This window comes from Amphiura filiformis, unplaced genomic scaffold, assembly GCF_039555335.1.
Source record: "Amphiura filiformis unplaced genomic scaffold, Afil_fr2py scaffold_63, whole genome shotgun sequence".
Classification (NCBI taxonomy): Eukaryota; Metazoa; Echinodermata; class Ophiuroidea; order Amphilepidida; family Amphiuridae; genus Amphiura; species Amphiura filiformis.
In genome coordinates, this window is record NW_027305527.1 from 402,105 (window position 1) to 474,193 (window position 72,089).

General features: G+C 39.0%; 3 protein-coding genes across 3 annotated transcripts; all 3 read left to right on the plus strand.

The window, feature by feature from the left end:
* The first annotated feature begins 21,633 nt into the window (after positions 1-21,633).
* On the plus strand, positions 21,634-28,515 carry LOC140144549 (gamma-butyrobetaine dioxygenase-like). Its single transcript, XM_072166367.1, has 5 exons — positions 21,634-22,614; positions 23,178-23,283; positions 24,110-24,309; positions 24,520-24,686; positions 28,284-28,515. The coding sequence occupies exons 1-5, from the start codon at positions 22,088-22,090 to the stop codon at positions 28,448-28,450; spliced, it is 1,167 nt and encodes a 388-aa protein (XP_072022468.1). The 5' UTR covers positions 21,634-22,087; the 3' UTR covers positions 28,451-28,515.
* A 13,491-nt stretch (positions 28,516-42,006) lies between these two features.
* LOC140144557 (gamma-butyrobetaine dioxygenase-like) lies at positions 42,007-50,740 on the plus strand. The gene is made up of 5 exons (XM_072166375.1): positions 42,007-42,374; positions 46,809-46,914; positions 48,067-48,266; positions 48,428-48,594; positions 50,522-50,740. The coding sequence occupies exons 1-5, from the start codon at positions 42,010-42,012 to the stop codon at positions 50,686-50,688; spliced, it is 1,005 nt and encodes a 334-aa protein (XP_072022476.1). The 5' UTR covers positions 42,007-42,009; the 3' UTR covers positions 50,689-50,740.
* Positions 50,741-56,082: 5,342 nt separating this feature from the next.
* LOC140144551 (gamma-butyrobetaine dioxygenase-like) lies at positions 56,083-60,564 on the plus strand. Its single transcript, XM_072166369.1, has 5 exons — positions 56,083-56,779; positions 57,143-57,248; positions 58,307-58,503; positions 58,923-59,089; positions 59,980-60,564. The coding sequence occupies exons 1-5, from the start codon at positions 56,247-56,249 to the stop codon at positions 60,144-60,146; spliced, it is 1,170 nt and encodes a 389-aa protein (XP_072022470.1). The 5' UTR covers positions 56,083-56,246; the 3' UTR covers positions 60,147-60,564.
* Positions 60,565-72,089: the final 11,525 nt, after the last annotated feature.

Genomic DNA, 72,089 nt, shown 5'->3' on the forward strand with positions numbered 1-72,089 from the left:
AATACAATCTCTTAGTGTATATAGCTGAGGATCAAGGATGTGAAGGAGGGTAATACAATCTCTTAGTGTATATAGCTGAGGATCAAGGACGTGAAGGAGGGTAATACAATCTCTTAAATAGTGTATATAGCTGAGGATCAAGGATGTGAAGGAGGGTAATACAATCTCTTAGTGTATATAGCTGAGGATCAAGGACGTGAAGAAGGGTAATACAATCTCTTAGTGTATATAGCTGAGGATCAAGGACGTGAAGGAGGGTAATACAATCTCTTAGTGTATATAGCTGAGGATCAAGATGTGAAGGAGGGTAATACAATCTCTTAGTGTATATAGCTGCAGATCAAGGATGTGAAGGAGGGTAATACAATCTCTTAGTGTATATAGCTGAGGATCAAGGACGTGAAGGAGGGTAATACAATATCTTAGTGTATATAGCTGAGGATCAAGGACGTGAAGGAGGGTAATACAATCTCTTTGTGTATATAGCTGAGGATCAAGGACGTGAAGGAGGGTATTGCAATCTCTTAGTGTATAGAACTGAGGATCAAGGATGTGAAGGAGGGTAATACAATATTTTAGTGTATATAGCTGAGGATCAAGGATGTGAAGGAGGGTAATACTGTGGCGGAAATGGATGTAGACGATAGAGGGCCTCCTTCAGTCACGTGGTTTCATTGGCTATATAAGCGGGGTGCAATAGCACTCTGGGCCAGTCTGTCTGTAGCCGTGAGTATGGTTGGTCGATGACTGGTCAATTAGCTCTCCCTCTCTTCTAAGCATCCAAGCCGCCGCTCTCCGCTCCTGATTCCACTCCGATCTTGGATCAGCCCGAAGCCCAATAAAGGTGTTGAGCCAATTGATCTCATATCTGTGAGTGTGAGAGTGTTTCCTTTGCCAGTGTCAGGTACGATATGTTTCGTACACCTACTACATCATAGGCCTTACTTCGCTACCATATATACCGAAGGCCGGTTCCGCTACATTTGGTGGCAGCGGTGGGATTTTTGTGACACTGGACTAGTATCAACATCTCAGAGATTGTAGGACAAGCAGAGAGAATGGCGTCCAACTTCGACGATGATCAAGATTGGATGGAGGATTTCCACAGCCAGGTGCAAGAGGAGGAAATCGAACGACTCCGGGAGCGTGATAAGCAGTTGGAGTTAGAAGCAAAGGAAGCAGCGAAAAGGAGTTTGGATTTACAAGAGGAGATCAACTTACTGAGAGTGAATAGTGAAGACGAGAGGCAGATATTCGTTGATGAAATTAAACGCTTACGGACAAAATTAACTGAGAAACAAAAAGCAAGTGAGTTAAGCCAACCAATGATTGAGCCACCGCCAGAGTTCTGCTCAGAAACAGTGTCTTCTGCTGATAGGAATCCCCAGCAGCAGTACAAGGAGACGGTCAATGTCTCCGGAGGGGAGAGGCATGTTACAGCTCGTGGCTCAGATGAGGCTGACCACGTGGAGTATGCAAGAGCATCAACTCCGGGAGAAGAGCGGGAGCAACGCCAATTTCAGGAGATGCAAACGATACTCTTGAACAATATGCCAGACAAACGCAACCAAGGACAGTTGGACAAATCGAGTCACAAAAGGTATGAAAGGACACAAAAAGATGCGTCGTGTAGCCCGATGGAAGATGTGAGCGTTATGATGGAATCAAGAATGGTTCAGGAATTTGAAACGCCACAGGGATTCAGAAGAGCAACGGCATCCGACCAAGATGTATTTATCCGGGAGCCGATGCAGATCAACAAATCTATGAAAGAAGAGCAGCTGACGCAAAGCTATGAAACTCCAGCGGTTCCATATGCATCAGCAAGTGTTAATTATGGACAAAGATCCCAAGTCGGAGACCGTCAGGATGCGGAGGTAGAACAAATGAAGTTGGAGTTGGAGAATTTGAAACAAGAAAGTAGGGAGCTCCGTCAAATGCTAACGGATCAGGTGCCATCCGACAGTCATAGGAAATATAAGAAACGGGCTCCGACATCACATCAAGTAGTCAGCGCAGAGGTCCGAAGGAAGGATGGAGGTGATATGACCCCGGGTAATGTCAGCATAGCACGACATAAAGGCAACATCAGAAGAGTCAAAGAAGAAATGTCGGATACAGAATCTGTCGACTCCGAAGAAGAGGAGCCACATCACAGCAGCGGACCATGGAGGTTAAGGCGAGAAGATGGCATAAAAGGAATGGATAAATTCCGGAGCCGAATGGAGCGGCCTAAGCAGAAACAAATTACGCCCGAAGCATTCAAAGGAGACGTGCCTCTACAGGAATACCTTAGCCAATTTGAGTCTGTCGCCACTTGGAACGGATGGACTGACAGCCAAAAGGCACAGCAATTATTTATGAGCCTTCGTGGTCGAGCCAGAGGTGTAATTCGACAGCAGGATGAGTGGAGAACAATTACTTATCAGGAGTTGGTAAAGCGCTTAGAAACCACATTCTCCGGCCAAGCAGAACTATACTTGGCACAGCTTCGTGGTCGCCAACAACAGCAACAAGAAAGTCTGCAAGATTTTGCACAAGCTGTTAGAAAACTAACAGATAATGCTTACGTCGGCATGGCAGAAGAAGCCAGGAACCGGATAGCACGAGACCACTTCATGGGTAACATGCGAGATAGGGAGATACGATCAGCGGTGCACCTCTCCCGCCCTACATCTATGGAAGCAGCATTACAGACTGCATTAGAGACAGAAGCGTTTTTGACAACCGAAAAGCAAAAACAACCTACGAAGTTTGTGAAAAGTGTAGAGCAGAGCGATAGAGTATTAGAGGATCAGTTGAGGGAAGTCATTGGGTTGTTGAAGACCGTAGCAGAGAAGGCGTCAAAATCGGAGTCGAGTAAACAGTCGGAGTTTACTGAGAAAGGACAAGCGGCAGAAGCCCCACAAGCTCCTAACTACGGCAGAGTGAGCGGAAGGCGACGAGGAAGTGGTAGACAAGACCCAGGCAGAGGAAGAGGTTGCTACAGGTGTGGAGCATTGGATCATTACAAAGCAAGCTGTCCTCAAACGTTTCGCAGCTTGAGAGGAGGATGGAATCATCCGGGAAACGATTTTCGGCCCAACGTAGGAGCCCCGGAAGGGTCGAAATCGGTAGCGTGGGCTCCGGAAAACCAACAGTAAACAGAAATGCGACTACAAATCACCAGAAACCGTCAATAAACCCAACATCTGAAAATGTAGAACGTGGTCGCTCTCTAGTTGTAGAAGGACACATAGCCAACTGCTCAGTAGAATACTTGGTGGACACGGGGACTACAGACACTATTATTTCCGTCCAGATGTATAACAGTATTCCAGTTGACTCAAGGCCTGCTCTTTTTCCCATGAAAGAGGCAGCAGAACAAGCAGATGGAAGTCCTCTAAAGTCTATAGGATGGGCATCAATGAACGTCCACATTGGACCCGTTTCTATGTTCACGCCAGTAGTAGTGGCCGAAATAACAAACGACGCTATGTTGGGTATGGATTTCATGTATATGTCAAAATGCACCATTGATCCATATAAGGAGCAGTTGAGATTCGGAGACAAGATTGTGCAATGCAACGTTAAGACATCGAGTACACGCACATTTTGTGCCAAGGTCACCCTCCGTCAGAACATAACAATTCCTCCGGGGCATGAGATGCTCATACCTGGAAAAATTAATAAGACTCCGGGAATTGAAGGACTCGGAATCCTAGAACCGGGGAGCAGTAAACTTAAAGAAGCCGGAGCTGTGGTAGCAAGAGTGGTTGTAGACTTGGATACAACAAAACCTGATTACATACCCGTCAGAGTATTCAATCCAACCCTGTCAAACCTAACAGTAAAGAAGAATACAGCAATTGGAACAGTAAGCCCTGTAGTAGGTTGGGAGACGGTGAACAAGATAGACCGAGAAATGAATAAACAAAAGTCGGAGAAGAATGTACCAGAGCACCTGCAGGCGTTGTATGAAGCGAGCGTACAGGAGTTACCAAAAGAGTACCACGCAGGAGTTGCGAATTTGCTGACGGAATATCAAGATGTATTTTCAACCGGAGATGGTGATCTTGGGAGAACCGGCATTGTCAAACATCGGATAAACACTGGTAATGCTCCACCAATCCGACAAAAGCCGAGACGACTCGCACCCGCTATGCAAGCAGAAGCTGACAAGCAAGTTAAAGACATGTTGAAGAGAGGGATAATTGAGCCATCCGAGAGCCCTTGGGCCTCTCCGATTGTTTTAGTCACAAAGAAAGATGGCTCCCGGAGATTCTGCTCCGATTATAGATTGCTTAATGAGGTAACTGTTAAAGACTCTTATCCGATTCCCCGGATTGAAGAAACATTGGAATCATTATCCGGAGCACAGTGGTTTTCAACACTAGACCTCGCCTCCGGATATTGGCAAGTGGAGTTAGATCAAGAAGCTAAGGAAAAATCAGCCTTTGTAGTGCGGGGAGGACTATACCAATGGACAGTTATGCCCTTCGGGTTATGTAATGCTCCATCGACTTTTGAAAGGCTCATGGAAAACATAATGGCAGGACTTCAATGGGAAAGTCTTCTGATCTACTTAGACGATGTGATAGTGTTCGGCAAGACCATAGAAGAAGAGTTGAACAGATTGATGAGAGGTTTTCAAAAACTCAGACAAGCTAATCTGAAACTAAAGCCTAAGAAATGTGTGTTATTCCAGAAGAGTGTGCTGTACCTTGGACACGTCGTGTCAAGAGATGGTATTGCTACAGATCCGGAGAAGATCCGAGTTATCCAGGAATGGGAAACTCCGAATGCCTAAAAGATGTGCGTGCCTTCCTCGGCTTAGCATCTTACTACAGAAGGTATGTGAAGAGCTTCTGTGATATTGCCAGACCACTAAACCGCTTGACACAGAAGAACATCGCATTCAATTGGACAAATAGTTGCGAAGAGGCTTTCCTGGCATTGAAGCAGTGCTTAACAACAAGTCCGGTTTTAGCATATCCTACATACTCCGGCCAATTCACTCTTGACACGGACGCCAGTGCATACGGGATAGGAGCTGTGCTCTCCCAAGAACAGAACGGTCAGGAAAAAGTTATTGCTTATGCCAGCAGAACGCTCACGAGAGCTCAAAGGAATTACTGCGTCACACGAAGAGAGCTACTGGCAGTAGTCTTCTTTGTTCGGTACTTCAGACCGTACTTATATGGCAGACACTTTACGATCCGCACTGACCACGGATCACTCCGTTGGCTTATCAACTTTCGAAATCCGGAGGGTCAAGTGGCTAGGTGGCTACAGATACTTGGAGAATACGACTATGAAATCGTACATCGCGCCGGGAAGAGCCACCAAAACGCCGATTCTCTATCCAGAAAACCTTGCTCTCAATGTAATAGGAGCGACTCCGAGAGCGAAACCACTCCTCCAATAAAGGAGGATCCGGAGCCAAAGAGAGACATTATAATGTCGGATAAATCTTGCCAATTTCCCCCGGAGCAAAATGACGCTCCGAACTCCGGAGAAACACGACAAGAGGACAACCATCACCCGCAGCAATACGGTGATCATGACTCGACTAAGACAAGCAATGGGAGCCATTCCGGAGCAAGTCCGAGGATAGTACCAAAGAAGCAGACATCCAGTAAAGCTGCTCCGACGAATATAAGTGAACAAACGGATCAATTAAGTGCTACCGAGCGATCTGTTTCAGCCAGCTGTATTGACTCAGATCAATTAGCAAGTGCAGCAGTTCCAAATACACAGAAGAATGAAACATCCGTTTGTAAAAACAGCTCCGGAACAGTGGAATTAACAGACAGTCAAGTAAACCAGACAAGAAAAGTAAGAGCCATATGTCCTGCACCAAAATGGACGAATGAAGAAATGAAAAATGCGCAGATCAATGATTCCGATTTGTCATGGCTTTGGACGGCCAAGGAATTAAACAAGAAACCAGAATATACAGTAGTATCACCATTGTCAAAAGCTGCTAAGGTCTATTATCTAGAATGGGACCGAATAGAGCTGAAAGAAGGTCAATTGTATCGACGATGGGAGTCTAATGATGGTAAAGTCATAAAGTGGCAGTTAATCATGCCAGAGAAGTACAAAGAGACTGTGCTTGAAGAATTACACAACTCCAAAACAGCAGCGCATTTGGGAGTAAATAAAACCAGGAACAAGCTGAACGACAGATTCTACTGGTTTGGAATTAGCAGTGACATTCGTTCTTGGCTCCGAAAATGTGATATTTGTGCCAAACGAAAATCACCTTCTACAAGAAGAAAAGCCAAGCTACAACAAGACATAGCAGGACATCCGGGACAGAGAATAGCCATGGATATCCTTGGTCCACTTCCCATAACTCCGACAGGTAATCGTTACATTCTTGTTGTCGGAGACTACTTTTCCAAGTGGGTGGACGCATATCCTATACCGGATCAGGAAGCAATCACCTGTGCCAATAAGTTAACACATGAGTGGATATGTCGTCACGGATGTCCGAGAATTCTACACAGTGACCAAGGGAGAAACTTTGAAAGCAAAGTTATGGCAGAGGTATGTTCATTGCTTGGAATAGATAAAACACGGACTACTCCACTGAACCCCAAGTCAGATGGTTTCATAGAACGATTCAACAGAACTATGCTGAATACAATTGCAGTCCTGTTGGATCCAAATAAGCACCAACAGGATTGGGAAGAAGTTTTACCTTTCGCTCTTATGGCATACAGAAGCTCCGTGCAGGAATCAACCTCTGAAACACCACATGCTATGTTGTATGGAATGGAGATGGAACTCCCGATTGATTTATCATCAACTCCGGTGCAGCCAGAAACAGATAGAGTGTTGAAGTCGGACTATGCTCAAGAAATGCGCAACAATTTAAGAGCTGTACACAACAGAGCCAGAGAACACTTACAACAAGCAGCGAAGAGACAAAAGAGGAACTATGACAGAGGTATCATAACACAACCAATTCAAGTAGAGTCTTTTGTATGGCTACATCAGGAAGTCAGGAAGAAAGGACGATGTCCAAAGCTACAATTCAAGTGGGATGGACCCTACTTAGTTACAACTAAGTTATCTGATGTTGTATACAGAATACAGAAATCGCCACAGTCGAAGCCCAAAGTTGTTCACTTTGACAGACTCAAGCCATACGAAGGTGAACAATTAAGAAACTGGTTGAAAAATTAAACAAAAATGTGAATTTCAGGCTCCGGCGCTCAGATATATTCAGCTCCGGAAATCCGGCGCACAATTGCTCCAAGATATTATGGACTCAGATGCTCCGACACTCAAATATATTCAGCTCCGGAAATCCGGCGCACAGATACTCCAAGATATTAATGACTCATATGCTCCGGCGCTCAAATTATTTTACGCTCCGGAAATCCGGCGCATAACTCAGTGGCTACGAGATATGCTGGGGATGTCACCAAAGAAGAGAGCGCGTAAGTCCAAGACTCCGGCACCCTGTACTACTACTAGTACTACAGCTATTACTACTACGGAGCAGCGAAGGGAGGTACCGGGAGCCCCCGGAGCATCAGGACTTCTCCCAATAAGTCATCTTGCAGATATTGGAGGGCGCAGGGGAAAACTGGTGCGAATTACAGAGACCATCACCAGAGAGTATACTTTTGAGTAAAACTTTGAACTGAAACCATGCATCTAGAGCTCCCAAAATTATGTATTACAGTAATTCATGTCATAATTGAGTGCCGCTGATATATTTAAATTGTTCATTTCCATTTTGTCCATTCCATTCATCTCATTTATCATCCGTCCACATATCACTACATACATTTATTCATCCCATCTTCACCTTCATAATCATAACATTAAGTAATTTTACAATGTTCTAATAACACTTGATCATTGGTACAAAAACAAACTCCGGAATTTCGGAGTCAGTTACATAGGGCGATTATAATGTGTAGCCTGTATGCGTACCAAAAATATTTTAGCATGTTTAAAACAGGGCAAAGATGTATATAGCATTGTTATGATAACATATTACTGCATGGCTTTTCATGATTGTATAGAAGTGACAATGTACAGATGTACAGTGTTTCATGTTGTTGTTTTATGTTGTAAAGTACTTATAGGAGCATGGCCATGCATTTTGTTAAAACAACTAATCAAGTTGATTTTGTATGATAATAGCAGACATTGTTGCTCCGGATGGGGATTCGTCGGATCGGAGGGGGAGTCCGTCGGTGAGTGGTATGTGCACTAGCGAGGATCGTTAGCCTGTCATAGATGATCGATCTATGATGACTCCTCCTGTGCTCTTGCTTTTCACTGGCCGGCTCTTTCTTTGATGTGATGGTTCCGTGAAAGAGTAAATGGTTACTTCTATTATTTGCGTGTGAACTAAATACACATGTAATTCGAGGCAGTAAAACAATTTTTATGATCATTGGTATTAATAACCAGCGATAATGCTTTGTACCGGAGCAATGATACAGTTTTTAAGGCGACTCCGGATTTCTAACTGTAATGTTATAAAGGTTACCAACATGCTGTGAAGTTATTTTAGAACTGCTTTGTTTAACAATTCAATATCACAAAGCATGACAACAAGTAAGTTTAAAATTGATGATAATATGTTTTGGATATGCCAAATTACTTGTTGGAGATATTTTGGGAAATTCAGTTAATTCTCCCACATATTTTTTTATATGTTATAAAATGTTGAAGAGTGTCTTTTAATATAAAGATGATAGTTTTTAAGGAAACATCATTTACTCCGGATTTTGGACCCGGCGGAGCACCGATTGAATCCGAGAGCAATATGTATGAGCACCGGTGAGGGTAATGCACGATCATGGCTGATCTCGTTCCATGTTCGTATCCTCCCGCATGCTTTTGCATGTCGTTGTCTGGTTCTTTTGGTGGTCCTCGCTCCGAGTAGGCGTAAGTGATCAATCCTTCCTGAGTCGGAACGATTCAGTTGCGTGTGATTTGATCAGCTCTGAAATACAATCACCGCCCATATTCCGCCCTGGCCCGACTATGTACGATCCGGGACGTATCGGTTTGGGGAGGGGAGTGTGTGGCGGAAATGGATGTAGACGATAGAGGGCCTCCTTCAGTCACGTGGTTTCATTGGCTATATAAGCGGGGTGCAATAGCACTCTGGGCCAGTCTGTCTGTAGCCGTGAGTATGGTTGGTCGATGACTGGTCAATTAGCTCTCCCTCTCTTCTAAGCATCAAGCCGCCGCTCTCCGCTCCTGATTCCACTCCGATCTTGGATCAGCCCGAAGCCCAATAAAGGTGTTGAGCCAATTGATCTCATATCTGTGAGTGTGAGAGTGTTTCCTTTGCCAGTGTCAGGTACGATATGTTTCGTACACCTACTACATCATAGGCCTTACTTCGCTACCATATATACCGAAGGCCGGTTCCGCTACAATACAATCTCTTAGTGTATATAGCTGAGGATCAAGGACGTGAAGAAGGGTAATACAATCTCTTAGTGTATATAGCTGAGGATCAAGGATGTGAAGGAGGGTAATACAATCTCTTAGTGTATATAGCTGAGGATCAAGGATGTGAAGGAGGGTAATACAATCTCTTAGTGTATATAGCTAAGGATCAAGGATGTGAAGGAGGGTGATACAATCTCTTAGTGTATATAACTGAGGATCAAGGACGTGAAGAAGGGTAATACAATCTCTTAGTGTATATAGCTGAGGATCAAGGATGTGAAGGAGGGTAATACAATCTCTTAGTGTATATAGCTGAGGATCAAGGATGTGAAGGAGGTAATACAATCTCTTAGTGTATATAGCTGAGGATCAAGGACGTGAAGGAGGGTAATACAATCTCTTAGTGTATATAGCTGAGGATCAAGGATGTGAACAAGGGTAATACAATCTCTTAGTGTATATAGCTGAGGATCAAGGACGTGAAGGAGGGTAATACAATCTCTTAGTGTATATAGCTGAGGATCAAGGATGTGAAGGAGGGTAATACAATCTCTTAGTGTATATAGCTGAGGATCAAGGACGTGAAGGAGGGTAATACAATCTCTTAGTGTATATAGCTGAGGATCAAGGATGTGAAGGAGGGTAATACAATCTCTTAGTGTATATAGCTGAGGATCAAGGACGTGAAGAAGGGTAATACAATCTCTTACAATCTCTTTGTGTATATAGCTGAGGATCAAGGACGTGAAGGAGGGTATTGCAATCTCTTAGTGTATAGCACTGAGGATCAAGGATGTGAAGGAGGGTAATACAATCTTTTAGTGTATATAGCTGAGGATCAAGGATGTGAAGGAGGGTAATACAATCTCTTAGTGTATATAGCTGAGGATCAAGGACGTGAAGAAGGGTAATACAATCTCTTAGTGTATATAGCTGAGGATCAAGGATGTGAAGGAGGGTAATACAATCTCTTAGTGTATATAGCTGAGGATCAAGGATGTGAAGGAGGGTAATACAATCTCTTAGTGTATATAGCTGAGGATCAAGGATGTGAAGGAGGGTCATACAATCTCTTAGTGTATATAGCTAAGGATCAAGGATGTGAAGGAGGGTGATACAATCTCTTAGTGTATATAGCTGAGGATCAAGGATGTGAAGGAGGTAATACAATCTCTTAGTGTATATAGCTGAGGATCAAGGACGTGAAGGAGGGTAATACAATATCTTAGTGTATATAGCTGAGGATCAAGGATGTGAACAAGGGTAATACAATCTCTTAGTGTATATAGCTGAGGATCAAGGACGTGAAGGAGGGTAATACAATCTCTTAGTGTATATAGCTGAGGATCAAGGACGTGAAGGAGGGTAATACAGTCTCTTTGTGTATATAGCTGAGGAACAAGGACGTGAAGGAGGGTAGTGCAATATCTTAGTGTATAGAACTGAGGATCAAGGATGTGAAGGAGGGTAATACAATCTTTTAGTGTATATAGCTAATGATCAAGGATGTGAAGGAGGGTAATACAATCTCTTAGTGTATATAGCTGAGGATAATTGATGTGAAGGAGGGTACGTAATACAATCTCTTAGTGGATGTGAAGAAGGGTAATACAATCTCTTAGTGTATATAGCTGAGGATCAAGGACGTAAAGAAGGGTAATACAATCTCTTAGTGTATAATAGCTGAGGATCAAGGACGTGAAGGAGGGTAATACAATCTCTTAGTGTATATAGCTGAGGATCAAGGACATGAAGGAGGGTAATACAATCTCTTAGTGTATATAGCTGAGGATCAAGGATGTGAAGGAGGGTAATACAATCTCTTAGTGTATATAGCTGAGGATCAAGGATGTGAAGGAGGGTAATACAATCTCTTAGTGTATATAGCTGAGGATCAAGGATGTGAAGGAGGGTAATACAATCTCTTAGTGTATATAGCTGAGGATCAAGGATGTGAAGGAGGGTAATACAATCTCTTAGTGTATATAGCTGAGGATCAAGGACGTGGAGGAGGGTACTACAATCTCTTAGTGTATAAAGCTGAGGATCAAGGATGTGAAGGAGGGTAATACAATCTCTTAGTGTATATAGCTGAGGATCAAGGACGTGAAGAAGGGTAATACAATCTCTTAGTGTATATAGCTGAGGATCAAGGATGTGAAGGAGGGTAATACACTCTCTTAGTGTATATAGCTGAGGATCAAGGACGTGAAGAAGGGTAATACAATCTCTTAGTGTATATAGCTGAGGATCAAGGATGTGAAGGAGGGTAATACAATCTCTTAGTGTATATAGCTGAGGATCAAGGACGTGAAGAAGGGTAATACAATCTCTTAATGTATATAGCTGAGGATCAAGGATGTGAAGGAGGGTAATACAATCTCTTAGTGTATATAGCTGAGGATCAAGATGTGAAGGAGGGTAATACAATCTCTTAGTGTATATAGCTGCAGATCAAGGATGTGAACAAGGGTAATACAATCTCTTAGTGTATATAGCTGAGGATCAAGGATGTGAAGGAGGGTAATACAATCTCTTAGTGTATATAGCTGAGGATCAAGGATGTGAAGGAGGGTAATACAATCTCTTAGTGTATATAGCTGAGGATCAAGGATGTGAAGGAGGGTGATACAATCTCTTAGTGTATATAGCTGAGGATCAAGGACGTGAAGAAGGGTAATACAATCTCTTAGTGTATATAGCTGAGGATCAAGGATGTGAAGGAGGGTAGTGCAATCTCTTAGTGTATATAGCTGAGGATCAAGGATGTGAAGGAGGGTAATACAATCTCTTAGTGTATATAGCGGAGGATCAAGGATGTGAAGGAGGGTGATACAATCTCTTAGTGTATATAGCTGAGGATCAAGGACGTGAAGAAGGGTAATACAATCTCTTAGTGTATATAGCTGAGGATCAAGGACGTGAAGAAGGGTAATACAATCTCTTAGTGTATATAGCTGAGGATAAATGATGTGAAGGAGGGTACGTAATACAATCTCTTAGTGGATGTGAAGAAGGGTAATACAATCTCTTAGTGTATATAGCTGAGGATCAAGGACGTGAAGAAGGGTAATACAATCTCTTAGTGTATAATAGCTGAGGATCAAGGACGTGAAGGAGGGTAATACAATCTCTTAGTGTATATAGCTGAGGATCAAGGATGTGAAGGAGGGTAATACAATCTCTTAGTGTATATAGCTGAGGATCAAGGATGTGAAGGAGGGTAATACAATCTCTTAGTGTATATAGCTGAAGATCAAGGATGTGACGGAGGGTAATACAATCTCTTAGTGTATAAAGCTGTGGATCAAGGATGTGAAGGAGGATAATACAATCTCTTACTGTATATGTGACCGTTCACGGCGAATAAACCGTAAATTCCTCCCCCGGTCAATTTTGTTTGATTTCGTGTTTAAAAAATAAACATCATAAACTTAAAGATGGTATATCATTTGACTTCAAACGATACCCAGAAGCCGGGTTATGGTTAGTTAAACTTTGCTCCTTCAACAAAATTATAGCTTTTACGTTTTTACATGTGTCTCTTTTTCCACATTGCTGGCAATAAATATCAAACAGTCATAATAGGCGGACATTACAAATCATCCCAAAGTCAACGAGGATGAAGAAAATTCTCTCATGCTAATTGTTGGTTATACATACCTGTACAAAATACAATGCCTGGTAACCCACCACTTGAACAGGATTTAGCAAAAGCAAACAAAGACCAGAGCTATTAAAAGTTCTATAGCCATCTAAGGTAGAAGCTTATTATCCACTTCAACAATAGGATTATTGATTAGTTTCTGACTATCAAAATGAGACGGATGTCGGGCCAGCTTAAGTTACCGATGAATACGACCTTCGTACACATTTTACACCGTAACTCAGAATACAATTTAGGGAATTTACGGCTCATTTGTGCTGCCGGGTCACATATAGCTGATGATCAAGGATGTGAAGGACGGTAATACAATTCTTAGTGTATATAGCTGAGGATCAAGGATGTGAAGAAGGGTAATACAATCTCTTAGTGTATATAGCTGAGGATCAAGGATGTGAAGGAGGGTAATACAATCTCTTAGTGTATATAGCTGAGGATCAAGGATGTGGAGGGTAATACAATCTCTTAGTGTATATAGCTGAGTATCAAGGATGTGAAGGAGGGTAATACAATCTCTTAGTGTATATAGCTGAGGATCAAGGACGTGAAGAAGGGTAATACAATCTCTTAGTGTATATAGCTGAGGATCAAGGATGTGAAGGAGGTAATACAATCTCTTAGTGTATATAGCTGAGGATTAAGGACGTGAAGGAGGGTAATACAATCTCTTAGTGTATATAGCTGAGGATCAAGGATGTGAAGAAGGGTAATACAATCTCTTAGTGTATATAGCTGAGGATCAAGGACGTGAAGGAGGGTAATACAATATCTTAGTGTATATAGCTGAGGATCAAGGACATGAAGGAGGGTAATACAATCTCTTTGTGTATATAGCTGAGGATCAAGGACGTGAAGGAGGGTAGTGCAATCTCTTAGTGTATAGAACTGAGGATCAAGGATGTGAAGGAGGGTAATACAATCTTTTAATGTATATAGCTGAGGATCAAGGATGTGAAGGAGGGTAATACACTCTCTTAGTGTATATAGCTGAGGATCAAGGACATGAAGGAGGGTAATACAATCTCTTAGTGTATATAGCTGAAGGTCAAGGATGTGAAGGAGGGTAATACAATCTCTTAGTGTATATAGCTGAGGATCAAGGTTGTGAAGGAGGGTAAAACAATCTCTTAGTGTATATAGCTGAGGATCAAGGACGTGAAGAAGGGTAATACAATCTCTTAGTGTATATAGCTGAGGATCAAGGACGTGAAGGAGGGTAATACAATCTCTTAGTGTATATAGCTGAGGATCAAGGATGTGAACAAGGGTAATACAATCTCTTAGTGTATATAGCTGAGGATCAAGGATGTGAAGGAGGGTAATACAATCTCTTAGTGTATATAGCTGAGGATCAAGGACGTGAAGGAGGGTAATACAATCTCTTAGTGTATATAGCTGAGGATCAAGGATGTGAAGGAGGGTAATACAATCTCTTAGTGTATATAGCTGAGGATCAAGGACGTGAAGAAGGGTAATACAATCTCTTAGTGTATATAGCTGAGGATCAAGGATGTGAAGGAGGGTAATACAATCTCTTAGTGTATATAGCTGAGGATCAAGGATGTAAAGGAGGGTAATACAATCTCTTAGTGTATATAGCTGAGGATCAAGGACGTGAAGGAGGGTAATACAATCTCTTAGTGTATATAGCTGAGGATCAAGGATGTGAAGGAGGGTAATACAATCTCTTAGTGTATATAGCTGAGGATCAAGGACGTGAAGGAGGGTAATACAATCTCTTAGTGTATATAGCTGAGGATCAAGGACGTGAAGGAGGGTAATACAATCTCTTAGTGTCTATAGCTGAGGATCAAGGATGTGAAGAAGGGTAATACAATCTCTTAGTGTATATAGCTGTGGATCAAGGATGTGAAGGAGGGTAATACAATCTCTTAGTGTATATAGCTGAGGATCAAGGATGTGAAGGAGGGTAATACAATCTCTTAGTGTATATAGCTGAGGATCAAGGACGTGAAGGAGGGTAATACAATCTCTTAGTGTATATAGCTGAGGATCAAGGACCTGAAGGAGGGTAATACAATCTCTTAGTGTATATAGCTGAGGATCAAGGACATGAAGGAGGGTAATACAATCTCTTAGTGTATATAGCTGAGGATCAAGGATGTGAAGGAGGGTAATACAATCTCTTAGTGTATATAGCTGAGGATCAAGGATGTGAAGGAGGGTAATACAATCTCTTAGTGTATATAGCTGAGGATCAAGGATGTGAAGGAGGGTAATACAATCTCTTAGTGTATATAGCTGAGGATCAAGGATGTGAAGGAGGGTAATACAATCTCTTAGTGTATATAGCTGAGGATCAAGGACGTGGAGGAGGGTACTACAATCTCTTAGTGTATAAAGCTGAGGATCAAGGATGTGAAGGAGGGTAATACAATCTCTTAGTGTATATAGCTGAGGATCAAGGACGTGAAGAAGGGTAATACAATCTCTTAGTGTATATAGCTGAGGATCAAGGATGTGAAGGAGGGTAATACACTCTCTTAGTGTATATAGCTGAGGATCAAGGACGTGAAGAAGGGTAATACAATCTCTTAGTGTATATAGCTGAGGATCAAGGATGTGAAGGAGGGTAATACAATCTCTTAGTGTATATAGCTGAGGATCAAGGACGTGAAGAAGGGTAATACAATCTCTTAATGTATATAGCTGAGGATCAAGGATGTGAAGGAGGGTAATACAATCTCTTAGTGTATATAGCTGAGGATCAAGATGTGAAGGAGGGTAATACAATCTCTTAGTGTATATAGCTGCAGATCAAGGATGTGAACAAGGGTAATACAATCTCTTAGTGTATATAGCTGAGGATCAAGGATGTGAAGGAGGGTAATACAATCTCTTAGTGTATATAGCTGAGGATCAAGGATGTGAAGGAGGGTAATACAATCTCTTAGTGTATATAGCTGAGGATCAAGGATGTGAAGGAGGGTGATACAATCTCTTAGTGTATATAGCTGAGGATCAAGGACGTGAAGAAGGGTAATACAATCTCTTAGTGTATATAGCTGAGGATCAAGGATGTGAAGGAGGGTAGTGCAATCTCTTAGTGTATATAGCTGAGGATCAAGGATGTGAAGGAGGGTAATACAATCTCTTAGTGTATATAGCGGAGGATCAAGGATGTGAAGGAGGGTGATACAATCTCTTAGTGTATATAGCTGAGGATCAAGGACGTGAAGAAGGGTAATACAATCTCTTAGTGTATATAGCTGAGGATCAAGGACGTGAAGAAGGGTAATACAATCTCTTAGTGTATATAGCTGAGGATAAATGATGTGAAGGAGGGTACGTAATACAATCTCTTAGTGGATGTGAAGAAGGGTAATACAATCTCTTAGTGTATATAGCTGAGGATCAAGGACGTGAAGAAGGGTAATACAATCTCTTAGTGTATAATAGCTGAGGATCAAGGACGTGAAGGAGGGTAATACAATCTCTTAGTGTATATAGCTGAGGATCAAGGATGTGAAGGAGGGTAATACAATCTCTTAGTGTATATAGCTGAGGATCAAGGATGTGAAGGAGGGTAATACAATCTCTTAGTGTATATAGCTGAAGATCAAGGATGTGACGGAGGGTAATACAATCTCTTAGTGTATAAAGCTGTGGATCAAGGATGTGAAGGAGGATAATACAATCTCTTACTGTATATGTGACCGTTCACGGCGAATAAACCGTAAATTCCTCCCCCGGTCAATTTTGTTTGATTTCGTGTTTAAAAAATAAACATCATAAACTTAAAGATGGTATATCATTTGACTTCAAACGATACCCAGAAGCCGGGTTATGGTTAGTTAAACTTTGCTCCTTCAACAAAATTATAGCTTTTACGTTTTTACATGTGTCTCTTTTTCCACATTGCTGGCAATAAATATCAAACAGTCATAATTGGCGGTCATTTCAAATCATCCCCAAGTCAACGAGGTTCAAGAAAGTTCTCTCATTGTTAATTGTTGGTTATACATACCTGTACAAAATACAATGCCTGGTAACCCACCACTTGAACAGGATTTAGCAAAAGCAAACAAAGACCAGAGCTATTAAAAGTTCTATAGCCATCTAAGGTAGAAGCTTATATCCACTTCAACAATAGGATTATTGATTAGTTTCTGACTATCAAAATGAGACGGATGTCGGGCCAGCTTAAGTTACCGATGAATACGACCTTCGTACACATTTTACACCGTAACTCAGAATACAATTTAGGGAATTTACGGCTCATTTGTGCTGCCGGGTCACATATAGCTGATGATCAAGGATGTGAAGGACGGTAATACAATTCTTAGTGTATATAGCTGAGGATCAAGGATGTGAAGAAGGGTAATACAATCTCTTAGTGTATATAGCTGAGGATCAAGGATGTGAAGGAGGGTAATACAATCTCTTAGTGTATATAGCTGAGGATCAAGGATGTGGAGGGTAATACAATCTCTTAGTGTATATAGCTGAGTATCAAGGATGTGAAGGAGGGTAATACAATCTCTTAGTGTATATAGCTGAGGATCAAGGACGTGAAGAAGGGTAATACAATCTCTTAGTGTATATAGCTGAGGATCAAGGATGTGAAGGAGGTAATACAATCTCTTAGTGTATATAGCTGAGGATTAAGGACGTGAAGGAGGGTAATACAATCTCTTAGTGTATATAGCTGAGGATCAAGGATGTGAAGAAGGGTAATACAATCTCTTAGTGTATATAGCTGAGGATCAAGGACGTGAAGGAGGGTAATACAATATCTTAGTGTATATAGCTGAGGATCAAGGACATGAAGGAGGGTAATACAATCTCTTTGTGTATATAGCTGAGGATCAAGGACGTGAAGGAGGGTAGTGCAATCTCTTAGTGTATAGAACTGAGGATCAAGGATGTGAAGGAGGGTAATACAATCTTTTAATGTATATAGCTGAGGATCAAGGATGTGAAGGAGGGTAATACACTCTCTTAGTGTATATAGCTGAGGATCAAGGACATGAAGGAGGGTAATACAATCTCTTAGTGTATATAGCTGAAGGTCAAGGATGTGAAGGAGGGTAATACAATCTCTTAGTGTATATAGCTGAGGATCAAGGTTGTGAAGGAGGGTAAAACAATCTCTTAGTGTATATAGCTGAGGATCAAGGACGTGAAGAAGGGTAATACAATCTCTTAGTGTATATAGCTGAGGATCAAGGACGTGAAGGAGGGTAATACAATCTCTTAGTGTATATAGCTGAGGATCAAGGATGTGAACAAGGGTAATACAATCTCTTAGTGTATATAGCTGAGGATCAAGGATGTGAAGGAGGGTAATACAATCTCTTAGTGTATATAGCTGAGGATCAAGGACGTGAAGGAGGGTAATACAATCTCTTAGTGTATATAGCTGAGGATCAAGGATGTGAAGGAGGGTAATACAATCTCTTAGTGTATATAGCTGAGGATCAAGGACGTGAAGGAGGGTAATACAATCTCTTAGTGTATATAGCTGAGGATCAAGGATGTGAAGGAGGGTAATACAATCTCTTAGTGTATATAGCTGAGGATCAAGGACGTGAAGAAGGGTAATACAATCTCTTAGTGTATATAGCTGAGGATCAAGGATGTGAAGGAGGGTAATACAATCTCTTAGTGTATATAGCTGAGGATCAAGGATGTAAACGAGGGTAATACAATCTCTTAGTGTATATAGCTGAGGATCAAGGACGTGAAGGAGGGTAATACAATCTCTTAGTGTATATAGCTGAGGATCAAGGATGTGAAGGAGGGTAATACAATCTCTTAGTGTATATAGCTGAGGATCAAGGACGTGAAGGAGGGTAATACAATCTCTTAGTGTATATAGCTGAGGATCAAGGACGTGAAGGAGGGTAATACAATCTCTTAGTGTCTATAGCTGAGGATCAAGGATGTGAAGAAGGGTAATACAATCTCTTAGTGTATATAGCTGTGGATCAAGGATGTGAAGGAGGGTAATACAATCTCTTAGTGTATATAGCTGAGGATCAAGGATGTGAAGGAGGGTAATACAATCTCTTAGTGTATATAGCTGAGGATCAAGGACGTGAAGGAGGGTAATACAATCTCTTAGTGTATATAGCTGAGGATCAAGGACCTGAAGGAGGGTAATACAATCTCTTTGTGTATATAGCTGAGGATCACGGACGTGAAGGAGGGTAGTGCAATCTCTTAGTGTATATAGCTGAGGATCAAGGATGTGAAGGAGGGTAATACAATCTCTTAGTGTATATAGCTGAGGATCAAGGACGTGAAGAAGGGTAATACAATCTCTTAGTGTATATAGCTGAGGATCAAGGATGTGAAGGAGTGTAATACAATCTCTTAGTGTATATAGCTGAGGATCAATGATATGAAGGAGGGTAATACACTCTCTTAGTGTATATAGCTGAGGATCAAGGATGTGAAGGAGGGTAATACAATCTCTTAGTGTATAAAGCTGAGGATCAAGGACGTGAAGGAGGGTAATGCAATCTCTTAGTGTATATAGCTGAAGATCAAGAACGTGAAGGAGGGTAATACAATATCTTAGTGTATATAGCTGACGATCAAGGACGTGAAGGAGGGTAATACAATCTCTTAGTGTATATAGCTGAGGATCAACAATGTGAAGGAGGGTAATACAATCTCTTAGTGTATACATATAGCTTAGGATCAAGGACGTGAAGGTGGGTAATACAATCTCTTAGTGTATATAGCTGAGGATCAAGGATGTGAAGGAGGGTAATACAATCTCTTAGTGTATATAGCTGAGGATCAAGGATGTGAAGGAGGGTAATACAATCTCTTAGTGTATATAGCTGAGGATCAAGGACGTGAAGGAAGGTAATACATTCCTTCACGTCGATTGTATACAACGTCATTGTTGTTGTTGTATACAATCTCTTAGTGTAAATAGCTGAGGATCAAGGACGTGAAGGAGGGTAATACAATCTCTTAGTGTATATAGCTGAGGATCAAGGACGTGAAGGAGGGTAATACAATCTCTTAGTGTATATAGCTGAGGATCAAGGACGTGAAGAAGGGTAATACAATCTCTTAGTATATATAGCTGAGGATCAAGGATGTGAAGGAGGGTAATACAAGCTCTTAGTGTATATAGCTGAGGATCAAGGGTGTGAAGGAGGGTAATACAATCTCTTAGTGTATATAGCTGAGGATCAAGGACGTGAAGGAGGGTAATACAATCTCTTAGTGTATATAGCTGAGGATCAAGGACGTGAAGGAGGGTAATACAATCTCTTGAAGGAGGGTAATCGAATATTTTACTGGTGTAGCTCTTAGTTATGTAGCCGAGGATCAAGAATGTGAAGCAGGGTAATAGAATATTTTAATGATGTAACTGATGATCAAGGATGTGAAGATGGGTAATATAACCTTTTAGTTATTTGTCTGAGGATCAGGGATGTGAAAGAGGGTAATATAATCTCTTAATGGTGTAGCTGAGGAGGAAGGATGTGATGGAGTTTAGTATAATCTTTTAATTATGTAGCTGAGGATCAAGGATGTAAATGAAGGTAATACATAATCTCTTAGTGGTGTAGTTACGTATCAAGAATGTGAAGATGGGCAATATAATCTCTTAGTGGTGTAGCTGAGGATCAAGGATGTGAAGGAGGGTAATACAATCTCTTAGTGGTATAGCTGAGGATGAAGGACGTGAAGGAGGGTAATATAATATTTTAATGGTGTAGCTAAGGATCAAGGATGTGAAGGAGGGTAATATAGCCTGGGGTGTAGCTGAGGATTATGGATGTAAAGGACGGTAATATAATCTCTTAGTGGTGTAGCTGAGGATCAAGGATATGAATGAGGGTAATAGAATCTTGATGGTGTAGCTGAGGATCAAAGATATGAAGGAGGGTACTATGGATATTATATGAAACCACTGAGAGATTTTATTATTTCTTTTCTTTTCTTCTAAATATTATTGTTATTGAACGCACCGTTGCAAAGCGTCGGTTAAACGAGCGTCGCTGATGTGAAAGTACGTCGCTGTACGTTCAAATAAATAAATAAATAAAATAAATATTAGGAATTATTTCCTAGCCTCTTAACCGGTTGGTGGGCTACAAAGGTACAAGGCTAAACTGTGCATGAGTGCGCCGACCCTAAATTTTCAAAATTTCAAGAAGTACATTTCTGGACGTGCGCGGGGTCAGCCGAAATACGAAAGTACGTTTGTACTTTGTGTGTGCTTTTGTTTGACGATAACCTGTTCGTTTGGTTTTTAAAGTCAATAAATTTGACCACTTGATCAAGCTAATCTGTAATCTGTATAATATTGTGTATATATCTACATTAGCAAGGTTATTTTGATCATGAAGGTAGTTCACCTTCCTGTTTTGATCGAAGGAAGCCTACTCACGTGGCCAAGTTTGTATAAGCAATTAGGTCATGCAATGCTATACAGGCTGGTGGAAATTGCTGATATTACGTCGCTTCGTATTGGTTGATATTTTGAATTTTACAATTTGACGGTGGTTTATTTTAACCAATCAGAAAGGATTTCATATCAGCATTTTACTAAGATTGTCAGTAAAACGATGGCGCTTTCGTCCAAAAGAATTAATACCCACCGGATGATTTATATGCAGATGAAACCGGTCACCTTGGACTAAAAACGAACGCGCCACAGGAAATTGACGAAACTTGGGAACAGTAAAACATTAAATGACAGCTGATTTTTACAAAATATAAATATATATTTTATACTACAAGATCGGTAACAAATTAAGCTTCAACAAACTCTTTTCGGCCGTGAAAAAAAAAGGACGGAAATTTCCATTCAAAAGAACGCAACCGTGCGATATCGGTCATTCTTCAAGGTTTTTCCAGCCTTTTTGACCCGAAAACAAGTTGCGCTGATAATGAAGCTTGAGTGAACAAGACAAATTCATATGTATTACTATTTTGTGAATAGAGGCGGGCTAGACGTGAATTCAGATATTTCATACTACACAGCAACCGCTGCAGTTACATGTTTTAAAAATGTCTGCATTTATGCGAGTCGAACTTGATCATCCTTCTCGGTCTTGTCTTTTAAAACATGATGACGGGAATCTTATTGGAACATATCCTTACGTGTGGTTGCGAGATAACTGTCGATGTGACAAATGTTTTCATCCTTCTTCACGTGCTCGTCTGGTACTCATGGTCAACTTGGACCCTGACGTCATTCCAGATGTAGCAGAAGTCGACGACCAAACATTGAACATTAAATGGTCTGATGACCACAGCAGTCAGTTTCCCGTCTCCTGGCTTAAAGAAAACCAATTTTCCGATATGAGTGAGGATCCTGTGAGCACACCAGTTCGTCAGTTTTGGGGTAACGAGATGCAACATAAAATACCACGGTTCTCATTTGCTGATATCCTAAATAATGACAAGAGTCTCCGTGATTGGATAGAAGTATTGCAGGTTCATGGGTTGGCACTCATCAAAGACGCGCCACACAAAGAAGGAGCAGTTCTTGAAATAGGGAAAAGGATCTCATTCTTGAAGACGACACATTCTGGGTAAGACATTGGTATACTTTACGACTCGTAACTTGATATTCTAATGCCTATTGCTATCGTCAATCGTGAGTAAAATTCTGGTTTGTACAAAATAAATTTGTTCAGTCTATTGCAATTGATAATGAAAGGCGATAATATAGATTTAAGTGATAACGTTTGGAGGTAAATGACAGCAACGTCTTTTATTAACAGAGTACATACAAAAACAAACCTGCCGATGTATACTTAATTTTTCAATCTAATTTTGTCAGCCATATAATTTTAAAAATATTTGTAAGCCTTCCTATTTTTCATACATCACTATACTTACCTTGTAATAATAATAATAATAATAATAATAATAATAATAATAATAATAATAATAATAATAACACTAATAATAATAATAATAATAATAATAACACTAATAATAATAATAATAATAAGCATAATAATAATAATAATAATAATAATAATAATCGAGATACTCCTTCAACCTCGTTCATTTGATTTATGTACTTATACACATTTCGTGGTTCTTGTTGTTGACTTAATACCGAATTTGTTTGCTTTTGTTTTTTCAGTGAAACATTTCAGGTTATCAGCAAGTTTGAAGCAAGCAACCTCGCTTACACCAATGCAGAGTTGGGACTCCACACTGATTTTCCCTACTACGCTCGTTCACCAAATGTAAGCGTTCTTTTGCATCTTTAAGAAATGGTTCGGTAATTCCCCACTCAATACTGTTGTTTAGTTGTGTGTGGTTTAATACTGAAAAAAACTTTTGGAACAATAAAAGGTCAAATTCTAAAATTGATTAGATTCTGTTAAAAACCAACGATATGTCGTCGATTGTGACGTAGTCCTGTTTCAGTCAATTTTACTTTCCTACCATAGCAAAGAAAGGGAGATGAACTGCAGTATGTATCACCGGAACTAGCCTGGTTGTTGGTAGTATACATTTAAATTCCGTACTGATGAGGAAGACAAAGTAGCTCTCAACCTCCACAGGATAGAGATCAGATTCTCCAACCCGGAAAGCCATCTGGAGTGGACTAAAGAATATTCTAGCTACTGCTGATTATCTACTGACCAGGAATGATCCAGATCATGATCAAGCATCACTGACAAACATCTGTGATATGTGAGGGATGACACACACCGGACAACTACAGGCCCATCTCGTTGCTCTCTGTGATTGCAAAAGTAATGGAGAGACTCTACAGCAAGAAGATGTGAAAGTACCTTGACCAACATTGTCTAATTTGCAACCGACAGTTTGGCTTCAGGGCTGGGCACTCTATCATTACACTTTTTCATTGTACGAATATTCTACAAGGAATCAGATGTGAAAATATATCAATTGTACACAAATTAATATAAACCAAATCTACTAAGTGGCAGGAACTGTTCCCTAATAATATTGAAGATTTCCTCCATACGTTCAGGAAACGTTGCTGTAAAGGTTGCTGTGAAATTTAACATTATTGTACATTATTTGTATTTTCATCAACAGATTCAGATGTTGCATTGTATTAAACAAGTTCACTCAAAGGGTGGAGAGAATCAGTTCTGTGACGGATACAAAGTAGCTGAAGACATAAAACACGTTGACCCGGAAGTGTTTCGTATTCTTACTACAATTCCAGTAGACTTCAGAGAGTGGGGGACGGACTCTAATGAGTATCACTTCAAACACAGATCACCAATAATACAGTATGTCTGAAAGTAGAGGAACACTATCATATTTTTCTTATTATTATTATTACACCACCACCACCATTATTATTATTATTATTATTATTATTATTATTATTATTATTATTATTATTATTATTATTATTATTATTATTATTAACATCATCATCGTTTATCATCGTTATCATCATCATCATCGTTTAACTGCTACTATTGTTTTTTACCCAGGCTTCTCCCAGATGGGCGCTTCAAAGCTATTAGTTACCACGACCATGTGAGGGCACCTTATATCCAAATCCCAGTGCAAGATGTAAACAAACTTTACCGAGCCATCAAGATATTTAATACGGAGTTATACAAAGAGGAAAACAAAATTGAAATCAAGATGGTTGAAGGTATGGGTTTCTAGATAACAAAATTCAAAACTACTTATAAAGTTACGAGTGACGTGATTTCACATCTAAATCGCCAATAACGAGACTACAGGAGGTATCAAAATAATTGTTCCCGTTTTTGGTGTTTGCCACTTGCAAAGCCACCATCCACTTCATTATGACCAGACATTGAAATATGAAGTGTAAATTATAAAGTCTGAATGTTCATTTCAAAGCGTTTGGAAGAGGCAGGCTTTTTCAGAAACGACGGATAGAGAACAATCATTTTCGCCAAGCGTTAGCTGGCTATCTAATTCGGAGATCGTCTTTATTTGCTAAAGAGATTACGGGGTACTAGCATTGGTTTGAATTACTTTGCGGAACTTTTTATGGTGAAAATATATAATAGACCTGTTATTGGATTTGTAAGAAAAAAAAGTATGTTTTGCCGTTTCAACGAATGAAAACGAGTGAGAATTTCAAAAGTTATGGTTTGAAGGAAATATGACATTAAAAGTTCATGCCAGGCCTATATTAGTTTCCACAGCATATCAACGAAAGAAAATTATAGAATCCTTGTTATCAGGCGTTCTTAGATTTACATTTGCAGACCTCCTGGAGATCAGCACAGCATGAGATGTGAGTGTATTGATAACATGATTAAAACCTTTATGGACGTAAAAGTCAAAGTAAAAAATATCCTATATCCTGTATCGTTTTATGGATAAAAATTACTCAAAATGTCATTTATGAAATAATTTATATCTTAAACATCAGTTTTGTCTTTTCAACGGGAAAATTTCGATGCAATTTCAGGGCCTATTTTTGATATGGGTATAATGTATATACATGTAGGCCTATTATAATTGAACAATATCAGTCTTTATACATTTTATAATGTGCTATATTAAGTATAAATTGCGAATTAATATAAAATTAATGTGCATGTATGAGGCAAGAGGATGGCAGTTTTAGCCAATTAACTAAAAACTGCATTTCTTTATATTAATAATGAACTAAGGGTATAGCCTAAAAGGCAGAAAAGACAAAAAGACAGAACAATTTGGAGTAATTAATTGACAGGAAGTTATAGGAGTTGTTTGGTTTGCTGTTTCTGTGTGCATGTTCTCATCATTGATGGTTTGGTGGACTGTCATGAAACATGATGGATCATAAAAAAGAGTGATCCTAAAAATGCCACCACCCAAACTAATTACAAGGCATCTTCTGCATTGAAGCTGGCTTTGCCTTTAAAGGGAATTTTTATTATGATTGATACTAATGACACTCGCGACTTTCAACGATGACTTAAAGTCATGAATTTGTGATACATGAGTCATGAGTCATGACGACTATCTAGTGTGCCTGAAGGTATATACATTAAATAGGAACTATGATACTTGCTGAACTTGTTTTTATGTGTAAGTGTATCCTGTAATTAAACCTGTTTGTTGTCCTGTCTCGTGATGTCGGTTACATGTCGCATTTGCCGACAGTTAGATTGATCCCTCCACGTGCCGTATTTGACACCTGAAAAGTAACTTTTACGGATGTGGTGCTAATGGTACTCTGTACTGCAAGTCAGAAATGAAACTCAACTGATTCACAATGTAAATGCTGTTTAACAAATGCTAATAAATTAGTCTGATCGTTTAAATCTTGTGAGTAGTGTAGCCAATAATTATTGACTTCTGCACTCCAAACATTATTTTACTTGCCGTAAATGCAGTCTCCTGTAACAGGTAGAATGCTGATGGGATTTCGACCCTTGTTCAGAATATTCTTGTTTACAAAATTAAGGATTTCGGATTCCGATCTTTATCGAACTAAGATTTCGGATTCCGATCCTTCTCATAAAGGGCCATAGCCGAGTCATGCCGATCTATTCAGATCCGGATAGTTTAGAACAATGGAAATGCAAAAAGATGGGATCTCGACCAATCATAGTACAAGATTGTATGGGCTGATGTCTTGGGCTTTTAACAAACCCGGGCGCGTGGGAGGAGAACTCACTCTCTCTCTTACCACAGACACATCAACATGGGGTTGTAACTGGGAGGTTTTGCTCTGGTTGTTTATCATTTTAGTTCTCCGGAGTTTTGGCACATTCTCCGATAAAGTGTTCAAATTGCCAAATCTGTATCGCCCATAGTTTCAAGTCGAATTCAGACTTGTTTCGTCAGAAAGAAATAACTTTTATTAATATAACTTATACTTAGGACCCGGGGGGCACTCAACTTTGGAAGTGACGGGTATGTGCCTACCGGAGTCGCGAGGTAGGGGCCTATCGGGTACAAAGCGTTATTTTAAAAAAGGGGTCATTGGGTACAAACAAAATAAAAAAGGGGGTCATTGGGTATAAGATTTTTAAAAAAGGGTCATCGGGTAGAAAATTTTGAAAAAATGGAGCAAAATTTTGAAAATTTCGGCATAATTTTGAAAAAATGGAGCAAAATTTGACAGTTTTGGCATTTTTTTGTTCCATTTTGATGATGCTATTCTAGAAAAAAGGGGGTCATTGGGTAGCCTCAACCAAAAAAAGGGGGTCATTGGGTAGCCGCAACTAAAACAAAAGGGGGTCATCGGGTATGGCTTTTAAAAAGGGGGTCATCGGGTATAGTCGACTTCAAAAGAGGGGGCCTATTGACAGGCACATACCGTCACTTCCAAAGTTGAGTGCCCCCCCGGGACTTAGGAGTTGCTTTTTAAAATGTGTGAGGCTAGAGGTTGTAACATACCTAGAAAGTATAAAACAATAAAGCTGATTATGTATGTCCATTGTTTTCCTCCATGAAGCCAGCCAAGGTGTGTTCCGTATAATGTGTCCCTGCTCTCTAAACATGCGCGCATATAATGGATTATAGGTACTTTTCATTAGCTGGTATCATGCCCTAATTATAAAGTATAAATCATCACAACACAGATTATTAAATTTTTCCAACAGGTCGTTCAGAATATGTCACCAATATTGTTCACAGATACGTTACCATATTTCTAATGGATAACAATCTGTGAAAATAATTGGCTAGATGAATGTTCTCATATGTGATGGATCAAGCAGGCTCCATAGTTATATTATATATATGGAACATAACACAATGGTTTCAATGTAACGTTACGTTCATGCCGTCACAGATACGTTACCTAAATTCTACTCCCCTCGGAAAATACGCTGTGATTAATGAAACCAAATACCATACCAGACTTTAGTACATTGGATGATGACTGATCAAGTATGGGTATTAAGTCGGTCAGTTTTTACACTTGCACGATTAAGACAAAGATAGGAAAGGGTTTCACAGATACGTTACCACTGATACGTTACCCCCAATACGTACAAGTAATATTGCTCAAAAATTAAGTATTGTTGAAAAATCACCCATGCATTGTTTTGTGTTCTTAAACTATTAAAGTTTACGATTCTGAATGAATTTTATGTGGTTAGCATTTTGCCATTCTGGAGACCAAACTTGAACGCTTTATCGGAGAATGGGCCTTTTACATTATTTTTGTATCTGCACAAGTCTGAAGAATAATAAACATTACATCACTACAAAATATGGTTTCCAGTTAGTCAGATGCAATCTGAATCTATTGTTCTCAATCTTTCATACACAGGAGACATCGTGAGTTTTGCTAACCGGAGAGTTCTTCATGGTCGAAGCAGTTTCACTGTTACAGAAACCAATGAAAGACATCTCGAAGGAGCGTACATCGATTGGGATGAAGCCTGTTCTCGGATGAGAGTCATTCGTGAAAAGATGCTCAATAAGAAACCACTGTAAAAATGGTGGTCGGTATGAAACCCCGCCCTACGCATCGAAGATGTATAACACAAGCAGAGATATTGGCTGGTCTTTTCTACCCCCCCGGGTTTCTACATGAAATACTGACTGGTCCTTTCTACCTACAGCCATTCTAATTCAATGCACAAACAGCAATAAATCCAACCACTTAAAGCCACAATGTTCGATCTTATAAATAATATCAAATTGGTTAATTTTTTTCAAACCTGATATTTTAGCATAATTTGTAATGTCCCAACTTGCACCTAAATTTATGCCAAATTTGTTGTGTTTGTAGGTCAACAGAGCAAAGTTTGACACAATTCATGAAATTATGACTTTATGTCCTCCTATTGAACTACATGTTAAAGGCCAAAATAACCAGTAGGATTTCTTTCACTTTACCTTGTTATTTCAGCTCAAAATGGACAGAAACCCTAGTATTACTTCAGCATTTTAAGTATAGAATAACAAATTTAAGGAAATCGTACACAAAATATCGATAGGCCTAAATATTAATTAGTCAATAAACACTGTATCTCGAAATCACTAGTGGCATTCATTTTGTCGTAGTTGTGGCATATAGGCAAACTTATAACGAACGAGTTATGACACGAGACTCGATTGGTAGTTCTATGAGTCGCTTTTGCTATTATTAAATTATGTGAAGAAGGGTAATAGAATATCTCAGTAGTGTAGCTGAGGATGAAGGATGTGAAGGAGGGCAATATAACCTCTTAGGATCAAGGACGTGAAGGAGGGCAATATATAATCTCTTAGTGGTGTAGCTGAGGATCAAGGATATGAAGGAGGGTAATATTATCTCTTAGTGGTGAAGCTGAGGATCAAGGATGTGAAGGAGGGTAATATTATATCTTAGTGGTGAAGCTGAGGATCAAGGACGTGAAGGGGGTAATATAATCTCTTAGTATAATAGAATATCTTAATGATGTAACTGAGGATCAAGGATGTGAAGGAGGGTAATATAATCTCTTAGTGGTGTAGCTGAAGATCATGGATGTGAAAGAGATTAGTAAAGCTCTTAATAGTGTACCTAAGGATCGCCAAGGATCAAGGATGTAAAGGAGGGTAATATAGTCTCTTAGTGGTGCAACTGAGGATCAAGGATGTGAAGGAAGGTAATATAATCTCCTAATGGTGTATCTGAGGATCGTGGATGTAAAAGAGGGTAATACAATCTTTGAATGGTGTAGCTGAGGATCAAAGATGTGAAGGAGAGTACTATAGCCGCCTAGTGGTGTAGCTGAGGAGCAAGGATGTGATGGAGGTTAATATAATGTAATGATATAGAATATCTTGATGGTGAAGCTGAGGATCAAGGATGTAAAGATGGGTAATATAACCTCTTAGTTGTGTAGCTGAGGATCATGGATGTGAAGATAGGTAATAGAATTTCTAGATGGGTGGCTTAGCAGTTGGCTTGTCTAGCATCAAGGATTAAGAAGTTTAAGTGATGATATGAAGGAGGGTAATATAATCTCTTAATGGTGTAGCTGAGGAGCACGGATGTGATGGACGTTAATGTGATCTTTATTTTATACACTCAGAACCCTAGTCAACCGATGGCTATTGTTGTGCAAGGCTCACTTAGTCATTTAATCAGGCAAATCGAATTTGGTAACGAAATGAGCAAAATTTTGAGTTACACCTTTTCAATGTAAAAATAATTTTCTCGGCCAGAAGACAAGACTGAAAAAGAGGACATAGCGGGATCAGTGTATTATATCAGGGAAAACACTTAGAGGCCAGTGTTCGGAATCTTATATTAGCGAAACAGAACGATCTTTGAAAGCCAGATTTCTTGAGCACCGTCGTCCAAGTTCCAGCTCATCAGAAGTCTCCAAACACATCCACATCGAATCCCCGGGGCACCAAGTTGACTTGGACCAAGTCAAGATCCTCGACCGGGAACCAAAGTATTCGAAAGGGGTATTAAGAAGGCCATTTACATCAGAGTCAACCAACCTTCACTTAAAAGTGACGGGCCGATACCATACCAAGAGCCTACGTCCAGGTGTTGATGGGGTGAAGTGTCTAAAAGGTCATTGATCCCAAACTTGGGTTGCCAGTCTCCCGATGAAGATCGAAGTTATGACCGAAAATTTGAGGTATGTCTAATCTTGTGTTGAGATCAAAAGTTTAAACTCATAAATTATTGTGAACTCTACTTTAGAGTCAGTCCAGAGCAATTTAAGTCTACGCCACTAGTGATTGTGAAATCTACTGTAGGGCAGTCCAGAGCAAGGACAATATATGTTACTAGTGATCGTGAAATCTACTGTAGGGCAGTTCAGAGCAAAAACAATCTACGCTACTAGTGACTGTGAAATCTACTAAAGGATATTCCAGAACAAGGTTAAGTACAGATCAAAGCAAGGGCAGTCCAGAGCAAGGACAGTGATTGTGAAATCTACTTTAGGGTAGTCAGAAGCAAGGAAAGCCTACATCACTAGTGATTGTGAAATCTACTTTAGGGCAGTCCAGAGCAAGGAAAGTCCACGTTACTAGTGATTGAGAAATCTACTGTAAGACATTCCAGAGCAAGGAAAACCCACGCTACTATTGATTGTGAAATCTACTTTAGGGCAGTTCAGAGCTAGGTAAGTCTACGCTACAAGTGATTGTGAAATCTATTTGAGGGCAGTCCAGAGCAAGGAAAGTCCACGATACTAGTGATTGTGAAATCTACTTTAGGGCTATCCAGAGCTAGGAAAGTTTACGCTACTATAGTGATTGTGAGATCTACTTTAGGACATTTCAGAGCAAGGTAAATTTATGCCATGGGGTTGTGAAATATACTTCTAAAGCACTCTAGAGCAAGAAAATACTATTTTATTGGTAATTTTGAAACCTATTTGATTGCAGATTGTATGTGCCCTCGGAGGAGTCGAGAATCATTGATAACAGTGGACTTCGGGTATATATATAAATGCGCATATATAAATGCGCACGTGACATCTACAAGTCGCTATACCGTGTTCAACGATGTAAGGTACCCGGATGTGCACAAATTCCACACGCAAAAGTATAGGCGAAAATGATAGGTTACAAGGAAAATTGGCTTTGCAAAATAGTGGCATTGATTGCAAAGGGCAAAATAATTTGACCCGAAACATAAACTCTTTATTTGGATTTTCCATTACGGAAAAAAAATTATGATGGAAAAGCTAGATATAGTTGATTTAAAAAGTTATATTTCATTATTTCCGTGCTAAATGGGCGTGGCAATTGGCCATATTGATGACGAAATGTGATTCTTACTGGCATTAAGGTCAGAACTGGGTAGCTGCCGATGATGTTATTTGATGTTTGCACGTAGGGAACTTAGGGGCTGTCATTTTCTTCGGAAGGAAGGGTCATGGATTTATTTATTTGGGAGTCACCCCCCGTAGTGCCGCCAATGAACATAACTCTGACCCTAATTTTAACTCTAATTATAACGTAAATTGAGGAAACTATAACTTTAGCCCTTTTCGGCATAATGACCCTCTCAAACTAATAGGCTAGATGTCCCCGCCCGACCTCCTCAACTCTAACTTACTCATTCGCTCGCAAATGGACAAAAAACAAATTCAAAATGTGTTTTAAGCACCTTTTGTGTCCCCCATGCTAAATCGGTAATCTGTACACACTTTGTCACCCTTTGACGTACAATTTAGAGTATAAACACGTAGATGACTGTACATGATCTAATCATCCCGTTGAGGAAGACTCGTATACTATTATACATCACGCTCATACGTTATATGACAATTTGACGTACAATCACGTATGTGATGCATGGTTTGAGGTTTATTCAGCTAGTAAGTTAGATCCGTCATACACATTATTGTCATGGTATTATATTGTAATTGTATACGTCAATTTTGTTCAGTTTGATTCAACCGGCTTATAAAGTTTTACTTTACACGGCAGGGGAAAGTTAGCAAAAAAACAATTAATTTATGAGTGTAAAAGGGGGAGGGGTGGTTTTGGGGAAGGGGGGACAAATAATATTTATAAAATTATAAGTAAGGCGAGAAAGAGAGAAAAACCCTGTTCTACGGGCGAACGGACCTTTCAAGTAGGGTCGGTCGGTCGGTTGGTATTTTTTTAAATTTTTAAATAAACCAAAAAAAAAAAAAAAATCTGTAAATAAATTTCAATTTGAGAAAATACACACAAACAATTGTCCTGAAATTTCCGAAATTTGGGGTCGGCATTCATTTGTACAGGAAAAATTTGTTTCACAATTTGTTCAAAATAGAACAGGGTTTTCGTTTTTCGTCGCATGCATGCATAAATAAATAAATAAATAAATAAATAAATAAATAAATAAATAAATAAATAAATAAATAAATAAATAAATAAATAAATAAATAAATAAATAAATAAATAAATAAATAAATGAATAAATAAATAAATAAATAAATAAATAAATAAATAAATAAATAAATAAATAAATAAATAAATCAATCCAAGTAAGGTAAATCATCCACAGTAAAGTGCTCAACCAAGAAGGGAGCTGGAATACATTTAAAATAGACTTGGTGATTTATTAAAGCATTATTTACAATATTGTTTCATGCAAGCCAGCCGAAGCCGACCTACACTCGGCTACCAACTACCTATTCAACTACCTATTCAACTACCTATTCAACTGCCTATTCAACTACCAACAAACTATGCAGACTTTGTCTAGAGGAAAAATACTTCATCATATTTAAGCCTCATCTCTCCTCACTGAACAAAAGGAATGAGCTAATAAACACTTGTAGACACAGGAAGAAGCATCTCTTGATCAACTACAACTGATCAATATATCAAGTATTGACTGTCTTCATGAACTTGAACTGCTTATATTATGTTATGTAACCATTTTTGACCGTAAATGTATGCCAATTAAACTGTCTAAAGATCTAGCACTAGCTCCGCGCGTTTTACGCTCGGTGATCGCGCTTTGCGCTCGCCGTCGCCACTTCGCGGCGTGAGCATTCCGCGCTAGATATAGAAATCAGTTTCCAGTGATCAGCATATTCTGACGAGTGTAGGTCGGCTTCGGCTGGCTTGCATGAAACAATATTGTAAATAATGCTTTAATAAATCACCAAGTCTATTTTAAATGTAAATAAATAAATATAAATAAATAAATAAACATTAGTTATGTTTGTACATGGGGGTGCTGTGCAATAATCATGATCCTTTGATATCCATGATTTATCCTTGCAAATTTATAGCATCGAACCTCCAGCCAATGTTCCTTGCCAGTGCTAGCCACGAAACAAGGTCACAACTGTAGCCACTCCTTCAATGATCGCCATTTCAGTGATTGACAGTGATGTAATGCAAATATGGCGCTTGTCATCTGGTCACGTGCGCATTTATAAAAGCGCATTTATATATACAACCGAAGTCTACTGGATAAGGAGTAGGTACGTATCAAGCGATGGATCATGGATAAAGGAATCCATATGGATCAGGAGGAGAGGAATGAATAACACCATGAACCGAGACGAGGGCACCTACAATCTGAGTACTATCTACACCCCTCTGCTACAGCTACAGAGCAACATAGGGACTGACAGCACTTCCCGCCGTAGCAGAGCTTCACAACTCTAAAGAAATTCTACTGAACTAGACGGATGAAACGTCAGTTGGTGAGTTTTTACCATCATCACCACTAATCTATTGGTTTTGTAGAAACAATCTGTACTATATTTACTTCGAGGACTGGTAAATGTCAAAAATATATAAAGTATCAATTTTAAATAATTTGCCATAAAACTTGTATTTTATCGCGAATTTCACAGAATCTTGATTATTTGATATCAGATGGACATAATGCAATTTGGTGTGTCTGATGTGCTCACATGACCCATAAAATACTGTGCAAAGGTGGGTGACCGACCCCTTGGTGCTAAATGTCATTGTCAAAACCAGATCATTTTTAAACGGTCCTCATCTACCTTTTCTTTTTATGATTTTAACATTAACTTTTAAAGCCATAATTATTATAACATTTTCATACAAAATAGATTAGTATTACTTTGTCATAAAATGTTAGCTTTTACTGTCAGATATATCCCCTTTTAATTTTGAGCCGAACAACTAAGGCAAAGCAAACACGATTATTGAAATTTACTACCAGCGCCGATGTCTCCAATGCGTATCACTCCTTCGGTCGTGTTACGGTACGACCCTTCGTTGTGTAGATCACCGTCCCGCACGCCATGTACGTACTGTGTTATGAACATCGCGTATGCGTTCGACTAATATTTCCATCGTAATAACAAAACGATGGTTCCTGCGTTTTATTCAAAATCATGGATTTTGACAAAATCACAGCACCTATGGTCTTGATTTTTGCAGGGTATGTTGGTTTAATAAAGTACAATATCATCGCGTGTAAAAAACAGAATTCTTAAAAATATTGAGCGTCCTTCTCAGCAAATGTTATAATATGGCTTTAATGATTAACTCTTTCATAATCAATTTTAATAACTCTATACGGTTTTTACAGTAAAAGTCAAAACCAGGTGTTAATTTAACGATTTTTTAATACTTGTACTTTATATGATTGAGTTTAGTAATTTTTAGCAATATCAATCAAAGCCATGTGTTGAGTAGTAAATAAAAAATCCTTTAAAAAGGATTTGGGCGCCCATTTGGAGCTTTGACAGATGTGATGTGCTGAAATAGCTTTAAGGGATGTGGCTATAGGAACAAAGACCAAACAAACATATTCTTGTTTACGCCGTAATATTGTAGTATTTCAACCATTTTACAACTTCAGCTGTGTAACTTGCAAAATTCCCGCTAAAAAGTGGTTCTTTGAATTTTTAAAATACATTAAAAATCGCATTGGACTTTTCGTACTGATTATACTATAATGATTACCTGCCTATAATGTTCTGATCACACTATAGACTGGGATTATATGTGACCCCATTGCCAGGCAATTTGTTCCTATTGTTCCTTGTCTGGAAAAATTCAGGGACTGTGCTTTTAAATAACCCGCCAGAACACAATAAGGCCATTGACCTGTGTAGTGGTCATACGTTGTTCATTCGACCATAAAAGATTTCTAGTCCCTCAGCAACTCATTAAAAATGCGTTGCCTCAGGTCAGGGATTCTATTATAATAATTCTAATCCTTTCTTTGAGGTGAATAGATAAAAGAGAGTTCTTGAAAAACAGGTGTGATGTTGTAGATAATATATTATCATCAAAGTTGCTGGCATATAGGACATTTCGTGGAAGTGGCGCTTATTATATATTTCTTGTAAACACAATCTAATGTGGTACTCGCTACATGGAGAAGGTCGGTCTGCAAATGTCCAGTGCATGAAGCTATATAGTAGAGATATTATAGCTTCATGTTCAGTGTAAATCAATTAAAATACTATAGCTGGATATCAAAAAATCGTGATGCATTCCTTCTTGTTATCGACGATATTAATTTTGATATTATTGTGACAAAATCCATTCCCTTCTCAATTGATTAGGCTCCAGTCTTAGGCTTTCTTTTCTAAAAATAAATCCTAGGGCCTAAAGGCAATTAAATATGGGCTAAACCCATATTCGGTATGCGGAAAGTTTTCATAGTCATCTATTACCTATACCAGGGGTCCGCAAATAGCGTGGCTTCCCGAGTGGCGCGAGGCGCCGTTTAGATTTAAAATAAATAAATAAATAAATAAATAAATAAATAATTTCCCATGTTCTCCGTGTAAAGACAGGCTAAAATAGTGCAAAATATTGCACCAAATGGCGTCATTTGCACCTCAACTTAAAAAAACAAAACGATAACTTCACAGGGGGGCACCCCTCTGACTCCCCCGGCCGTGCTAAAGCACCGCGAAAGCTGCTTTTCAGTCTTTTATTTCATGTGGCGCTTCAACAAACCTATTTGAGGAAGCCTGACCTATACCAGTTTTCACCCCGATGTGGCAGTGACGTCAACACGTTGAAGCAGCTGTTTCGCTCGCGCATCTATGCGGCGTCTTTAAGCGTGTGCGAGTGTACATCAGCGCTTTGATCGAACGCTAGGGAGTGTAATGAAATTCATACAGTGCTGATGTCACTGCCATATCAGTAGCCTGAATCCTTCTGGCCTCTAATGACGGCGTCTTTTATTTACCCACAATCCGTCACGTTGCCTTATTCACCAACAGCACAACCCGATGACCGTGCGTAGTTGTTGAAAAACTGAAGGATCCAGTCTACCACATCAGGGTGAAAATGGTATAGCTTATCGCAAACCAGCCAAATTTGTATATGTTTGAATAGCTATAGAATACCCGTGAATATAGTGTCAGAAACTCTCACACATCTTGGGATAACCTTGTCATTTATGTGAGACTGAAAGCAACGCCATTTTGGGGATATATTTGAACATTGCGAGGGAAAACATTGCGGTAAAAGTAAGTTAATCATGAAAATCGTTTAATTCTAATAATATCAACCAGTAACGGACACTTAGCCAAGACTATGTGAGAAGTTTGGGGTATGTAAAGCATTTTCTTGTTATAAAAAACAAGGAAAAAGCAGTCCAAAATTAAACAACTCGATATTTAAAGAAAGTACATTTTGAGAAGGCCTACGCTGGTTCTTTTAATTCTAGTTCAAAATCTGTTCATCACCTGCAGTCCGATTTGGTATCTATGGTTTCATAAAAGTATTGGGAACTCTTTTTTATGATATTTTGGTTTAAAAAAACGATACTGTTAAAAATATCGGTATTTATGCCAGCGACATTTCTATTATGTAAAATGCATTGAAAATTGTCGGCTAAAAAGTGCATAAATTAAAATCGCGAACAGTAATAGAAACAACAACTATCTACATTCCAAGCGGAAACGCTTTTCAAAAACATACCACCTTTTTCGGGCAATCGCTGAAACCGAAATATGAAATTCTAGGCCATCTGTAAAAAAGTGCGTGAGCAGAAATGACCATGAACTTGGGTCACCGAAATAAGTGTTTATATTGGTGTCAGGCCTTTCATAGTGATACAACAATTAGCCCCCAATAATGGCTTTCATTTGAACCGTTATTTGTTAAACTGCGATTTTTACTTTTTGAGAAATCAATGAATGTATCAAAAAACTTTTCGAAAGTCGATTAAAAATGGCCTAACCCGTTAAGGGAACACTCCTGCAATCACAACATTAGGCCTATGTTAGAAAAACAATTATCAAGCACGAATCACGAATGGTATTATTTAAAACAAACTCATATTGACCATAAAAACTAATAAAAACAACATGCGATATTCAAATTTCCCGGGCACCGAAATTGCCTATGGCAATGACGTCTCAGTAGCACAATGAAGGCAATTTTATTCCCCCCAAGAGAATTTCGGACAAAGCAATTTGTCAATTTGTATAAAGGCAGCCAATATGCCTACCTTCATCCCCTCCCCCTCTGAAAATATTTTTTTTTAAATTTTCGTGGATCTTTTCCAAGGTTCTGTTCATTCCCGTTCCTTTTCCAAAAATTCCTTACATCCGTATTTCTGATGTCACATAGGCCTACTGACTAATAGCGCAGAGCTATTAGATTTACAACTCAAAAGGAAGGGCAAAATTTAGTGGACCCAAGGCCAATTGTTTTGCTAACGCTCAGCAAACTCCCAATTTTTAGTTCCAGCTTGTGTGAAATCTGCATGTACATTGTGTTAATTATGTGCGCAATAGGAGTGTCTTCGCCAACCACCCATACAACATTAAGGAAAGTTTGCAAAATTAATACTGATGTATGAAATTCCAATACGATGGTCTTAACAACTTCCTGATCCTCGAAGCTAATGAAGCCTGCACCTGGTTAATGTTCCGGCAATCTTATAATTATGTTAGAAAAATAATTAGGCCTATCAAGCACGAATCACGTGGTTTAAAGCAAACTCATATTGACCATAAAAATGAATAAAACAGCCGTCTCTCATCACGCGATATTCGAAATTGCCGGACGCTGAAATTATTGTCTGGTGTAATCACCATGATGACGTGCGGGCCACGTGCCAGCAGTAAAATGGAAGGTTGACGACAATTGAGAGCAAATAACCATGACGTCATTGCCCTAGACAATTTCGGAGCTGGAATTTTTAATATCGCGTGTTGAGAGCCGGCTATTTTTTGTATGATTTTATGGTCAATATGAGTTTGTTTGAAATAAAATCATGTGATTCGTGGTTTATAATCATTTCTTCTGACATTTAAGGCATCACTTACTGACGTATTCGACATTCTTAACATTTTTGAGAAAATTGGAACTTGCTATGTTCTACTCTATATAGGCCTATTCACCAATAACCATGCCTCCAAGTGGCTTAATTGGTAAGGTATTAATTAATTTAATTATGTCGTATTTGCAAAACCTGTAATATCTGTATCACATAACGACGTATATGCCGATCATCTATACTGCGCTTTCACATAGTGACGTATTTGCGCGACGTATTTGTAATTGCACGGTAAAATTGATGTTTTGTACTTTTCACATAGTGACGTATTTGCTCAACTGTTTCATATAGTGACGTATTTGCACGACGTATTTTATCATTTGAACTGCGAAATTGTCATTAGTCCTTTTTACATAGTGACGTATTTCATTTAATATTGATGTTTGCAGAGTAAGTTATGCTCTGCTAATAGTGATAAGTGAATTACATTAAAATATGGTATATTTGCATTACTTTTAACCAGGTTTTAATCAACAAGAATGTTTTAGTCAAGAGTATGTAGCAAATGAAAATCGCTATTTTTCAAATTCGCAAAAACCAACTGTAAGCGGTGAGTTTCTTCGAACGAGACAGATTTGACCTATAAAAAATTGTGATGTCATGAGATGTGCCAGCTTTGAGAGAATGGACTGTCAATACTCTCAATGCACAGAACGTATGCTGTTTTGTTATCAGAAAAAGAACTCAAATATTACAAATTTAATGGTTTTCATACATATGGATAAAATCAGGCCGCTTCTTTATACTATATTAGTAAATTCTGATATTACAATTCATATGTATATCAACATCATGAGAAATATTTGGACTAAAAAATAAAAAATAAATTTTAGATCAATATGTTACCGTAAGAGCTTAGAATTTGATCGTGATCAATATTGTCTTTATTATGCAAATAAACAATTTCAATGGGCCGGGAGCTAACCTATTGTTGTCCATTGAATGTCGCGCATGAAAGGAGCTCTAGGGCTCATATGTTATGTACTACTCGTAAACATAGGGGAACGGCGGGTAATCCCGAACGCGGGGTAATCCCGAACGGTGCTGTTGTAGCTAACCTGAGAAAGGTGACGCTCTCACACTGCTCTGCAGCAAAAGCTTCTACAAAGATACATTCACAGAATGTACATTTGGGTCAAGAGGTTGAGGGCTCTACTCACAAAATATTAAAAACGAAATTTGACACTTTTGACTTCTGATCATCGGTTTTCGGATGCGTAGGAAATATTGTAGGTAGAAACTTATCCTCTTCAACAATAGGATTATTGATTGGTTCAAAAGGTGTTTGACTAGCGCTATCAAAACGAGATACATGTAGAACTAACTTGAGGTACCTATGAATACGAACTTCGTTCACATTTTACACTGTAACTCGGAATACAATTTAGGACATTTACGGCTCATTCGTGGTGTACGGTCATTCATTTTAAACCCTATAATCTTTTGAAATAAATAGTTCAGATATCTAAATAATTTGATCTAACAGTAATTTGAAGAATAGATGAGATCCACTTTCTCTGTTGACACGGCATTTCAAAATCATCATTATTATGTTCATTTTCATTCATTTAATCACACAATAAATTGAGCAAAATAATTATAGTAGTCTATTAAATTGGGCTTGTTTGGGGTTTCATCACTTTCATGATGTTCATTCAAAATAAAATTTAATCAGGAGGCACATTAAATTAGCCCTTGGCTCCTCGACCGTTTGAGCTCACGCTTCGCGCCCGACAATGCATATCATACGGGCGAAATGTATTTCTCCCCTGAGAAAGTGGTCTAGCAACGGCCCTATTCGCCAGCGACGTTACGTAATGTTACCACGGTCACCTTGATAGCGTGCCTGAGTATTGAACCTCGATCGAAACAATCACCACACAAAGTATATGGCACTCGAACTTCGAAGGCATACCAAAATAGTGTGATCCGGTAACGGTAACCAAGAGAATTACGTAACCACTTCGATGGCGAATTGGTGTGACTGAGCCCATTGCCAGCAGCTTTTATCAACACCAAACTTGAGAAGTGATTTTGGTTTTGTTTGTTACATAACTGTCTGACATGAAATCGTCATGTTTGAAAGGTCACAAGAAAGGAGACAAAACAAATATCCTAATGGTGCTGTCTAATTTAATAAAACGTCGTTTAAAAAAAATGTCGTGATGATCGACGTTCTTATAATGTAGGACAATACATATGACGTGTACCCAGCGTTCGAATATTGCAGTGCACATTTGCTCCCCAAAATTCGCCTGTTGCGATACAACTTTGAAAGTGTGGTGCTGCCGTCTCAGACAATCAGCACATAAAATCAGTACTGATCTGTAAAAATAAAATCTGTACTAATAAAATCTGTACTGATTTTATGTGTTGATTGTCTGAGACTGCACTCTGCGTCAGATGAAATTGCACCACAACTTTCAAAATGGGGTGCAAAAGTGCATTCCAAGGTAAAAAGAAAAGATTGCGCCTCGAAGGTCTCCCACGGAAAAGTGCGATTTATCTTGACTTGCGCACTGGGTTCGGCGCTTACATCAGGTGATACACCTAATATATTGTGAAGCTCCAAAATCTTCTTTCTTCCTCTTGTGCTTTCTCTCCCAATAAAATGCGTCTTTAAATTCGACTAGTGCCAGACGCTTGTACCAATTTTGACCGCATCTGGCCAGAAGAAGCACTGACCCAAGCTTTTAAATTATAGTTTGCTTTCAAATAAGGGTCAATGGTCAACTGGTCATTAGAGGTAATTATATCTAAATCTGAAATGCTTCTCCTCTAAATTACATACTATGACCACCAAACCTGACCAAAGAAACTGCTAATCTAAGTTTATAAGACTTGTGTACAGATAGGTGTCAAAGATCATGTAGGGGACAACAGTAGTGGGAATTTATCCAAACAATACTCTACTAAGGCTAGACCTGATATCCGTGGCTCCAGAGCCACAGCAGCTCTAGTTATCCATATCTATAAATGTGAACAACGCAGCGACCACATTGCCAAATGTAACAATCCAACTGTGAGCAAAACACATATTATTGTGACGATATTTTGTCACAAAAATATTAATAATTAGTAATTAATTATATAATAATTATTATTGTTATTACTATTTTGTGAACAACGACCACTGCAGTTATATGTTTTAAAAATGTCTACATTTTTGGGAGTAGAACTTGATCATCTTTCTCGGTCTTGTCTTTTAAAACATGATGACGGGAATCTTATTGGAACATATCCTTACGTGTGGTTGCGAGACAACTGTCGATGTGACAAATGTTTTCATCCTTCTTCACGTGGTCGTCTTGTACTCATGGCCAACTTGGACCCTGACGTCATTCCAGATGTAGCAGAAGTCGACGACCAAACGTTGAACATTAAATGGTCTGATGACCACAGCAGTCAGTTTCCCGTCTCCTGGCTTAAAGAAAACAAATTTTCCGATATGAGTGAGGATCCCGTGAGTGCTCCAGTTCGTCAGTTTTGGGGTAACGAGATGCAACATAAGATACCCACGTTCTCATTTGCTGATATCTTACATAATGAGAAGAGTCTCCATGATTGGATAGAAGCATTGCAGGTTCATGGGTTGGCACTCATCAAAGACGCGCCACACAAAGAGGGAGCAGTTCTTGAAATAGGGAAAAGGATCTCATACTTGAAGACGACACATTATGGGTAAGACATTACGACTCATAACTCAAATTATTGTAATGCTGGTTGCTATTGAAACCGTCTATAGTGCGGAAAATTCTGGTTGTGTACAAACGAAATGTATTCGGTCTATTGCTATTGAGTTATAAATTATTAAATTTACAATGAAATGCAATAATATAGATTTAAAGGAGGGTTTCGTGATCCTAGCATCCTCTTTTTATGACATTTTTCAGTACATATCCACAAAAAAAGCCTATTCCCAAAATTTCAATTGATTCCGATTTTGCGTTTGCGAGTTATGCATGATTATGTGTATTACAGTGCTCCATATACAATGCGTTGCAATTTCGTTCTGGTGCACCAGAACGAAATTTCACGATATCTTTGCAAAACGAATTAATCTGCAAGAAATATTTTGTACATAAACATTATGTAACCAGAGGTTTCAGTGATATAAAAATCTCAACTTTTTTTGAGAAAAGTGGGGGGATGAGGCTGTGGATCACGAAATTCCGCTTTAAGTGATAATATTTGGAAACAGTAACGTTTTTATTAACAGAGTACATGCAGAAAAATAACTCTGCAGATGTATACTTAATATTGCAATATAATTTTGTCAGCTATATAATCTAAAATGTCCGAGAACATTAATTTGTAAGTCTCTCAGTATTTGTTTTAATTATTATTATTGTTTTAATAGTATTGGACTTATGTATTTTAGAATGGTTGCGCAAAAATTGACAACTTCTCTTTGTTAATTTGAATATGCTAATCTCGAATCTATTGTCTGTCAAGCAGTATTTGAAGAATTTGACAAATGCTACTTTGTGTAAAATTCAATTGAAGGAAAAAGATCCCCAAATGGCTCCATAGGATCGTACAGGGGAAAAAGTAATTTTGTTCCAATTACAAAATCAAATTATGCGCCTGACCCCACGGATCAATTTCAGTTCAGTTCAGTTTATTTCATCTCGACACACATTGGTACAAATTAATAATATAATACAGAGAAAACTGACTTCAGTCCTGATGAAGTCAGAGCCACATCTTACGAATGCAGTGACTGGCTGCACCCAGTAGGCCTACTGTAGTTTTCACACATTGACCGGTAATCCTGGTAATGTGAAATTCGACGGCGTACCCGAATATGAAATTCAGTTATAAAATCAATAGCCTACGGGCACTGCAAAATCATGCAAAAAAAAACCGGGCCTTTTAAATTGTGGTAAAGACATGTCTTTAAAACGTCAGAGAACAAAAAAGAACATGATGAATTTGTCTCGTTTGAGGGCAGAAATAAGAACTAGACCTCGGGTCTGCCTTTGGAAAAATATGAAACACGTCATTAAACTTGCGTGGAAATGGGATGTCTCTGAACATCAACAACATTAGGACTTAAAGACAAGCAATATTATTCTGCAGAAATGTCGCAAATGAAAAAGCAGTTATTAACAATGACATTAATTATTCAAAATAAAACAATGGAAAATATAGTAACTGGTCAAGTGTAAGAGCTGATATTCCGTGCAGTGATTAATGATGCAAATCAAAAATACAATCTGCGGATGCGTAGGTGTGGTGACTGATACAAACTGCTGAAAAATGTATGAAACCTACGAAGTTATAGGGCTCTACGACTACTTTTTTGCATAGATGTAACAATATGGGAATAATGGGAAATTCGTTTTTGAACTGTGATGTCCCCTGGTATATCATAGGATTGATTGAGGCATTGAGCATCAGGCATCAGACACCCCCAGCCAGCTAATTGGGAGACAGGCTTAATTGCCTACAGGTTGAAGATAGTGGAGATCAAAATGGCTGCCTACCTGAGCAACACGGATGGCACATGGGCTGAGATCGTTCCTATACACAATACACAGTGCTCTCACGATTGACGCGCGACCTTTACAAATAGTGTGTGTATAAAAGTATATGAATTTGCCTAGTTAACATCACTGTGTGAAAAATAACCGGCCAATATTTAAAGTATTCTCCAAACTTCTAGCAAATATATTTCTCTAACATGACCTAAAATTACAGCTAGGTTAGATGTTCAGAAATAGTCGCACTTTCGTAAAATATGAGTGAGTGCAAGGCATAGCTAGCTCATTGCTAGCCAACTCCCCGTGTTAATTGAATGGAGATTTGACCGAAAATATTAGCTAATATTGGTAACGGACCGCTCAGTTCTGAAGGATGCCACAAAAAAACAACGGTACAAGCTACATTTAAAGTATTCTATGAAATTCTAGAAAATATAGTTTTGTAACAATGTTACATGTCCTAAATTTTTAGCTAATTTAGGTGTTTGGAAATAGTCGTACTTTTGTGTTTTAGGAAGGATATGTAAACGACAGATAACACCAAAAAATATGAAGAAATTATTTCCAAACCGTGTTAAGTCAACAATCATCATGTTGATCATTTTCAAGAATGCTGGTTGACAAAAAGCAGATCATTGTCTCATTTCGTGAACAAAGGTCTACATACCATTGTTTGCTTGCGTTTCCTTTATAATCGGTTACCCAACTGAAGCTAATACCAGCTCATTGCAAAAACCGCACATATAAAACAGACACATGTGCACAACCAGAGAAGATCTGATTTAATCAGTTGAGCTGTTTTCAATGAGTGTTATCTTGGTTTAATAGCTTTTAATGGGGTTTTGTCCTCCAAAGGTCGTGGTGAATTCTACTGTATACATGACTGCATCATGACATTTGCAATGTAAATGCAAGAGATTCAACAGAAAGACTTAGCAGTTATTCAGGAACCTAGTGGAGGTAAAGTTGGTATGAAACCATCCCAAAGAACTGTTAAGCTTAAGCTAGCTGTGCTGTGTTATTTCTGTCATGACATGACTTTGAGTAGTGTACACAAAAACGCGAGCTGCATGCATGCATTAACTGGCTACAGAGTACAGACTAGTCTTCATGGAAACTCCAACTAGAGATCAAGATATGATATGGATAACAAATGACTCTAAATCATCTCATGCCACAATGATGGCACTGTCAATGATAACATATTAATATTATTGCTCTATGCTAATTGCTATACATGATATGATTGTGCATGTGTATAACTTGTGAAGCAGGCCGGTTTATAGTTAACATGGTTAAAGCCCCACCTGATGATGTAATTAACCCCAAAATAAATGTTACTAGTGTTTTATTGTTTTGAAATAGTAACTGCAGTGTACTGTGTTTACTTTGTGTGAACCTGGTAGTAAACGGTATTCTGTCCCTAGGCCATCAGTAAGGTTGGTGTATAGGCCTACGTTGGTCATAACAGAACATATTTGAAAACAAACTATTAATGAATATAAACAATTCTAGATCTCAAAAGGGTGTTTTACTAGCGGAAACGTTTGTGTTCTACAACTGTTCGATTGAAACAACAGAACTCTGCATAATTTAATTTCCGAGAAAATATAAAATATATAAATAAAACTTCATTTTGACCTGATTAGATTCATGCATCATTCCACGCATTTTCGAGTAGTGTGTGTAGGCCATTGTTTTTATGCTAATGCTGTTACGTAATCCAGTGTGTGGTATGTGTTGAAAGACAAAGGTACATTCTTTATGTGATAAAGAAGTATTATGAAATCAATTCATAACATGGAGATCACAGGTCAACTTTCATTACATTACCCACCCCCCTCGTACACCCATAGAAATTGTTCGTTGGCATTACTCAGTAAGTTGATGTAAGTCGTTGCGTCAACTTTCCGAGTAATGCCAACGCGTACAATTTTGAGTAACGCTGACTCGATATTATTATGTTGGTCGCACTCATTTGCACTTACTTTATTGAGTTGTTACAACTCAGAAAATGAAACTAGGTTAGCATAATTTTCTAGAGGTGTGCTATAGTATACAAAATTTTGCACTGATTACAAAAATAAATTTTTGAAAACTGTTAATTGTGCAGAAAATGATCCAATTACGTGAATTAAGTAACAAAGTACCAAATTGGAATAACTCAAAACAATAAGTACCTGTATGAACGAGTTACATCAACTTACATGTTGAGTTACAATAACTCAACTAATTGGTTATTTTTCTAAGTTCTCTGAACTTGAATTCAGAAGTTGGCATTAAAAAGTTGACGCAACGACTTACATCAACTTTTAAGTAATGCCAACAAAGTTGATTAGTTGACGGAACTTTTGAGCTTTTTCAGCATTTTTAAGTTCGGATAACTAAAATGAATTTTGTTTTGGCAACTTTTACACTATTTTTTTTTTGCCCAAACTTACTCCTTTTGAATTGCGCCAACAAGGCGAACAAGTAATTTCTATGAGTGTATGTAACCCGACGTTTAAACGTTTTCTGGCAACCTTTTCTAAACTTCTGCGAATAATGTCGAAAACGTTTTGTGTTTGCGAGGTATACAATTCCGTGGTTGTTATGGTTGATTTAATACCGAATATTTGTGTTTTTGAAGGGATACATTTCAGGTTATCACCAAGTTTGGAGCAAGCAACCTCACTTTCACCAATGCAGAGTTAGGACTCCACACTGATGTGCCTTACTACGCTCGGTCACCAAATGTAAGAGTTCTTTTGCATCTTAAGAAATGTTTCGGTAATTCCCCACTCTGTACTCTTAGTCCTGCTCTACTCCAAAAAAAGGGAGGCATGGCTGAAGAGCAATGTCCGGGGAGTTGTGAATAACCTTGACCAGCACCTGCAACCCTGGTTGGAAGGAATTGGTATTTATTCTCATGTGCTCTTTATCATGGGGCCGACAACTCCTTTTTGTCCTACTAGCCTTCATCTACAAAGCTTGTCGCGAAAGTTAACAAAGGAAAGCCTCGAAACCCAACATATCACAAGTTGGTGACTGGAAACGTCTCTCGACAATGATTAAATAATGTGAACGCATGGCTGAGCTGACACTCAGATGTGTCAGATTAAATGAATGCCAGGATCCCTCACATATTCTACGGTAACGCCGGCTCTCTTTCTCACCACTGAATCCAAGCTGGACAGCTCATAGTACTCGATTATGGCTCAGAGAGCTGTTACTCAGCATGCTCAGGTATGCGGAAAGGTAGAAGCAATGATAGTGGATGGGGAGACTGTTTAATCTTCCATAACATTGTCGTCCAATAGTGAGAGATTCCCATCTTGCGCCCAAGAAGAGTTAAGTTGATGGTGTTTTCTATTCAAAACGAACGCGGAACTGTGCTGTTATCACCGTCCTTTTGTCCATCGAAGAAAGTTTAAGGAGCTCTGGATTGCACGACAAAAACCTTGACACCAAGACTAGCATATACATCAGCAGCAAGAAGATGAGAAAGTACTTTGACCAATATTGTCTCATTTTCAACCGACAGTTTGGCTTCAGGGCTGGGCACTCTGTCGTTACAACCATATTACCCGATGATGATCTTGCAATAGGCCTTGTCTCGGTCCCAGCCGGTTTGTGTTCCTCCGTCACTATGTTTAGTGACGAAGGAGCACAAATCGGCTGGGACAAAATTAATAAAAATCAGAGTTTATGTTAAAAGTCATAACCAGAGTATGCACAAGGCAAGTGGACTACGGAGAAATCTATAAAGTGGTGGGTACTGTTTCCTAATAATATATCATGAAGATTTTCCGGAGATTGTCTCCACACGGAATGTTCAGGAAACATTGCTGTAAAATGTGCTGTGAAAATCTATCATTATTGTACGTTATTTCCATTTCCATTAACAGATTCAGATGTTGCATTGTATTAAACAAGTACACACAAAGGGTGGCGAGAATCAGTTCTGTGACGGATACAAAGTAGCTGAAGACATAAAACACGTTGACCCGGAAGTGTTTCGTATTCTTACTACAATTCCAGTGGATTTTAGAGAGTGGGGGACGGATTCTAATGAGTATCACTTCAAACGTAGATCACCAATAATACAGTATGTTCGAAAGTAGAGGAACAGTATCACTGCTATCATTATTAGTAGTATTAGTATTAGTATTAGTATTAGTATTAGTATTAGTATTAGTATGAATTGCCATTATCATCTTCATCATCATTTGTACTACTTTTGCTATATTACTATTGTTTATAACCCAGGCTTCTCCCAGATGGGCGCTTCAAAGCTATCAGTTACAACGACCAAGTGAGAGCACCTTACATCCAAATCCCAGTACAAGATGTATACAAACTTTACCGAGCCAACAAGATATTTAACACGGAGTTATACAAAGAGGAAAACAAAATTGAAATCAAGATGGTTGAAGGTATGGGTCTATAGATACCAAGTTTTAATATTATAAAGTTACTGTAGACGAGTAACGACAAATTTCATTTCAAGTGGATCCAACCGTGCGTTTGGAAGAGGCAAGCTTTTTCAGAAGCATCAATCACGGTTAGAATACTGTAGAGATTCATCAGGTTTGTTATTGTTCAAATAATTACAGATTGTTTTTACAAACCCAATATATTGTGGTGAATAGATGGTAATAACTCACCAACTGACGTTTCATCCGTCTTGTTCAGTCGGATTTCTTCAGAGTTGTGATGAAGCTCTGCTACTGTACGACCTGGTGTTGCCAGTTCTTGAGTCGCTTTGTAGCAGAGGGTTGTAGAGATTGCTCAGGTTGTATGTGCCCTCGTCTCGGTTCATGGTGTTGCTCATTCCTCTCCTCCTGATCCATATGGATTCCTTTATCCATCGCTTGATACGTACCTCCTCCTCATACGGTTAGAATACATTCATTTTGATACAACCTGTATAAGCCCGGGGTATAAGCGATAGTCGCACCTTTGTGATAGTCGACTCACGAGTCATGACGACTATCTAAGCTTATCTATTGTGTCCTGAGATATAAGAATTATGATACATGAACTTTGGAAGCTTGGTAAACTGTTCGCTTGACATCCATACAAATGTTGCTAGAAATTATATTGTTTTTGGAGAATGATTTCTGTACATCATAGCGGCTCAAATGGATGTAAAATTGTAAATGCCCTCAAAAGTTTTCTGGTTTAAATGGTAGCAACCTCAGGAGGAGTTTCCACCATCCAAATAGACGGAATTACCAAATTTGCAATATGGTAGCGCATTTGGGTGACATTATTATATCGTTTTGTTGAGACTGTTACAATTGTCTCAAAGGAGAAATTTTTATCCAAACAGCTATATTTCAGTACATCACATCAAAGCTTCAATCATGTCAATGGGCGCACATTACATTATTTAAAGAAATTTTTCTTATGTGTAAGTTTATCCTCTTAGGTAAACCTATTGAATTTGCCTGATCGTCGGTTGCCTGGCCGCATAAACCATAATTTGGCCGACAGTTCATCAAGATCTTACCTTCCTAAGATCAAAATCTTTCCTGGCTCTGACTCTATCAAAGCACTGAGTAATTGATAACTTTGCTCACTACTTTGGAGAGAAAGTTGAGAATGTTCATTGAAGTCTTGTAAAATTTATGTCGTGATCATGAAGTGTCGTGTAAATTGTCTAAGTTTCCCTTTTTTAAGTGAAGGTGATGTTGAAAAACTAATCAGAGGTCTGAGTACTAGAGTTATATGTCAGATCAAATACCCACATGGTATCTGAAAGACAATCTGTCCACTTTTGTTCATGCAATATCAAATGTTATCACCATGTATCTTTCCACAGGAGAGTTTCCCCAGTCTCTTAAACGTGCTGTAATAACGCCAATCATTAAGAAGTCTCCCCTCAATTCTGACTAATTAAACAAGTACAGGCCAGTCTCTAGCTTTCCATTTCTATCCAAAGTCATTGAGAAGCATGTAGTCAATACCATCACAGAAGTGAGAACACATGATTGACAATATCAGTGAGCTATTTCAATCAACTTACCGCCGTGCTCATAGCACAGAAACAGCCTTGCTGAAAGTCCAAAATAGTACTCTGTACCGCAAGCGATCTGTTGCCTACACATTAATACTGAATTGTATGAAACTCACCTGACTCGCAATGTCATTGATTTTTTTAGATGCTAATAAATACGTCTGATCCTTTAAATCCTGTGAGTAGTATAGCCAATGCTGACTTCTGCTTGCTATGAATATGTGCTGTATGCACATAATTATAGTCTCCTGTTAGATCAATTAATTGAGTTAAACTACATAATATTTGGTAGCATACAATAATGCAATCTGAATCTATTGTTCTCAATCTTTCATACACAGGAGACATCGTGAGTTTTGCTAACCAGAGAGTTCTTCATGGTCGAAGCAGTTTCACTGTTACAGAAAACAATGAAAGACATCTCGAAGGAGCGTACATCGATTGGGATGAAGCCTGTTCTCGGATGAGAGTCATTCGTGAAAAGATGCTCAATCAGAAACCACTGTAAGAATGGTGGTCGGTATGAAACCCCGCCTTACACATCGAAGATGTATAACAACACAAGCTATTTTTGCTACCTGCAGCATTATAATTCAACCCCCAAACAGCTTTAAATCCAATTATTCCATAAGCTATTTTTGTAGGGGCCTTAGTTAAGGTTGGAGGTATTCAAAACCACAGCAGCTGAAGGGAGTATCCCATTATGCTTTGCGGTACCATTAATAGAACTGTAAGTGTCATAGAAAATGTACACAAAATCGGTCCCTCACTTCAACTTTCAATAGTGGCTTAAATCAGGGGAGGTTAAGACATGTGTTTGCACATATATGACCCCTAAAGTATTGTGAAATTATCCATAGCTCTCAATATCTAAGAGGCCCTTGTTCCCCCCTTGTTACTATTTTGTATACATTTACTATGGAGCATGCAACTATACTGCAATGCTTGCTGGGATACTCCTTTCACCTGCGGTGGTTCAAAACTGTGGCACATTAATCCTCAAGGTCACGTAGAATATCTCCGCGGAGTGTGAAATGGTGTCATTCATAACTGATCTCGTTGAGAATATCATTTTCAGAAATATTTTGCAAGACAATGCGAGAAAAAGTGTCAGGCAAGTTTGATATTCGTGGCTCTTGAACCCCAATGGCTCAAATTATGCTCAAACTTTATTTCAATTTTCAAGAAATATCAAAATATCAATGAAATGTTTGTTATCAAATTTCTATGGGTAACCTTTCTGGATTGTGTGGTAACGGGTCATAATTTGCATATATTCAGATTTGTTAAAAAGCATGCATTTGATACGATATATATTTAATAACATAATGGGTTTAGAGGGATTGTATCTAGATGTTAATTTGTGTTGTCGAAATTTTACTCTGGTTAGTGCTATATTTTGTCAGGTTGATTTGATTTGATTTGATTTACAATTTTGTTTTTTTTATTCGTAATTTCAAATTTCTGTCGTGCAATTGTTATGATGCAGGGCCACGTGTAAGAACAATTTTGCTGATCGGGTTACCCTTGTTAAAAATTATGATGTAATGAATAAAATAATACTAGATTGGTTTAAAAGTGATTTGTCGAATAGAAAACAACTTGATATGTTTCAATTGGGGTGAATATTCATAGGTGTTACAAATGTAGTAGATAACCAGCAATTAAAGGCAAATTCCCGTATCAGATATCATCACAGAGACTTCAGTAGCTGACTAAAACATCCCAATAGTAACAGCTAGTAACCTTTCTCGGAAGATAGATCGGCTTTAAAGGTGGGTAACCTGATTGACAGCCTCATCCCCCACTGTACCCCCATCAAACTGCAGATTTTGGTATCAGGTGAAAGCTCATCTCATTAACATATTGACATATTGAAATTTGGCATTCCAAATTTGTATATTTTCAAAGAAATCATCAAACAACTGTTGAATTAGTCTTAACTGTGGTATACCACGTTTGATGATATATTCGGAAATACACTGATTACAGTATTCTCTTGGTCGGGCTGACGTCACAAAGGGGAAATAGCCTTGTAAAACCAGTGTGCGCATGTGCAGCGCATGTGCAGTTCCCCTTTCTCGAGCTGGTTGCTAGGCGCGCGCTTGTGCAAAGGGGACAAAGGGGACAATGTTCCCGGATGTCCGACCGAGTGAATCAGCGTTTTTCTATTGGAGTAAAAAGCCGGCTTTTATCCGTTTTGTGGATTAAAAATTAACACTAGAAAATGCTGTCCTCCGGTATTTGGCCGCGAATGCCGGCTAAAGTTTCTCCGCTATTTCGCCGGCATTTATCCTTCTAAAACTAGGATTTTCCGAATTTCGTCAATAGAAAACCACAGCCTCCGTATTTCGGTTCGCCACATGCAGTGGAAGCTTTGAAAGGTTTAATCGCGATGTGGGAGGATGACAACCGGCAAATATGCAAATGATATCAGCGGCATCGAGTATTTACCCGGTATTTAGCGCAGTAGAAAATCACAGTGACCAGGAATATTCCGGTTTAACCTCTAACCGGCATGATTCTTTATTATCCCCAGACAGAATAAAACAACACGTTGACAACTTTTTTGCGACTTCTGTCGACATAAGACATTAGAAAAGGTCAGTGAATTTATTTACCAAATTGTTTATTAAAAAAAGAAAACTGGAATCAGCCATTTACAAGAGCAGCCCAAAAGCGATTGCTGGAACTTTACTTTTCTGGTGGTTACCTAAAAGTAGCAAAAGGAGCAAAACATTGCTAGCAAGCAAGCAAGAGACAACTTTGTTGGTGTGAATATACCTCATGACGAACTCCGCCGGGACATCCTGGAGTCCATGTAAGTTGACTCATAAAAAGCAAAGATAAATATTAAGGAGACAACTTTACCCGGTATGAAAATACTTGGTGAGCTCAATTCGTGATTACCTATAGAGCCGGTTGCTCACTAAAATGCCGCGGTCTTTGCAAAGCTGAGGCCTTCAAAATATAAAGATATTGATCAAAGCATGATCTCAATAAAAGCAAATGGCTTTTAAAAAGCAAATGGCTTTTAAAAATTGAATGGCTGAAACCTTTGTTTTTTTTTTTACATGGCGTGCTCCACGAGAATTCTGAAGCCATAATTGCTCTTCAGGAAGATTACCTGACAGAAAAATAATTGTTTTTGAAATAAGCTGGTTAATTTTAATCTGAGAACTACACTATTACATTAAAAATCAAAAATTTGGACAGAAAAACTGCCTTTCACACACGTCAATTCTGCAACAAGTATTGAGTAGCATTGCCATCAATTTTTTTGTTTATTTCTACTTGGATGGCATTGCTACTAGCCTCGTAATAGTAATAACCACACGCTCGACCTTACCACGAAGCCTCAATAATGACCATGATAATTCTTATACTCGCTAATTGCAAATATTTCTAATTTTGTTTTGAATAAGCATAATATCTTGCAATGAAACTGTTTTCTCCTCCACCATTAATGGGTGTGGTGGGTGGGAGAAAAATAATTTTCACCAATCTCCTCTAATGCTTTACGACAGAATGATGCTCCTGTTCACGAGCATTGTGCCGAGCAAGCGATGCCGTCACACGTGATTGAAACCCAACGCGCACCAACGGATCACGCCATTGGCCAAGGCTAGTTCCCCGGGAAAACATGACCTTTGACCCGGCCTGAAACTTTTTTCTGCAGGTGATAATTGAGTTTCACCGCGATATACGCGATGAAACTGTATTATACCGTACGTTCAATAGAAAAACGCGGATAGTGTGGCCAAAGCGGTGCGCCGTGAGTTCGAACCCCGCCTCCGCCAAATTTAATTTTACTTTTTTTTTTAATTTCATATGTATGGCGTGGAGTTGTGTGCGAGGAGAGCAAGCTATTATACAGACTAAATAAAAAGTCCTTTAAAAAAGGAATAGGGCGCCCAATGGAAGCTTTGATGTGATGTGCTGAACCGTTTGGGTACAATTTTCTTCTATAAAACAATAATTTAACATTAGCATAGTACGCAAAGAAAGATTAGGAAATGTAAAGCATATCTATTACGGTGAGAGAGGTGTAAAATTGTATACTACATGCGATGTTTCAAATAAAAAGGAATAAAGACCAGGTTACCATTTCGGTTACTATTGTTAGGAAATCATGTGGGGGGGGGGGGGTTGTTGGAGCAGAATTATTTTATTCTGAACATAGGTTTGCATATTTAATTCTTAAGGATTGTTTTCCAAGTGGACATATGATATAGTGGTCGGTGGTAATACCTGACAATATTGCATGCCTGGTTATTGATTTAACGGAGAGTCACCGCGGATATCAGGTTTTAAGAGCATTTGAACTTGTTTAACATGTTTAAGCGATACAAAGATCATGATGTATTGGATGTTTTGATTAACCCATTAATTTTGTATTACAAACAAAAAGGGAAGCATATACGCCCAGGCTTTTAAAGATTTTTGCAAATTTTGTCAATTGCAACTAGGGCCTACCGCGCTAGATTTTCCAGGGATATGAGACCATCCCTGGTTTATTTTTTATATAAGAAACCATGTTTATCGATGAAATTCCTAGTTCCTTGATCGACATAGCAGTTTTTTTGGATCAAGAAGTCGGACACCATGCTCTTTACCGAGGAAACCAGTCTCTCTCTGGACAAAATACGTGTCATACGAGTGCGCGGTTATGCCGTCTCTGTTTATTCTGGTAAATCACGCTACTCTTCACCTGGATCGTACTCTGTGCTTGTAATAGCGCCATCTCTTGAAAAGTATTTTAGAAGACTAAAAGACAAAATTATTAATTTCGTATTTCAAGCGTTAATTCCCTCTGTATATAGATCTACTTTACTTGCATTCAATGCATATTAGTAAACAGTAATAAAATCAAAATCAAGACCAAGTTAGTTGTGTTATTTATTCTAAGCACATACTTTTTAAACAAAACAGATGCAGAGTAAATCTAGAAAGACCGAAATTTGAAGCATTTTGCAAAGTCAAGCCAATATAGGGGCGCCACCGTAGCGGGCGCCATAAAAACTACATTATTAATTTTATTGACTTCTTTGTAACCTGTAGCCGATTTCGCAACAAAGCCGCTGCATGCATTCATCAGTATTTATGAACTTTTCCCCAAAATCATGCATGAATTGAACAAAAATTCAAACACTTGCAAAGTGCATTTTTTATGAGCTAGGTGAAAACTACTACCAACATAATACGGTAATTCATACTCTGTCAACTTTCTGATGCACTATAGTATAATGTTGCTCCATACAATGTTTAGTTTTAGTGAACAATGATCAATGATTATTTATTGATTATCACATGATTTACCTCCGCTAAATTCATGAAACAACAAGAATAATCCAATGAAAGCCGAACACGCTTCCTTCCATACATACTGATACACAACAATAATAACGATTATACCTTTCAAATCTTGGGTTACTTTCATTTAATTGTACGTTGCGACATCAGTCATATTACACAAAAATCAATTATGCTTCCAATGCTTTTCTTTTTACCAATAATTTGGCCTGTACGATCAGTTTTTGTTTTGGATTAATTCATTAATTGAGGGGTAGTTATTTTTTTGATGTGTTTATTCCTCTAACTATATCCGACAACGGTCGAAGTACAATGTACCTTTTCCCAACGTTCCAATGTACATATAGAATCTATTATATTGTGATTGTGAAAACAGCCTAGATGGCGCATGACCTCTGTACACGTCCTGTTCTACAACAAAATTAATGGCATTTAAGTGAAAAAAAGAACTTGGTCATGTGCCATATTATACTGAATAGACTATAGAGCCAATACCCTTGACTGTTGACTGTTGTTATATTATGACTGACTGCATTATTACTCGGACCCATTGTTCAAAAATATCAGGTTAACTCGATACACTTTACATGAACATACGTGTATTAGATATTGCTACATTTTGTTTATCATGTAATTTTGAGGGTTTTCTTGTTTTTCATTAATACCTTTGAGCTAGTTCGTTTGCATATTCGCAAGAACATTTTGACTATTCCATATACTACATAGCAACCAGTTTTAACTAGATTGTTACAGATGGCTACATTCAGACCAACACGAGTCGAGCTTGATTATCCTTCTCGGTCTTGTCTCTTACAACATGATGACGATAAGCTTTTTGGAACATATCCATACGTGTGGTTGCGAGATAACTGTCGATGTGACAAATGTTTTCATCCTTCTTCACGTGGTCGTCGTGTACTCATGGTCGACTTGGACCCTGACATCATTCCAGATGTAGCAGAAATTGACGATCAAACGTTGAACATTAGGTGGCCTGATGGCCACCTCAGCCAGTTTCCACTCTCGTGGCTTAAAGAAATGCAATTTTCCAATATGAGAGAGGATCCCGTGAGTACACCAGTTCGTCAGTTTTGGGGTAACGAGATGCACCATAAGATACCAACGTTTTCATTTGCTGATATCTTACATAATGACAAGAATCTTCATGATTGGATAGAAGCATTGCAGGTTCATGGGTTGGCACTCATCAAAGACGCGCCACACAAAGAGGGAGCAGTTCTTGAAATAGGGAAAAGGATCTCAAACTTGAAGATGATATCTTTTGGGTGAGTACACATGTTAACTTTATGAATCATGAGTCATAAGTGAGTGGCTAATTTTGGAAATTGTCATAATAAATCAAAGTCATGAGTGGGCTACGCTGAACAGTGGTCTTTGCTGGATAAGTTTGAATATATATCGGTCGTCTAAAAGTAAACATAGTTATTTATTGATATGCATTCATGTTTTGTATAAATTATGCAAAATCATTGTTGAGATTTTAATTGACAAAATAATTTGTAAACGTTTGCAAACAATATTTTACATTTTGAATGCAACATTTTATCTTCATGTATATGCATAACCTACTCCATACTATAATTATCTGTCTGTGTGTGAGTATGTGTGTTTGGTTGTGTCTTTTTCAGCGAAACATTTCAGGTTCTCAGCAAGTTTGAAGCAAGCAACCTCTTTTGCACCAACGCAAAGTTAGGACTCCACACCGATCTACCATACTTCGCTTATTCACCAAATGTAAGAATCAACAAGTATTTATCCTCTTTTTGGGTAATAATTATTCCTCATTCTGTATATCACAAGGTCGGTGAGTGGTGACCCGATCGACACTCTCATCTTTACAACGCATAGAGGCTTTACTGTATGTTTTATGTTGACATCTGAGGTGTACAGAATACGAATATAACGAGAACCCACTGGGCACTCTTAAGCAATCTGAGATATCAATTGTCAAAGTTTAAAATTCAAAAAATAAAAATCCGATTTGGGTATTAAACCAAACAAATATTCATCAGGTCAATATAGGATTTATTAGGTGAAATTTCCAAGGTCAACACTTTGGCGTCACATTAACTTTTTAAAATGTCAAAGCCATCAATGCATTAAAAGCTATTATCTATTACTGGCGCCAAGATAGCAGTTTGCTGCAGTTTAATAAGGGTATTCCATATGCTGGTTGAAAAGGGGAAAAAGGATTTCTTGTGACTGACCAAGCTAGATCTAGGAACTTTTCCAGCAAGGCCATGTGATCTGACGGAGCGCCGAAGGTGTGTATCGGCTGCCAGAATTACTTGACAGAGACACGTGCGTGTGAAGCACGCAAAAAAGGCGCAATTTTAATGCTAAAATGTTTCAAAATAAGGATTTCGGAACCAGGAGCAATTGTACTATAATTTAACAATAAATTGCTCCTGGTCTATGTCTTTGTGTGTAATTTTCCAACAGAAGCAGGAGCATTTTGCCAATCACCAGGCGCAAATTGCGCCTGGTGCTCCCCTTATTTCAAGGCCTGGTTACATGACCAATACCATCATGGTATACCCTTCACTTGCACGGAAATACAGTTAATTTACTAGTGACGAATGGTAGCATCATTTTACTGCACATTTATAGGTATTTGTTACAAATATGTGATGTAATATCGATATTTTCGGCAGCCGGAAGTGTTCCGACAACTTTGCTACACCCAGATATTTCCGTAAAATTGCAGCACAAGTCATATTTTGTAATGTGTAGCATGCAGGTGCTATACATTTGACTGTAAATTCAAATATTTTGTTCATCGCAATTAATAGATTCAGATGTTGCATTGCATCAAACAAGCCTCAAAAGGAGGAGAGAATCAGTTCTGTGACGGATACAAAGTAGCTGAAGACATAAAACACATTGACCCGGAAGTGTTTCGTATTCTCACTACCATTCCAGTAGATTTCAGAGAGTGGGGGACGGACTATAAGGAGTATCACTACAAACACAGATCACCAATAATACAGTATGTCTGAAAATAGAGGAATAAATAAATGAGGGCGCGGTGGCACAGCGGTATAGGTTCTACATCGCAATCGGAGGGTTGCGAGTTCGAGCCTCGGCGGTTCCACCGTGTTGTGCACTTGGGCAAGGCGCGTTACCTCAATTGCCTCTCTCTACCCAGGGGTGAAATGGGGAACTGTTAGGAATAATGTCCATTGAGCGCCACCCAAAGGTATGAGCATGCCTTGGGCATTGTATGGCAGCTGACATATTCTAATGACAGCGGAATAAATGTAAAGCGCTTTGATACATGTCAAAGGCGCAATATAAATGTCAACATTTATTTAGTAGTAGTAGTAGTAATGACGTTGTTGTTGTTGTTGTTGTTACCTTCATCATCATCATAATCTACTATTTTATGTACTATTGTTTCTAACCTAGGCTCCTCCCAAATGGGCGCTTCAAAGCTATCAGTTACAACGACCAAGTGAGAGCACCTTATATCCAAATCCCAGTGCAAGATGTATACAAAGTCTACCGAGCCATAAAGATATTTAACACCGAGTTATACAAGCACGAAAACAAAATTGAAATCAAAATGGTTGAAGGTATGAGTGTTATCATAATTCAATTCTTATTAAATACATTATAAAGTTACTTCAAGCTGTCATTTTATGGTACACTGTTACAGGCATTTTTTAACACTAAGCATCACCATGTTGCTACACTGTAAAAAATATTTTACTCAACACTGAGTAAAAAGGTCACAGCTCAACAGTTGAGTAACTCAACATTGAGCTCATATAGGCCACAACTCAACAAATGAGTAAGTAAAAAAATTACTCAACATTGAGCTCATATAGGCCACAACTCAACAAATGAGTAAAAAATTACTCAATGTTGAGTAATTTTTTACTCAACAGTTAAGTTGTGACCTATATGAGCTCAATGTTGAGTAATGTTTTACTCAACTGTTGAGCTGTGACATTTTTACTCAGTGTCGAGTAAAATATTTTTTACGGTGTATTCTTTTGTTTAAATGTTAATTTGATGGCTGTGTTTAAGAATTAAACAAAAGGTCTTGGAACCTGTTTAGGATAGAACGTGATGCACTACAGTATTTAGGGTAAGTCCGCAATAAATGCAGCTGACGAGGTATTCAGTCAAGAGACCAGATTCGTAGAATCCTAATTTCCTAATTTGCGTTCTTTATAATTTTCTGATCTTTGGTGGTGATCAAAATGTGTTTCATTGCCGTGGGACTTCAATACTCTATAGTGCAAGTGTTTTGTTGCCTGAACATCACTGAATGAAATGAAACTCATCTTATTTTACAATGAGAAATGCGTCTGAACCTTTAATTTTTTGAGGTAGTGTAGTTTAGACTCCAAACATGATTTTACTTGTCATGAATGCAGCATTGCAGCTGTAATAAATTCGGAAGTATACAATAATCGAATCTGAATCTGTTATTCTCGTTATTTTTATTCATACAAAGGAGACATCGTGAGTTTTGCTAACCAGAGGGTTCTTCATGGTCGAAGCAGTTTTACTGTTACGGAAACCAATGAAAGGCATCTTGAATGCGCGTATATCGATTGGGATGAAGCCTGTTGTCGGATGAGAGTCATTCGTGAAAAGATGCTCAATCAGAAACCACTGTAACAATTGGTGGTCGGTATGAATCCCCGCCCTACGCATCGAAGATGTATAACACAAGCAGAGATATACTGACTGGTTTTTTCTACATGCAGCCATTTTAATTCAATGCCCAAACAGCAGTAAATCCATTATCAAAGTAAATGTCTTGAAACATATCCAGTACTCATAATGCGGAGCGCCGCATTCAACCTAAGTCACGCCTATGACCACATAATCCAGAGCACTTTTAGAAACACTCCATCATTTAAAAACACCAGCAGTGCATCTGGAATCACTCATACGTGATCAAGAGACCAGACCAGTTGGGTCTCGAAACGTCGTAGCTCCATAAAATGTGAGTACTGGATATGTTTCAAGAAATTTACTTAAATAATATACATGAACTATCCTGATGTATCTATTCAAGAAAGGAAGCAATAAATCCAACCACTTAAAATATAAAATTGATGTGCATAAGGATTTGGAAAAATAGAAATAAACAGAGTGAAGAAACTGAGCTAGGAAACGAAAGGCCAGTCCCAACAAATTAATTGTACAATTTTACTCTTGGAACATATTATTTATTTTAATGCAAGGCCTCGGTGTACGATAGAAAACAGAACATGAAAGATTGGACTACGCCCATTTAACACACCTTTGAGCGACTCAAAAACTTATTGTTAAATGAACAAAGATCCAACCAAGAATCATCAAGCCAAATTTATCAAATTACTCAAGGATTTCAAAACATCCTTCAGAAGACTGACACCGACGCTTTTAATAATCGCATAAATTTGCAGAACCCCATATGATCAAGTTAACCTTGAACCGGAAGTTATATACAGACATATTTTATTCATTTCCATCAAAATACAATGCAAATTAGATAAAACAGCAAAATAGAATTTAATTAAAAGTTGGCGGAGATCCAAGAAGAGGCAAAAGCCTGAATTAAGAGTTCACCACCTTAAAAGAAATATTTTAGGCTAATTAATATAATACTAGAATTAAGAATTACATACAAACACATTACATGCATTTACACCACCCCCCTCCCACACACACACGCAAAGTTAACAACCATCTTGCTTTTCTAGGCACTAAGATGACGGAAAAGAAAACGAGCAAGGTACACCAACTTGATGTGGGGAAACATGTAAAATACAGACTAGACAATATGCGGGGGGGCAAAACCAGCTAATGTAGGCATAGGAAGTAGGCAAAGTTCGATAGCCAAACATTACCAGTTCCCAGGCTCACAAAAGTGCTAAACCTGCAAAAACAACAAGGATCAATGATGTAAATCACTGTGCACACTCGGTAAACCAAACCAATGTAGGTATCAAAACAGGCAAAGTTCGATGGCCAAAAATTGCCAATTTCAGAGCCCACAGAAGTGTCAGCAAAACAGTACAAAATAACCTGGAGCAGACAAACAAAACCAAACAGACAAAAAACAACCGACGTTTCGAGCAGATAAACTGCTCTTCTTCAGGGACAGACAACAAAATATAAAAGCAAACAACGAAAACTACATGCTGTAGTTTACAAACAAATTCAAGTCAAAAACTGAAGGCAAGTTCAAATAGAACTCAGTAGCAAACAAGATAAGCTCAGAGCAAAATAAGCACGTCTTACTTCAATGAAGCACAGTTTACTACTGGTTTTTTTGGTCACCTTAAACTACTCTCGTAATTTAAGTAGTAGTCTTCTGTGTACAATAATAAAACGGTCAAGAATTGGCTGCAAAAACAGTGAATAATGGGTAAAAACGGGGTTTTTGTTATGAAAATCGGTTACCAGCCTACGCGTCACTGCAGCTGGCCGACAGCGCGTCGGCGCCGCGTGCGTAATGCACATTGCGCAAATGCGCGCGTAAACGGCGCAGAGCCACACGACTTGCGAGCCAGAGACCAGTGGACATGATAATACGGAAAGAAGAAAAACTGATAAAGGACAAAAAGGTACATGGACGGGTCACGGGATACCGGGTGAACACGTCCGCAGACACGCTATGAGAGGACGTAATAAATACGGGAAAAAGATGTGTGTTGTATAAACAACATGAAGCGGTACTATAAAAAAAAGAAAATTAAAATGGGGACAAAAAGGTACGAGTAATTAGGCCAACGGGGTAAAGTAACTAAATGAAACGGGAACGAAACAAAGAAGGAAAGAAACTAATCAGGAATTGTAAGAAAAAAAGAAGCTAAAATAATGAGAACAGAATTAAGTAAAAAAATGGAAACGGGAAATCAAAAGCAGCAAATAAAAAGATGCTAAAAGGGAAATGTAAGAAAGAACAGATTTAGAAAATAATGATTCAATGATTCTACCTGTTCAGTATTTCTTCCTGTTATAGTGAACGCTCCCATTTACTCATCTAGCGGGTATCCCGCTAGTCAAGAACAACTTCAAATCAAACATGGAATAATAAGTATACCACCTAAAACTACTCTTAATATAAGTACTAGTCCCCAGTCTACAATTCACATACAGGGTGTCCCAAAATGATCTATACCGTGTTTGAAAAAAAATCTTTAAAATGTATAGTCAACAGTGTATCTAATTTTGATAAGTGCAATACAGTAACACACATGTCGCCTACTTATTCTGTGATTTTCATGGAAATAGCTTGATTCGTTTTGGCGTGACATTAATATTACTGAAAATGGACGAAAACTACAGTTGTGTGATTTACAGTGCAAAGGTAGGCATCATAACACATGGATGCTTTATCACCATCGTCCAGCCGTTGTATATAAAAACCCTATATTCCATTATAGGAAATACATCAAATTTGGCACAGATGTAGAGCGTACAACGCTGAACAATACTTGATATGGAATTAAGTGAAACATTTCAATTATGACTTCAGATATTTAGGTTTAAAAATATACTTTTAGGTTATTTTTACCACAATTTTTTACCGAAAAATGTCATTATTACAAAGAATATAACTTCCACAAGGATCCCCATCAGTCAATTTTAATCTTCTCCGTTACGTAGCTGTCGGTTTGCCAATATACTGTGGACATAAATAAATTCTACGACACTAAGGACAAACATTATCTATCTTCGCCGGCATTTAAAATGATAAAACTCAGACACCGCAATAATTATCTTCAAAAAGAAACAATATTATAAGGTCACTCAAGCGTAACAAATCCTTTATTCCATACAAGGATTACTTCATAACATCATAAATATTCGATAGATATCGACTATTTAGGCAATTTAGGACAAAAGGACCTGTATAACATTTTACAAATAACTTTGTGCTGAACAGTTACTAATTTTACAGATGTTCAAAATAGGTTGTTTTGTGAACACCATAAATTCACCATTTTTACGCAATGTCCTGTAACTTCTATGAGAAACATTCAATTTCTAAAATCAAAAATTTCTAAGAAAGCTAAAAATTTGTAGATTTTAGAATGTAAAACAATACTACCATTAATAATGCCCTTCATACCTAGAAAAATTCAACGTTCCCGGTATAAATCATTCTGGGACACCCTGTACCTGGGTCATGCGACCACTTTAATCATGTCGCTCGGCGACATCACCTAAAGAAATGAGCTAAGAACATCATGTAGTCATACACCACTCCCTAACGTCACTACCGGACAATATAGTCACTCACACCACTGGCCAAGTAGGGCAAACTCCGACCCAAGCCCAAACAAATGAATCATGACTAGTTAATCCCCCCAGTCTAACTTACGAATTAAGGCCGAATCCTAATCCTAACCCTCCTAGCCTAAGACCTAAAGGCTGAGTGAGATGCCCTTAAACTATGACCATGTCCCTCTAACATTCGAGCCGGTTTCACCCATCGTGACCAGGCCTTCAAAGTTCCATCGAGCAACCGGTAGCTGCAACAAGTAGGTGGCTTAGTTTGGTCAACCTAGCCGTGATCATCTACATGTTGCCGCAATGAACTTATCTGGCACAGCGGTTCTGGGGGGTCTTTGCCGGTACTGACAAACGTTCACCGACTCGATCGGAGTGAGCATATAGAGAGGCGGATGTGGAGGCACAGCGGGATGATGCTTCGCTACTGATGCATTAGCTCGGTTTATTAAATTACATTGCTATAAGAATTTAGAACACATCGACTCTAAGCTGTGCAACTTTAAGAACAACTTCAACTCAAACATTGAATATAACTACCACTTTAAACTACTCTAAATGTATGAACTTGTCTTCAGTCTACAATTCAAGAACAATTTCAAAACAAACATTCGCTCGGCGCCATCACCTAAAGAAATGAGCTAAGAACATCATGTAGTCATACACCACTCCCTAACGTCACTACCGGACAATATAGTCACTCACACCACTGGCCAAGTAGGGCAAACTCCGACCCAAGCCCAAACAAATGAATCATGACTAGTTAATCCCCCTGGTCTAACTTACGAATTAAGGCCTAATCCTAACCCTCCTAGCCTAAGACCTAAAGGCTGAGCTGAGATGCCCCTTAAACTATGACCATGTCCCCTCTAACATTCGAGCCGGTTTCACCTATCGTGACCAGGCCTTCAAAGTTCCATCGAGCACCCGGTAGCTGCAACAAGTAGGTGGCTTAGTTTGGTCAACCTAGCCGTGATCATCTACATGTTGCCGCAATGAACTTATCTGGCACAGCGGTTCTGGGGGGTCTTTGCCGGTACTGACAAACGTTCACCGACTCGATCGGAGTGAGCATATAGAGAGGCGGATGTGGAGGCACAGCGGGATGATGCTTCGCTACTGATGCATTAGCTCGGTTTATTAAATTACATTGCTATAAGAATTTAGAACACATCGACTCTAAGCTGTGCAACTTTAAGAACAACTTCAACTCAAGCATTGAATATAACTACCACTTTAAACTACTCTAAATGTATATATGAACTTGTCATCAGTCTACAATTCAAGAACAATTTCAAAACAAACATTGAAAACACCGTTCACCTTAAACTACTCTCGTAATTTAAGTAGTAGTCTTCTGTGTACAATAATCAAGGACAACTTCAAATCAAACATGGAATAATAAGTATATACCACCTTAAACTACTCTTAATATAAGTACTAGTCCCCAGTCTACAATTCACATACCTGGGTCATGCGACCACTTAAATCATGTCGCTCGGCGCCATCACCTAAAGAAATGAGCTAAGAACATCATGTAGTCATACACCACTCCCTAACGTCACTACCGGACAATATAGTCACTCACACCACTGGCCAAGTAGGGCAAACTCCGACCCAAGCCCAAACAAATGAATCATGACTAGTTAATCCCCCGGTCTAACTTACGAATTAAGGCCTAATCCTAATCCTAACCCTCCTAGCCTAAGACCTAAAGGCTGAGTGAGATGCCCCTTAAACTATGACCATGTCCCCTCTAACATTCGAGCCGGTTTCACCCATCGTGACCAGGCCTTCAAAGTTCCATCGAGCACCCGGTAGCTGCAACAAGTAGGTGGCTTAGTTTGGTCAACCTAGCCGTGATCATCTACATGTTGCCGCAATGAACTTATCTGGCACAGCGGTTCTGGGGGGCTTTGCCGGTACTGACAAACGTTCACCGACCCGATCGGAGTGAGCATATAGAGAGGCGAATGTGGAGGCACAGCGGGATGATGCTTCGCTACTGATGCATTAGCTCGGTTTATTAAATTACATTGTTATAAGAATTTAGAACACATCGACTCTAAGCTGTGCAACTTTAAGAACAACTTCAACTCAAGCATTGAATATAACTACCACTTTAAACTACTCTAAATGTATATATGAACTTGTCATCAGTCTACAATTCAAGAACAATTTCAAAACAAACATTGAAAACACCGTTCACCTTAAACTACTCTCGTAATTTAAGTAGTAGTCTTCTGTGTACAATAATCAAGAACAACTTCAAATCAAACATGGAATAATAAGTATATACCACCTTAAACTACTCTTAATATAAGTACTAGTCCCCAGTCTACAATTCACATACCTGGGTCATGCGACCACTTTAATCATGTCTCTCGGCGACATCACCTAAAGAAATGAGCTAAGAACATCATGTAGTCATACACCACTCCCTAACGTCACTACCGGACAATATAGTCACTCACACCACTGGCCAAGTAGGGCAAACTCCGACCCAAGCCCAAACAAATGAATCATGACTAGTTAATCCCCCCGGTCTAACTTATGAATTAAGGCCTAATCCTAATCCTAACCCTCCTAGCCTAAGACCTAAAGGCTGAGTGAGATGCCCTTAAACTATGACCATGTCCCTCTAACATTCGAGCCGGTTTCACCCATCGTGACCAGGCCTTCAAAGTTCCATCGAGCACCCGGTAGCTGCAACAAGTAGGTGGCTTAGTTTGGTCAACCTAGCCGTGATCATCTACATGTTGCCGCAATAAACTTATCTGGCACATCGGTTCTGGGGGGTCTTTGCCGGTACTGACAAACGTTCACCGACTCGATCGGAGTGAGCATATAGAGAGGTGGATGTGGAGGCACAGCGGGATGATGCTTCGCTACTGATGCATTAGCTCGGTTTATTAAATTACATTGCTATAAAAATTTAGAACACATCGACTCTAAGCTGTGCAACTTTAAGAACAACTTCAACTCAAACATTGAATATAACTACCACTTTAAACTACTCTAAATGTATGAACTTGTCTTCAGTCTACAATTCAAGAACAATTTCAAAACAAACATTGAAAACACCGTTCACCTTAAACTACTCTCGTAATTTAAGTAGTAGTCATCTGTGTACAATAATCAAGAACAACTTCAAATCAAACATGGAATAATAAGTATATACCACCTTAAACTACTCTTAATATAAGTACTAGTCCTCAGTCTACAATTCACATACCTGGGTCATGCGACCACTTAAATCATGTCGCTCGGCGCCATCACCTAAAGAAATGAGCTAAGAACATCATGTAGTCATACACCCCTCCCTAACGTCACTACCGGACAATATAGTCACTCACACCACTGGCCAAGTAGGGCAAACTCCGACCCAAGCCCAAACAAATGAATCATTACTAGTTAATCCCCCCGTCTAACTTACGAATTAAGGCCTAATCCTAATCCTAACCCTCCTAGCCTAAGACCTAAAGGCTGAGTGAGATGCCCTTAAACTATGACCATGTCCCTCTAACATTCGAGCCGGTTTCACCCATCGTGACCAGGCCTTCAAAGTTCCATCGAGCACCCGGTAGCTGCAACAAGTAGGTGGCTTAGTGGGGGTCAACCTAGCCGTGATCATCTACATGTTGCCGCAATGAACTTATCTGGCACAGCAATTCTGGGGGGTCTTTGCCGGTACTGACAAACGTTCACCGACTCGATCGGAGTGAGCATATAAAGAGGCGGATGTGGAGGCACAGCGGGATGATGCTTCGCTACTGATGCATTAGCTCGGTTTTTTAAATTACATTGCTATAAGAATTTAGAACACATCGACTCTAAGCTATGCAACTTTAAGAACAATTTCAACTCAAACATTGAATATAACTACCACTTTAAACTACTCTAAATGTATGTACTTGTCTTCAGTCTACAATTCAAGAACAATTTCAAAACAAACATTGAAAACACCGTTCACCTTAAACTACTCTCGTAATTTAAGTAGTAGTCTTCTGTGTACAATAATCAAAAACAACTTCAAATCAAACATAGAATAATAAGTATATACCACCTTAAACTACTCTTAATATAAGTACTAGTCCCCAGTCTACAATTCACATACCTGGGTCATGCGACCACTTTAATCATGTCGCTCGGCGACATCACCTAAAGAAATGAGCTAAGAACATCATGTAGTCATACACCACTCCCTAACGTCACTACCGGACAATATAGTCACTCACACCACTGGCCAAGTAGGGCAAACTCCGACCCAAGCCCACACAAAGAAATCATGAATAGTTAACCCCCCGGTCTAACTTACGAATTAAGGCCTAACCCTAATCCTAACCCACCTAGCCTAAGACCTAAAGGCTGAGTGAGATGCCCCTTAAACTATGACCATGTCCCCTCTAACATTCGAGCCGGTTTCACCCATAGTGACCAGGCCTTCAAAGTTCCATCGAGCACCCGGTAGCTGCAACAAGTAGGTGGCTTAGTTTGGTCAACCTAGCCGTGATCATCTACATGTTGCCGCAATGAACTTATCTGGCACAGCGGTTCTGGGGGTCTTTGCCGGTACTGACAAACGTTCACCGACTCGATCGGAGTGAGCATATAGAGAGGCGGATGTGGAGGCACAGCGGGATGATGCTTCGCTACTGATGCATTAGCTCGGTTTATTAAATTACATTCCTATAATAATTTAGAACACATCGACTCTAAGCTGTGCAACTTTAAGAACAACTTCAACTCAAACGTTGAATATAACTACCACTTTAAACTACTCTAAATATATGTACTTGTCTTCAGTCTACAATTCAAGAACAATTTCAAAACAAACATTGAAAACACCGTTCACCTTAAACTACTCTCGTAATTTAAGTAGTAGTCTTCTTTGTACAATAATCAAGAACAACTTCAAATCAAACATAGAATAATAAGTATATACCACCTTAAACTACTCTTAATATAAGTACTAGTCCTCAGTCTACAATTCACATACCTGGGTCATGCGACCACTTTAATCATGACGCTCGGCGACATCACCTAAAGAAATGAGCTAAGAACATCATGTAGTCATACACCACTCCCTAACGTCACTACCGGACAATATAGTCACTCACACCACTGGCCAAGTAGGGCAAACTCCGACCCAAGCCCAAACAAATGAATCATGACTAGTAAATCCCCCGGTCTAACTTACGAATTAAGGCCTAATCCTAATCCTAACCCTCCTAGCCTAAGACCTGAATGCTGAGTGAGACGCCCTTAAACTATGACCATGTCCCTCTAACATTCGAGCCGGTTTCACCCATCGTGACCAGGCCTTCAAAGTTCCATCGAGCACCCGGTAGCTGCAACAAGTAGGTGGCTTAGTTTGTTCAACCTAGCCGTGATCATCTACATGTTGCCGCAATGAACTTATTGGCACAACGGTTCTGGGGGGTCTTTGCCGGTACTAACAAACGTTCACCGACTCGATCGGAGTGAGCATATAGAGAGGCGGATGTGGAGGCACAGCGGGATGATGCTTCGCTACTGATGCATTAGCTCGGTTTTTTAAATTACATTGCTATAAGAATTTAGAACACATCGACTCTAAGCTGTGCAACTTTAAGAACAACTTCAACTCAAACATTGAATATAACTACCACTTTAAACTACTCTAAATATGTGTACTTGTCTTCAGTCTACAATTCAAGAACAATTTCAAAACAAACATTGAAAACACCGTTCACCTTAAACTACTCTCGTAATTTAAGTAGTAGTCTTCTGTGTACAATAATCAAAAACAACTTCAAATCAAACATGAAATAATAAGTATATACCACCTTAAACTACTTTTAATATAAGTACTAGTCCTCAGTCTACAATTCACATACCTGGGTCATGCGACCACTTTAATCATGACGCTCGGCGACATCACCAAAGAAATGAGCTAAGAACATCATGTAGTCATACACCACTCCCTAACGTCACTACCGGACAATATAGTCACTCACACCACTGGCCAAGTAGGGCAAACTCCGACCCAAGCCCAAACAAATGAATGATGAATAGTTAACCCCCCGGTCTAACTTACGAATTAAGGCCTAACCCTAATCCTAACCCACCTAGCCTAAGACCCAAAGGCTGAGTGAGATGCCCTTAAACTATGACCATGTCCCTCTAACATTCGAGCCGGTTTCACCCATCGTGACCAGGCCTTCAAAGTTCCATCGAGCATCCGGTAGCTGCAACAAGTAGGTGGCTTAGTTTGGTCAACCTAGCCGTGATCATCTACATGTTGCCGCAATGAACTTATCAGGCACAGCTGTTTTGGGGGGTCTTTGCCGGTACTGACAAACGTTCACCGACTCGATCGGAGTGAGCATATAGAGAGGCGGATGTGGAGGCACAGCGAGATGATGCTTCGCTACTGATGCATTAGCTCGGTTTATTAAATTACATTCCTATAATAATTTAGAACACATCGACTCTAAGCTGTGCAACTTTAAGAACAACTTCAACTCAAACATTGAATATAACTACCACTTTAAACTACTCTAAATATATGTACTTGTCTTCAGTCTACAATTCAAGAACAATTTCAAAACAAACATTGAAAACACCGTTCACCTTAAACTACTCTCGTAATTTAAGTAGTAGTCTTCTGTGTACAATAATCAAAAACAACTTCAAATCAAACATGGAATAATAAGTATATACCACCTTAAACTACTCTTAATATAAGCACTAGTCCTTAGTCTACAATTCACATACCTGGGTCAGGCGACCACTGTAATCATGTCGCTCGGCGACATCACCTAAAGAAATGAGCTAAGAACATCATGTAGTCATACACCACTCCCTAACGTCACTAACGGACAATATAGTCACTCACACCACTGGCCAAGTAGGGCAAACTCCGACCCAAGCCCAAACAAATGAATCATGACTAGTTAATCCCCCGGTCTAACTTACGAATTAAGGCCTAATCCTAATCCTAACCCTCCTAGCCTAAGACCTGAATGCTGAGTGAGATGCCCCTTAAACTATGACCATGTCCCCTCTAACATTCGAGCCGGTTTCACCCATCGTGACCAGGCCTTCAAAGTTCCATCGAGCACCCGGTAGCTGCAACAAGTAGGTGGCTTAGTTTGTTCAACCTAGCCGTGATCATCTACATGTTGCCGCAATGAACTTATTGGCACAACGGTTCTGGGGGGTCTTTGCCGGTACTGACAAACGTTCACCGACTCGATCGGAGTGAGCATATAGAGAGGCGGATGTGGAGGCACAGCGGGATGATGCTTCGCTACTAATGCATTAGCTCGGTTTATTAAATTACATTGCTATAAGAATTTAGAACACATCGACTCTAAGCTATGCAACTTTAAGAACAACTTCAACTCAAACATTGAATATAACTACCACTTTAAACTACTCTAAATGTATGTACTTGTCTTCAGTCTACAATTCAAGAACAATTTCAAAACAAACATTGAAAACACCGTTCACCTTAAACTACTCTCGTAATTTAAGTAGTAGTCTTCTGTGTACAATAATCAAGAACAACTTCAAATCAAACATGGAATCATAAGTATATACCACCTTAACTAGACCTCAGTCTACAATACACATACCTGGGTCATGCGACCACGTTAATCATGTCGCTCGGCGACATCACCTAAAGAAATGAGCTAAGAACATCATGTAGTCATACACCACTCCCTAATGTCACTACCGGACAATATAGTCACTCACACCACTGGCCAAGTAGGGCAAACTCCGACCCAAGCCCAAACAAATGAACCATGACTAGTTAATCCCCCCAGTCTAACTTACGATTTAAGGCCTAATCCTAACCCTCCTAGCCTAAGACCTAAAGGCTGAGTGAGATGCCCTTAAACTATGACCATGTCCCTCTAACATTCGAGCCGGTTTCACCCATCGTGACCAGGCCTTCAAAGTTCCATCGAGCACCCGGTAGCTGCAACAAGTAGGTGGCTTAGTTTGGTCAACCTAGCCGTGATCATCTACATGTTGCCGCAATGAACTTATCTGGCACAGCGGTTCTGGGGGGTCTTTGCCGGTACTGACAAACGTTCACCGACTCGATCGGAGTGAGCATATAGAGAGGCGGATGTGGAGGCACAGCGGGATGATGCTTCGCTACTGATGCATTAGCTCGGTTTATTAAATTACATTGCTATAAGAATTTAGAACACATCGACTCTAAGCTATGCAACTTTAAGAACAACTTCAACTCAAACATTGAATATAACTACCACTTTAAACTACTCTAAATGTATGTACTTGTCTTCAGTCTACAATTCAAGCACAATTTCAAAA

What these genes read in the sequence shown, in the direction of transcription:
- LOC140144551 (XM_072166369.1), top strand. Translation starts at nt 56,247, where the DNA reads ATGGCTACATTCAGACCAACACGAGTCGAGCTTGATTATCCTTCTCGG. An exon ending in ACTTCGCTTATTCACCAAAT is followed by an intron (nt 57,249 to 58,306) that starts GTAAGAATCAAC and finishes CGCAATTAATAG; the next exon opens with ATTCAGATGTTGCATTGCAT. An exon ending in TGAAATCAAAATGGTTGAAG is followed by an intron (nt 59,090 to 59,979) that starts GTATGAGTGTTA and finishes ATTCATACAAAG; the next exon opens with GAGACATCGTGAGTTTTGCT.
- LOC140144557 (XM_072166375.1), top strand. Translation starts at nt 42,010, where the DNA reads ATGGCCAACTTGGACCCTGACGTCATTCCAGATGTAGCAGAAGTCGAC. An exon ending in ACTACGCTCGGTCACCAAAT is followed by an intron (nt 46,915 to 48,066) that starts GTAAGAGTTCTT and finishes TTCCATTAACAG; the next exon opens with ATTCAGATGTTGCATTGTAT. An exon ending in TGAAATCAAGATGGTTGAAG is followed by an intron (nt 48,595 to 50,521) that starts GTATGGGTCTAT and finishes TTTCATACACAG; the next exon opens with GAGACATCGTGAGTTTTGCT.
- LOC140144549 (XM_072166367.1), top strand. Translation starts at nt 22,088, where the DNA reads ATGTCTGCATTTATGCGAGTCGAACTTGATCATCCTTCTCGGTCTTGT. An exon ending in ACTACGCTCGTTCACCAAAT is followed by an intron (nt 23,284 to 24,109) that starts GTAAGCGTTCTT and finishes TTTCATCAACAG; the next exon opens with ATTCAGATGTTGCATTGTAT. An exon ending in CACAGATCACCAATAATACA is followed by an intron (nt 24,310 to 24,519) that starts GTATGTCTGAAA and finishes TTTTTTACCCAG; the next exon opens with GCTTCTCCCAGATGGGCGCT.